The sequence below is a fragment of the Lissotriton helveticus genome, chromosome 4_1, assembly GCF_964261635.1.
Source record: "Lissotriton helveticus chromosome 4_1, aLisHel1.1, whole genome shotgun sequence".
Classification (NCBI taxonomy): domain Eukaryota; kingdom Metazoa; phylum Chordata; class Amphibia; order Caudata; family Salamandridae; genus Lissotriton; species Lissotriton helveticus.
Genome location: NC_136063.1, coordinates 1,268,667,563 through 1,268,739,651, shown reverse-complemented (window position 1 = coordinate 1,268,739,651; position 72,089 = coordinate 1,268,667,563).

The window sequence follows — 72,089 nt, the reverse complement described above, 5'->3', positions numbered from 1 at the left end:
TCTAATGCTCATCAGTCTAAATTGAAATTTTATAGGGAAGGGTCAGTTCTAGCTCTGCTCTACTTTGGAAGAAACCCAAATGTTATTACAAAAAACAACACAATTAAGTGAGAAGTAGGAAATCTGTGGGGGGACCTGCGGGGTGGTCTGGTTTATTGTGGAACAGAATGTAGGTATATGTAGCTGAATGGATATGAAGTTCAGCCTAATATATTAAAACCAGCTTATGTAGGAGATTCTTCCAACTTAGCTGGTTTAATTATTTGCACTCTGCACTTTATATTGTATAGTGTATACACTGTATGCACTTTCATTTGTACCTTCTTTACCTTATTTCCCTTTTTAGAGTCACTCAATAGAATTCCTTTGTGTTTTAATGGGAAAAGATGGCACTAATCTCTTTTTATGGCCATTCGGTAGTTTTTTTATCCGGTTGGTATTCCAGATTTTAAGAGGTTTTTGCAATAAGGTTTCTATAATAGCAAGTGGCACTTTTTTCCTTGGAGAGAGTTTTTGTATTACTCATTAGAGTGTTAAACTCAGCTTATAAACTAAGGTTTAGATGTTTGCTTGTCTTGGCCGATATAAGTACAAGAAGCACAAGCACTTTTTTCTATTTTATTTTTGTCAGCACTTTATGGAGAGGGGTTTTGTCTATGGTTGCTTAAGATGGAGGTTAAGTACCATGGAGAGGGAGGGTACAGAGATGTGTGATAAGTTGCCAGGTCAAGACACCCTTGATTGTTCAGAGGGCTGAGGAATGGAGTTAAAGCCCACTCCCTCCCTTGGAGTGGTTTGGGGAGGGAGGTTTTGGGGGGCTGTTGGGTTGTGGGGTAAAGCTGTTAAAAAAGGGCAGAATAACAGCAGGTCAGAACTGGGTAAGGTATAAGATTGGATTAAGCGTAAGGGTTGAAGAGTTTGTTGCATTAGATATGGTAGAAAAAGGTTATTTTGCCTCAGCCAATAGGGCAGTCTGAGGAGTGGGTATTTTATTTTCCTCCGCACTGGATTTGGAGGTGAGAAAAGTGATCCACGATGAGGAAGCAAGGTGGATTTATATTGAGGTTTTAGTCACTGGGATCTGTCTCAATTTTATAAACTATTATTGACCAATTTTTGATGATATAAAAGCCTTAAAACAGATAAATAATATGTTAATAAATGCTCATGGTCCTATAGTTGTGAGGGGGGATTTTAACATTATACAAGACTTAGGATTACATACCTCAAATAAGGCCAACCAGCAACTAAAATCAAAGACTGCAAAATTATTTAAAGTTATGAAAGAAGATTTTGCCTTAATTGATCCTTGGTGGGTAGATCATCCAGGGTCGATGCAGTTTACTTGTTACTCCGTTAGGATGTTTTTGCCAATTCATTTTCGGACCATTCAATAGTTTCTTTTGGTGATACGCTTATGCACCCCTCAAATAAGGAACATCAGGTGGCACTTCGATAAAGCACTGCTCTCAGATTCAGTATGAATCACAGAAATTCGGGAATTTATACAGCTTTTTTTAAAGAGAATATTAAGTCAGCCCCAGGTTTTATGGCATGGGAAGCGCTTAAGGCTTCTCTCTGGGGGATGGTGATTGTATATAAAGATAACTCATATAAGCAGAGGCAACAGAAGATAGAACTACTACAAAAAGATGCAGATCGGGCTAGGGCAGGTCTCAATTCTGTGTCCCTAAGTGACCTTGATGAGAAGATATTACAGCAGGAATTATCGATAGCAAAAGAGCAATATAATTGTTTTTTTTTACTTTAGAAGAAATTTCGGGGAGTAAGGCATTCCAGTAGAAAGTCTATGAAGAGAGCCAGCTTGTAGGTACATTTGTAGCTTAGTCCACTAGAACACAACAAAGCACGCAGCTGATCTCACAAATATGAGACCCTAGTATTACAAATCTGGTAGGGAATAAAGACAAGCTTGCCTAAATATTTATATCCTCTTTAAGGGAATTTATGCTGGGACACAGATAGTCGATCTATAGGATCTCGAGGACTACTTCCTCGATCTTCAGTTACCTAAAATCACAACGTCTGACAGCGCAGCCTTAAGCAAACCGATTGAACTTTTAGAATTAATTGGAACTATATAAGGGATGGCTAGCGCTAAGGCAAGTGGTAACAACGGCATTCTGGTGGAAGTTGATAAGATGTTTTTAGATGATCTCTCTCCATTCTTATTATCTTTGTATAATGAAATTTTGGAAGGGACTCCTATTTCTGATAGATTCAAAGAGTCAGTGGTGATTTCCGTCATGAAAGAAGATAAGGACCCGAACGACACAAGCTCCTATCACCCAATAAGTTTATTAAATGTTGATTATACGCTTTTTATGAAAAGCTGGGCAAATCTGATTGCGGGTTGTGCACAACAGGTGATCCATGCGGACCAAACAGGTTTTTTACCTGGTAGATCAATGGCAGCTAATACTTTTTTCTGCTACAGGCAATTGATTACTTTTCAGTTAACAAGGACAAAGTGGCTATTTTAATGAGGGATTCAGAAAAGATATTCGACCTTGTGGACAGGCAGGCCCTTTTTTTTATCCTAGTGAAATTTGGCTTTCCAGCCTGTTTGATAGAGATGTTAAGGGGAATCTATAATGTGGCGGTCACAAAGATAGTTATTAATGCGAAACAGGTAGGAGAGGTTGTGATTAAACGTGGCACTAGACAGGGTTGCCCCCTGACCCCCCTCTTATTTGCTCTTTTTATTAAGACACTGGCAGTAAAAATGTGTTCTAATGGTTCAATTGTGGCCCCTTTAATGGGGATGGCAAAAATCGAGCTGCCTGCCGACGATATGTTTCTATATTCGAAGGCAGATAAACTCTTAATCAATCAGGGGAGATGGAAGCTAAGATCCATTCGGCTTCCAAGCGCTAGTCAAGTTATGATAGGAGAATGGATCACTTGTCCTGTATTATTACCAGGGTTATTAGGCGTCTTAAAAAACCCTCATTCACAGTTGGTACCGTAGTGGTATATCTTGATTTTCGGCTTATTTACCTATGTGAAACGCATCATCATTGGGTCTTTCTGTATGCTTTCCTCCTCCTGGAGGGAGACCTACTGGTGTTAATAGTAGTGACCAGTGATAGTGAAGGTGTGATTAAAGTGAACTTAAAATTACCTCCATCTCTCAACAATGCGTTTTATTCTGTTGGAGATGGGGCAAGGATAAAAACTCGAGGCGGTGCGTGTCTAGAAAGGCTACTGTTATATAGCACCGACATTAAAAAGGTGACTGGTCGACATGTTTCAGCCCCATCGGTACCCGGGGCAGAACAGACGGAGCAAGCACAAGTCATGACCTCGACTCCTCGATTTATTGAGGAGGCCTCTGCGTGTCCCCCGAGGAAACACAAAAGCTGAACTTTAAGTTATAGGCACTATAGACCCATAACACCAGAGAAGAAGGGTAAGTGCAATAACTTACCTTCGCACACCATCAACTTGGTAGTGTGCACGACACCGGTCCTGAAGAAAGCCCCCGACCCGCTTGGGCACCGAAGGGGCTGAAACATGTCGACCACTCACCTTTTTAAAGGAGGTGCTATAGAACAGTATCCCTTCTAGACTCACCAGTATGTTGTAAATGACATTTGCCCCAACTATAACAACCTTTTAAACGTTCTTTTTTCAGTGAATTTTTAAGTTTTTTAATGTACATTAAGATATTGTTACAATCCCTAAGTATAACATAACTTTAAGCTTTTGTTTAGTGAATATACACCACACAAACATATATATATATATATATATATATATATATATATTACCTACTGGCGGTCGCCAGTAGGTATATATAGTTAGGATTTTTTCTCTATGGGATTTTTGAAAATTCTATGTCTAATAACTTTGGCGTTTGTGGACGGAATTGGCTGAAATTTTCAGGAAAATGGAACATTTTGTTTCTGAGCAGCCCCTGAAAATTTGGGGGGGTTCGTCAAGGGGGGGCCAAGATAAAAGGGGGGTCCCAAAACGTGTTTTTAACATTGAGTTTTCCATAGGGCGGTTGGCCTCACTTTTAGCCCGAACGGCTGAATGGATTTGCACAAAACTTGGCAAAATTGTAGGGACTGGTAGCCCGATGTGCCTTTGCTAGGTCTCAATATATGTGCTCCAGTGGATTTTGAGAAATTAACGTTAAAAAAAAGATATATATCTGTAACAGCGGACCGGGCAGCGCTCCAGTTCGCGTACTTTTCGCGTTACGGAGCTTTGTGAAGTGAAGCTGATTGGTTCTCCGGCGTCTGTAAACATTCCAAACAGTCCGTAGCGGCCGCCATCTTGTCTCTCGGTAGGATCGAGAGACAAGAGGAGGCCAAAGCGAAGGGGCAAATGACCATAAGGGGGCATAGTAGATCCTCCCTGACCCCCTAGGTTTGATGTGGAGGTTTTAAAAGGGCCCCTCGGGGCAAAAATAAATAAATAATAATAATCGAACGGCTGAATGGATTTGCACGAAACTTGGCAAAATTGTAGGGACTGGTAGCCCGATGTGCCTTTGCTAGGTCTCAATATATGTGCTCCAGTGGATTTTGAGAAATTAACGTTCAAAAAAAGATATATATCTGTAACAGCGCTCCGCTTACTTTTCGCGTTACGGAGCTTTGCGAAGCTGATTGGTTCTCCGGCGTCTGTAAACATTCCAAACAGTCCGTAGCGGCCGCCATCTTGTCTCTCGGTAGGATCGAGAGTCAAGAGGAGGCCAAAGCGAAGGGGCAAATGACCATAAGGGGGCATAGTAGATCCTCCTTGACCTCTTAGGTTTCACCTGCCCTGAGCAGTTCTTAGCCATGTTATCCAATGGGAGGTGGATAACATGGCTAAGAGCATTAGCTCGGTAATGCATGAATATCGCTGACTTTTCAGCGATATTAATGCATTGCGGTCGTTTTTCATCGCATTTGCGATAAACCTTGATAATAGCAAGGTTTATCTGCGATAATTTCTGACGATGCTTAGCGGTAAAAAATTCGTTGCTAAGCATCGTTAGGGATAAATATCGCTTAACTTTGGTAATATGCCCGAACGTCTGTTAACGTTCGATTCGAAGGAAATCAGGAAGTGTTGAAAAACATTGTCTGCGCCATCTTGCCTTTTTTCAAATGCCACACTTTCGTCGTGCACGGCAGCCATTTTAGATGCCTTGACCAGACCCACTCTCTGTACGCTGTCGATCCTTAGCATGGCTCCCCACCCTCGCAAGCATCTCCCCCAGGCACTGGTCACCCCCGCTCTCTGTCTTATGCATGGGTAATAAACCTCCCCCCATCTGCGCTGCTCTTCCCTGAGAATCACACCCTGTGCCCGCCCGACACCTCCCTTTCGCCCTATTCACTACCGCACCCTCTGACACTCCTTTTCCTCTGTGTCCAATTGTCCAGGCCGGTCCTAGGCTATCAGCTAGCCCTGCAGATGTAGTTTATGGCCCCAGCTGTAAAGAATCACCCCTCTTCAAAGGAGTTATAGTAGATCAAGGCCCACACCCGATGAGATCCGTCACAGCACACGCGTTCCTACTATCTGAAAACCATCCTGTATTGTGATTGGGGAGGGGACCGAGCCTGAAGCGGAAGATTCCAGGGATGACTCTTTGTACATCAAAGTTTTTACAATTATGTGTCACATTAAAAATATATAGCACTCCAACAAAGTAGTAAGATTATAAAACTTTAATAACTTATAAATATATACAACAAAACAAAAACAGTAAAAACATTTAAACATTTTTAGGGAAAATGAAGGAAGTAGCGGTCGGCTGTGCGAATAGTCCCAACGTAGCACAACGTCCAGATTTCTGGACGGCACCCAGGTGATGTTGCCTGGGTGCCGCACTGATTTCGGTATCCGGCGTGGGGCGTCGCGGGGGGTGGGTCATCAGTAGCGGTCTGTTGTGCGAATAGTTCCAAGGCAGCAGAACGATGGCACCAAGGTGATGTCCAGTAAGTTGCCGCCCTCCGAATAACGGCGTGGGGCGCCCCGGGGGGGGGGGGAGGGGGGAGGCGGCGTGAACGGGCCTCTCCAGGTGGAGTTTCGTCTGCTGTAGTGGGGCGCCCCTTTACCGTTTCAGTTGCCATTCCGTCCGCTTTTGGTCCACTGTGTCAAAAGCCGCAATTCAGCTGAGTTGCGCCCACTCTTGCGGTGCAGCGATAGGCGGCTGTCACAGGACTCTCAAAATGGCGGCAGGCTCTTTCCTTTTTGGGCCTGGTCCACTGAAATGGCCCTGGGACACCTTGGAAATCGCACGCTTGTCTGCTAGGTCTTGGACCCCATTCTCGAAAGCGTCCCCTCCGCCTTGAGGATTCAACAAAAGTTTTGGGGGCCCCCGACTCCTGCAGGCTTCCGATGGGGAGCGGCTGCCATGATTGCTCGCGGAATGACCACGACGGAGCCACGAGATGGTGGTGCTTTCATGTTGACGCCAGCTTCAGTCTGAAACATCCAGAAACAAGGTGGGGCTTTCATCGTTTGGGGAAAAAAAAAGTTTTCATCCAATGAAAAGTGTTGTTTTTAGGTCATATGATCAAGCCTTCCATCATTAGGAAACCAAAAGTAAAATGAACCAATGAAAAGTTTTATAAACAAGTCACATGACCTGTTATGCGGCATAGGGTATAAAATGCGGAGAAAATACGTTGGCACGTGAGGCGGCGTCAGTAGCGGAACGATGTGCGAATAGGCCGAAGGCAGCACAACGCGCCAAGATCCGGATGGCACCGAGGTGGTGTCTAGTAAGTTGCCGCACTGGTGTGGCCATCCTACAATGCTGAAAGTCGGCGTGGGGCGCCCCGTTGGCCTGTGAGATGGCGTCAGTAGCGGACCGATGTGCGAATGGGGCCAAAGCCAGCGCAACAATATTTTCTGAATAGAAGACACCACAAGGCGCTGAGATGCGAAGATCCGGATGGCACCGAGGTGGTGTCTAGTAAGTTGCCGCACTGGTGTGGCCATCCTACAATGGTAAAAGTCGGCGTGGGGCGCCCCGTTGGCCTGTGAGATGGCGTCAGTAGCGGACCGATGTGCGAATGGGGCCAAAGGCAGCGCAACAATATTTTCCGAATAGAAGACACCACTAGGCGCTGAGATGCCAAGATCCGGATGGCACCGAGTTAGTGTCTAGGTTGCCGCACTGGTGTGGCCATCCTACAATGCTGAAAGTCGGCGTGGGGCGCCCCGTTGGCCTGTGAGATGGTGTCAGTAGCGGACCGATGTGCGAATGGGGCCAAAGGCAGCGCAACAATATTTTCCGAATAGAAGACACCACTAGGCGCTGAGATGCCAAGATCCGGATGGCACCGAGGTGGTGTCTAGTAAGTTGCCGCACTGGTGTGGCCATCCTACAATGCTGAAAGTCGGCGTGGTGCGCCCCGTTGGCCTGTGAGATGGCGTCAGTAGCGGACCGATGTGCGAATGGGGCCAAAGGCAGCGCAACAATATTTTCTGAATAGAAGACACCACAAGGCGCTGAGATGCCAAGATCCGGATGGCACCGAGGTGGTGTCTAGCAAGTTGCCGCACTGGTGTGGCCATCCTACAATGCTGAAAGTCGGCGTGGGGCGCCCCGTTGGCCTGTGAGGTGGCGTCAGTAGCGGACCGATGTGCGAATGGGGCCAAAGGCAGCGCAACAATATTTTCTGAATAGAAGACACCACAAGGCGCTGAGATTCGGTTAGCACCGAGGTGGTGTCTAGCAAGCTATGCAGCTGAGTTGCGTGCGCACTTGCGGCGAATAGGTCGAAGGCAGCACAACAATGTTTTCTGAATAGGAGACACCACAAGGCGCTGAGATTCGGTTACCACCGAGGTGGTGTCTAGCAAGTTGCTGCACTGGTGTGGCCATCCTACAATACTGCTCCGAATAACGGCGTGGGGTGCCCGAAGGGGGGGGGAGGCGGCGTGAACGGGCCTTCCCAGGTGGAGGCTCGTCTGCTGTAGTGGGGCGCCCCTTTACCGTTTCAGTTGCCATTCAGCTGAGTTTCGGCCGCTCTTGATGCTACAGCGACAGGCGGCTGCAACAGGACTCTCAAAATGGCGGCCTGTTCTTTGGATTTGGGCCTGGTCCACTAAAATGGCCCTGGGACACCTTAGAACTCGGACGCTTGAATTTTTTTTCCTTTCCTCTACATGCAAAAAAAGGTAAATGCCCGGTACGTTACACGCTTCATCTGCCACGATGTACTCTCCAGAGGAACCGAAAAAAAATATAGTTATGGTAACTATACCATGCATCATCATATGGAGAGGTGGCACCGATTAATTATAGTGCTGCATAAAAGAGAGATTTGGAGAAGAACCCCCGACCTGCCAGTACATTCATCAAAGAAGTGGCACTGACAGCATCAGAGGCAAGGGAAACGGTCCCAAATATTTAGAAGAAGTTTGGAAAGATTAAAATGACATGTTTAGATTGTGGCAAATTAATTTCATGTGGACAGATGAGTGTTACTCTAATAAATACAGCATATGAACATCATCATAGTCGATGGTTGGTAGAGACATTTTGACTATATCCTGGACCTGCCCGTCCTCGCCCAAAATGGCGCCGGAATAAATGGGAGTCGTAACTCCTTGTTGTGTACTTGTTGTAAAACTTTGATATCACGAGATACGTATGCAGTTTTGAAGCACATGGCGGGCGGGAACGAGAATAGATTGAATATTTCGACATCTCTATTGATATTAAGTTGTGATGTGTTATTGATTACTGTACTATTGAAAGTTCGAATTAACGTCACCCATGGTACTTGCCCGCAAATGTATATCTAGATAATTTTATTGTAACTGGCCCTGTCGTATTTTAATTATAAAATGTACGTCCACCGATTCCGCAACTGTTAGACACCTTAGTTCTTGCAACCTAATGGCCCGCCCGTAACGTTTCTCTACAGTGTAAATGTCTCCTCATCATATACGATTACAGTTTGCTCCGTGGCCGGCGCACGTGGTTATAGGCCCGTATTTGTATACTGACATTTTCACAATAAAGGTTTTTAAAAGAAAACATGGTAGTAGTATTTACATTGGTAAAGTTTTTAATAATAGTCACTGTTTTAGAATCAGTAAAAGGCAAGTGAAATAAAGCAGACCAATTACATGAAGGGTAAAAGGTATAATACGCAGGAACGCAGTAAAGATAAATGGTCAAGGGCTGTTGTGTTTTCTACTCCTGCAACATAAAGTGATCGATAAGAATCTCATATTCAAGCGTATCGGCGACTAAGACAGCAGGTCGACCCTCTTTTGCTCAACGGATCCGTCATGGGACGAAGAAACGCCCTTTTTCTCGAAAAAAGAATATATTTTACTTGCAGGACAGTTGTAAATTTTCCGGGAAAGTACATTAGCCTGGAACATTATAACATATATGTTTAAGAAAAAATAATGTTCGGAAGTAATAAAAAGCGTAATTTTTAGGTCATATGACCAAGCCTTTCATCATTAGAATAAGAAAAGTAAAATGAACCAATGAAAAGTTTTATTAACAAGTCACATGACCTGTTATGCTTACGTTACGCGCTGCGCGTCGCGCCCCGGATCACTTCCGGATGCGCTAACGCGGCGCATCATATGACGCATTACGCGACAACGCAGGTCCAGAATATAGTCGAAATGTCTCCACCAACCAGCGGTCGGAACACAACCCTTTTCAGCAGGCTAAATAGTTCTGTTAAATGACAACAGAAGGGACAGGCAACAAGAACCATCAGTCAAAGAGGGGAGGGCTAGTTCTTCTCTACCGGGTTACGTTGGGGCGCTACCGGAACTGATCGAATTGGTAGTCTACAGTGTTTCTGGATGTTTCAGACTGAAGCTGGGGTTAGCATGAGAGCACCACCATTTCGTAGCTCCGTCGTGGCCATTCCGCGAGCAATCATGGCAGCCGCTCTTTATCGTTATTTTGGGCGGGGTGGGTGGCGGAGTCGAGCTGTATTGCAGCCATCATGGTGTGGAGTTTAGTTCATCTCACTAGTTTCGTATTTGTCATGAGGGGTTGTTCCTAATGTTTCTATTTTAGCGAGGTCAAAAAGAGATCCCATTAGTGGCCTACTGATTTTGCTCGATTCCTTATGTTTTTTTACACGATTTTTCGTTATCTGCAAAGACTAAACAGAGTATTGCGACTCTGTGTTTGTTTGTAAATAGAGAATGAACCAAAGAGAACCAATTCTAAAACAGTAAATGCTTGGATAACAATCAATCAAATGGAGAGAGAAGCAGGCACGACGTATTACAACGGGGGCAAAGGCCTGCGTTAACTACCTTTCACTATCTGCAAAGAGAGAGTACTCCTAATAGAAATGAGGGGGGGGGCAGCATTCAAAGCAGATCAGTGTGCATAAACACGAAAATGTTTTTACTTACCACGTATTTGACATTCGACAGCTTATGATATTTGCTATTAAAAAACCATTGAAATTCACTGAAAAAACCATAGGTTATAGACCATATATAGTTAGGAATTAGCATTTACAAAACCTTGAAAATTCACTGAAAAAAACCATAGGTTATAGACCATATATAGTTAGGAATTAGCATTTACAAAACCTTGAAAATTCACTGAAAAAACCATAGGTTATAGACCATATATAGTTAGGAATTAGCATTTAAAAAACCTTATTTTACTCACACAAAACCATTGAAATTCCATATATAGTTAGTTGCACTAACTATATATCGCGCACCCGCAATCCACTGCTGATGATGTCACATATTACATCATTCATGACATGGTCAGTGACAGCACTGATGACATCACTGATGACATCTCAAATGACATCACTGATGACATCTCACTTGACATCAATGATCACATCACTGATGATATCATTCATGTGATAATACAATGCATCTCCTCACACTCTAATATAACCTCCGTTACACCCAGTGTTAAATAGAGAGTATAATTTTTTAAACCATTGACACACCAATACTAGTTACTACATACGCACTCACTGATTCCTATGTCTACACACACATTCACTCATACAATCATTCATACATACAATCACTCATCTTTACAACACTATCATATGCACTCATACACCTATACAGACACTCACACTCTGCCACTCATCCATGGAGTTACTCACACACCTAGTCAGTCCTGAAAAGAATCAATCACACTTCCATTTTCTCATCTATACAGTTAAACACAGAACACCTTACATTTTTGAAACATATACTAACACATACTTACTCTCTTATAGAATCACTGATACAAGTACACATTGATCTGCACAGAGTCACACACCTCCCAGCCAGCCATACACACACTCAGTCTCCCATACAAATACTTGTGCAACCAATCAATAACCCATATAGCTACTTATATAGCTACTGATCAACACATGCAGCAGCTTGCACAACAACAGACATACTGATGCACACTTTCAGACAGTTTAGTCACTAACCCGTGCATTCAGTAAGACGCATTTAATCACTCACTCATACAGTCAATCACGCACCTACTAAAACCTTCATTCAGACACTTATACATCCACTCATTCTTCAATATGTAAAACATATTTAAACTTTACAGAAACACATAATCACTGGATGTTGTCATCAGTGATGTCATCAGTGATGTCACTGACCATGTCATGAATGATGTAATATGTGACATCATCAGCAGTGGATTGCGGGTGCGCGATATATAGTTAGTGCAACTAACTATATATGGAATTTCAATGGTTTTGTGTGAGTAAAATAAGTTTTTTTAAATGCTAATTCCTAACTATATATGGTCTATAACCTATGGTGTTTTCAGTGAATATATATATATATATATATATATATATATATATATATATATATATATATATATATATCGAAATAAAATCCTGTCACCTCAGTTTTCGATGCTGCGTTTTCCACAAGTACGGATCACTCAGACACAAATCGTTTGTGAATATAAAGTGGTTTATTCTCTCCTCTCCACCAGCATGACGCATTTCGGCTGTATTACAACAGCCTTGATCACATAGCATCAAATAACCAATGGGAGTGTTTAAATACTGTTCAAATTAGGATTGACAACAAGCACCTGGTTGAATGACATAGACAAAATACTACGAATACCCAAAAGATTACAAAAGGGAAAACGAGGAATAATACATTTACAAAAGACGCATAAAAACGTTATTGTTAATGGCCCAATAAACATTACTAAAATCACAGTATTGGGTTCCAACGATTATCACATGTATTCTAGATGATCAATTATAACAGTACTCAATATGATTAGTGCGCTCATATATAAAACCATAGTGGTAAAATCATTTTATCTATTTACAATGAACGCTGCTGAAAAACTGACGGTCATCTAACTTCGTATATCCACAATAGTAAACATTGACTCCTGTAAACATTGACTTTGTATTATGTCATTAAAAAAACAGAAACCTTGCTTGAATGTCAAAGTTAAGTGCAAGTGCAAAAAATTGTATTAAAGTGCATAGTGACTGCGCAATATCTACAAATTTACTCGAAGAGGTAAATATAAAACCATCACAAGTTGATACATAGAGGTAAAATATGCGCTAAAATGTCATATATATATACACAGATGTAAACACTGATAGACAGACGCTGATCATGAGAACCTTACTATAGCCAGAGTGACAATATTAACCCAAATGAATTTCTATTTAAAGAAAATCCATTGAGATATATATGTGTAACCGGCTTGTGAGAACCCACACCTACTATCTTGCAACCCGAATGCTCTCTCAACAATTCAGAAAAAGGGTTCAACATTCAAGATTGAAAAGGCAGGAAATGAAGGAAAATTAAAATAGAAATGAAACACTATAGACCTTAAAGAGATATAGATCCATCATTGACAAGTTCTAAGTGTAATAGGAGCTGATAGTATTAGCCTGGTCGAAGTTAATGATACATGTTTAATAATCGACCTAGGTCCTCAGCCTATTGGAACTGTAATGTTATGAGACCAAAGAGGCATATTTCAACAAGGAGGGATAGATAACGGGTCCTTAAAGGAAAACCTGAAGATCCTGCCCCCTGTTCAACCCATTGAGGAGCCTAGTATCTAGAAGCAGGATGTACTTGCTTTCTAATTGCCTCAAGTGTTTTTCCCGGTCCCCTCCCCGTATGTTCTTGGGCACAGCGTCAATGATGAAATATTTGAGTTGATTCAGGTCTTTGGCATGAACCAATTCAAAGTGGCGGGCAACTGGATATGTTGCATCTGAATTGACAATTGCTCTCAGATGTTGCAGAATGCGATTGAATGACTGCAATTTGGTGCTCTCCACGTATTTTAACCCGCAAGAACACTCTAATACATATACCACAAAATCTGTGCGGCATGTGTATAACTCCTTGATCTGAATGGGTGTAGGGCTGAAAGCTGAACAAAATTCCAAGGTATTTACCCCAAATTTGCACGCCCTACACGAGATACACTTGTGGAAGCCTTTTTTGTTAGAAAACCATTCCTTTCCACTAGTTACCTCAGGACTTGTTTTGACCAAAGAGTCCCTCATAGAGGTTCCCTCCTAAAGACAAGGGAAGGTTCTGCCGGTAACATGGGGCTAGGCTAATATCAGTTTTTAATAGGGCCCAATGTTTCTTTAAAGTTCCCCTAATTTTGCGTTCCACTGTGTTGAAAGTGGTAATCAAGCTGACTTTCATTTCCTCCTTGCCCCTGCTGTCAGTGCCCTCAGTGTCATTATCTCTAGCTCAATTTGCCAGGCAATCCTCCCTACTCCTGTTATTGGCTTTCACTTTGGCTACAGTAAGATCTTTAGCTGAATAGCCCCATTCCAAGAATCTCTTGAAAGCCTCGTTCTGGCACAATTCTAAGTCCTGTTGAGAACTGCAGATTCTACGCATCTGGGTAAACTCCCCATAAGGGATGCTTTTTATCAAGTGACCCGGATGGGCACTGGTACCGTGCAAAATCGAATTGCCCGCAGTGCTCTTCCTATGTAACCTAGTTTCAAGGGAATTCTCATGGACATAAACTTCCACATCAAGAAATTGAATAAATGTAGTACTTATTTGGGAGGTAAATTTGAGATTGAGGTCATTGATATTCAAGGCTTTCACAAAATTATTAGCTGAATTTTCTGACCCTTTCCACAACATGCAGATGTCATCAATGAACCTTCAATAGTGAATGATGTTATTGGCAAAGTTAAGAGTGTGCTTGAGGACATGCTCCTCCCACCACCCTACGTGTAAACACGCATAGGTTGGGGAAAAGCATGCCCCCATAGCCACTCCCCTTTGCTGCTGATACACTTCATTGTTGAATAAAAAATAATTATTCATCAAACATAACTGTGTCATTCTTATCAGCATGTCATTATGATTCTTAAAACTCACATTACGTTGGTTCAAGAAATGCCTAACTGCATTAAGCCCATCAGCGTGTTCTATACTGGTGTATAGGGTACTAATATCCAGGGCCATTAAGATATAATCAGGTTCCCACTTAACCTCCTTCAATTTCATTAGGAAATGTCCAGTGTCCTTGATATACGAAGGAAGTTCAACAACAAAGTTCTGGAGGAAATAGTCAACATATTTGGAAATGGCTTCCAAAAGGCTGCCCTGGGCTGAAATATTTGGTCGCCCAGGTACAGGAGATGTGAGTTTGTGAATTTTAGGAATGAGGTAAAAAGTCGGAATCAATGGAAAATCCTTCTTTAAAAATGCCAGTTCTTGTTTGGTTAATAGTCCTTCTCTTTTCCACTGATTTAGCTCCTTATGTACAGTTTCTTTCAGGTTACGGATTTCTTTGAAATTTCCCTTCCTGTAACATGATGTATCCGCCAGGTGCCGATGGCCTTCTTCCATGTATTGGGTCTTAGGCCAGATGACAATATTGCCTCCTTTGTCGGCTTTATTGATTATCAAATTAGAATTACTTCTCAATTTTTTCATTAAATTGAAATATTGCTTCTCCATGTATTTAGCTTTTTTGATTTTTCTGGAGACTTTGATCTGTAATCCCTTCAGATCCTCTGTAACCATATCATTGAATGTGTCAATTGCATCCTTAGGCATAAGGGGTATAAAAGTGGATGGTACCTTAAAATGTGTTTCACAAGATGCATTAATATTGATCCCCATTTTGTCACATCTGACTTGAGTTGAACTGGCACCCAGGTCTACGTCCAATGCCAATTCATGTGCAGTTTGTAAAGCTTTAATGTCAGAAACTTGAAACTTAGATGAGGGTTGGGACTCATTCGTGATGTTTTTAGCTCGGTCCTGTACATTGGCTAATTTGAAATGTTTCTTCAACTTTAATTTCCGAATAAATGTAAAAACATCAATCCGGGTCTGTACATAGTTATAAGAGTTTTTAGGGCAAAAGGAAAGACCAAGCGACAACAGCTGTGTTTCTGCTTTGGAGAGAACGACATCAGAGAGATTTACAACTGTGGTATCAATTTCTTCATCAGAGATAATGCTCATTTCAGATGTTTTGTCTCTATCTGATACTGTTCCATCAGTGATTACTTGCTTAATTTCTACCATTTCTTGCCTCTGCCTCTCTTTGCGAAGCCTCTCCCTCCGGTGTTTTCTCCTTTCATTACATTTGATGTTTTTGCATTTCCGGTTGTATTCCGCTGTTGCTGGGTTTTTGTTAGTAAGGTCTTGAATCTTTCCTCGATTAAAAAACCCAATTCCTCGGCTGGTGCAAAGTGAGTTGGAACTTGTACTCGCATAGATGCCCCAGCTTGCTCAACATCAGAACCTCCGCTGCTAATAGTTGAACTCAATTCAGCTTCCGAAAGACCCGCTTCTGATCCTTCACTCGGTACTTGCAAGGCAGCTTTGGGGATAAGTGCTTACATACATATATATATATATATATATATTCACTGAAAAAACCATAGGTTATAGACCATATATAGTTAGGAATTAGCATTTACAAAACCTTGAAAATTCACTGAAAAAACCATAGGTTATAGACCATATATAGTTAGGAATTAGCATTTAAAAAACCTTATTTTACTCACACAAAACCATTGAAATTCCATATATAGTTAGTTGCACTAACTATATATTGCGCACCCGCAATCCACTGCTGATGATGTCACATATTACATCATTCATGACATGGTCAGTGACATCACTGATGACATCACTGATGACATCTCAAATGACATCACTGATGACATCACTGATGACAACATCCAGTGACTATGTTTCTGTAAAGTTAAAATATGTCTTACATATTGAAGAATGAGTGGATGTATAAGTGTCTGGACGAAGGATTTAGTAGGTGCATGACTGAACGTATGAGTGAGTGATTAAATGTGTCTCACTGAGTGCATGGGTTAGTGACTAAACTGTCTTAATTTGTGCATCATTATGTCTGTTGTTCTGTAAACTGCTGCATGTGTTGATCAGTAGCTATATGAGTAACTATATGGGTTATTGATTGATTGCCCAAGTATTTGCATGGGAGACTGAGTGTGTGTGTGGCTGGCTGGGAGGTGTGTGACTCTGTACAGATCAATGTGTACTTGTATCAATGATTGTATAAGAGAGTAAGTATGTGTTAGTATATGGTTGAAAACGTAAGGTGCTCTATGTTTAACTGTATAGAGTAGAAAATGGAAGTGTGATTGATTCGTTACAGGACTGACTAGGTGTGTGAGTAACTCCATGGATGAGTGGCAGAGTGTGAGTGTCTGTATAGGTGTATGAGTGCATATGATAGTGTTCTAAACATGAGTGATTCTATGTATGAATGATTGTATGGGTGAATGAGTGAATGTGTGTGTAGACGTAGGAATCAGTGAGTACGTATGTAGTAACTAGTATTGGTGTGTCAATGGTTTCAAAAATTATACTCTGTTTTTAACACTGGGTGAAACAGAGGTTATATTAAAATGTGAGGAGATGCATTGTATTGTCACATGAATGATATCATCAGTGATGTGGTCATTGATGTCAAATGAGATGTCATCAGTGATGTCAAATGAGATGTCATCAGTGATGTCATCAGTGATGTCATTTGAGATGTCATCAGTGATGTCATCAGTGATGTCACTGACCATGTCATGAATGATGTAATATGTGACATCATCAGCAGTGGATTGCGGGTGCGCAATATATAGTTAGTGCAACTAACTATATATGGAATTTCAATGGTTTTGTGTGAGTAAAATAAGGTTTTTTAAATGCTAATTCCTAACTATATATGGTCTATAACCTATGGTTTTTTCAGTGAATTTTCAAGGTTTTGTAAATGCTAATTCCTAACTATATATGGTCTATAACCTATGGTTTTTTCAGTGAATTTCAATGGTTTTTTAATAGCAAATATCATAAGCTGTCGAATGTCAAGTACGTGGTAAGTGAAAACATTTTCGTGTTTATGCACACTGATCTGCTTTGAATGGTGCCCCCCCCCCTCATTTCTATTAGGAGTACTCTCTCTTTGCAGATAGTGAAAGGTAGTTAACGCAGGCCTTTGCCCCCGTTGTAATCCGTCGTGCCTGCTTCTCTCTCCATTTGATTGATTCTTATCCAAGTATTTACTGTTTTAGAATTAGTTCTCTTTGGTTCATTCTCTATTTACAAACAAACACAGAGTCGCAATACTCTGTTTAGTCTTTGCAGATAACGAAAAATCGTGTAAAAAAAAAGAAAAGGAATCGAGCAAAATCAGTAGGCCACTAATGGGATCTCTTTTTGACCTCGCTAAAATAGAAACATTAGGAACAACCCCTCATGACAAATACAAAACTAGTGAGATGAACTGAACTCCACACAATGATGGCTGCAAAACAGCTCGGCTCCGCCACCCACCCCGCCCAAAATAACGATAAAGAGCGGCTGCCATGATTGGTTGCGGAATGGCCACAACGGAGCTACGAAATGGTGCTGCTCTCATGCTAACCCCAGCTTCGGTCTGAAACATCCAGAAACACTGTAGACTACCAATTCGATCAGTTCCGGTAGCGCCCCAATGTAACCCGGTAGAGAAGAACTAGCCCTCCCCTCTTTGACTGATGGTTCTTGTTGCCTGTCCTTTCTGTTGTCATTTAACAGAACTATTTAGCCTGCTGAAAGGGGTTGTGTTTCGACCGCTGGTTGGTGAAGACATTTTGACTATATTCTGGACCTGCGTTGTCGCGTAATGCGTCATATGACGCGCCGCGTTAGCGCATCCGGAAGTCATCCGGGGCGCGCAGCGCGTAACGTAAGCATAACAAGTCATGTGACTTGTTAATAAAACTTTTCATTGGTTCATTTTACTTTTCTTATTCTAATGATGAAAGCCTTGGTCATATCACCTAAAAATTACGCTTTTAATTACTTCCGAACATTATTTTCTCTTAAATATATGTTATAATGTTCCAGGCTAATGTACTTTCCCGGAAATTTTACAACTGTCCTGCAAGTAAAATATATTCTTTTTTCGAGAAAAAGAGCGTTTCTTCGTCCCATGACGGAGCCGTTGAGCAAAAGAGGGTCGACCTGCTGTCTTAGTCGCCGATACGCCTGAATATGAGATTCTTATCGATCACTTTATGTTGCAGGAATAGAAAACACAACAGCCCTTGACCATTTATCTTTACTGCGTTCCTTCGTATTATACCTTTTACCCTTCATGTAATTGGTCTGCTTTATTTCACTTGCCTTTTAATGATTCTAAAACAGTGACTATTATTAAAAACTTTACCAATGTATACACTACTACCATGTTTTCTTTTAAAAACCTTTATTGTGAAAATTTCATTATACAAATACGAGCCTATAACCACGTGGGCCTGCCACGGAGCAAACTGTAGTCGTATATGATGAATAGACATTTACACTGTAGAGGAACGTAACGGGCGGGCCATTAGGTTGCAAAAACTAAGGTGTCTAACAGTTACGGAATCGGTGGACGTACATTTTATAATTAAAATACGACAGGGCCAGTTACAATAAAATTATCTAGATATACATTTGCGGGCAAGTACCATGGGTGACGTTAATTCGAATTTTCAACAGTACAGTAATCAATAACACATCAGAACTTAATATCAATAGGGATGTCGAAATATTCAATCAATTCTCGTCCCCGCCCGCCATGTGCTTCAAAACTGCATACGTATCTCGTGATTTCAAGGTTCTGCAACCAGTACACAACAAGGAGTTACGAGTCCCATTTATTCCGGCGCCATTTTGGGCGAGGACGGGCAGGTCCAGGATATAGTCAAAATGTCTCTACCAACCATCGACTATGATGATGTTCATATGCTGTATTTATTAGAGTAACACTCATCTGCCCACATGAAATTAATTTACCACAATCTAAACATGTCATTTTAATCTTTCCAAAGTTCTTCTAAATATTTGGGACCGTTTCCCTTGCCTCTGAAGCTCTCAGTGCCACTTCTTTGATGAATGTACTAGCAGGTCAGGGGTTCTCCTCCAAATCTCTCTTTTATGCAGCACTATAATTAATTGGTGCCACCTCTTCATATGACGATGCATGGTATAGTTACCACAACTATATATTTTTTCGGTTCCTCTGGAGAGTTCATCGTGGCAGATGAAGCGTGTAACATACCGGGCATTTACCTTTTTTTGCATGTACAGGAAAGGAAAAAAAAATCGAGCGTTCGAGTTCTTACGTGTCCCAGGGCCATTTTAGTGGACCAGGCCCAAATCTAAAGAACAGCCATCTCACAGGCTAATGGGGCGACCCACGCCGAGTTTCAGCATTGTAGGATGACCACACAAGTACAGCAACTTGCTAGACATCACCTCGGTGCCATCCGGATCTCGGCGCCCCACTGCAGATGAAGTGCCTCTCAACTATGAAACCACCACGGTGACATCCGGATCTTGGCGCGTTGTGCTGCCTTCGGCCTATTCGCACATCGGTCCGCTACTGACGCCATCTCACAGGCTAATGGGGTGACCCACGCCGAGTTTCAGCATTGTAGGATGACCACACCAACTTGCTAGACATCACCTCGGTGCCATCCGAATCTTGGCATCTCAACGCCTAGTGGTATCTTCCATACAGAAAATATTGTTACGCTGCCTTGGGCCCCATTCGCACATCAGTCCGCAACTTAGACATCACCTCGATGCCATCCGGATCTTGGCATCTCAGCGCCTTGTGGTGTCAGTCAGAAAATATTGTTGCGCTGCCTTTGGCCCCATTCGCACATCAGTCCGCTACTGACACCATCTCACAGGCCAATAGGGCGCCCCACGCCGACTTTTACCATTGTACGATGGCCACACCAGTGGCACAACTTGCTAGACATCACCTCGGTGCCATCCGAATCTTGGCATCTCAACGCCTAGTGGTATCTTCCATACAGAAAATCTTGTTACGCTACCTTTGGCCCCATTCGCACATCGGTCCGCAACTTAGACATCACCTCGGTGCCATCCGGATCTTGGCATCTCAGCGCCTTGTGGTGTATTCTCTTCAGAAAATATTGTTGAGCTGCCTTTGGCCCCATTCGCACATCCGTCCGCAACTTACACATCACCTCGGTGCCATCCGGATCTTGGCATCTCAGCGCCTTGTGGTGTCTTCTACTCCGAAAATATAGTAGAAAATATTGTTGCGCTGCCTTTGGCCCCATTCACACATCAGTCCGCTACTGACACCATCTCACAGGCCAACAGGGCGCCCCACGCCGACTTTTACCATTGTACGATGGCCACACCAGTGCCACAACTTGCTAGACACCACCTCGGTGCCATCCGGATCTTGGCATCTCAGCGCCTTGTGGTGTCTTCAAATCAGAAAATATTGTTGCGCTGCCTTTGGCCCCATTCGCACATCGGTCCGCTACTGACGCCATCTCACAGGCCAACGGGGCGCCCCACGCCGACTTTCAGCATTGTAGGATTGCCACACCAGTGCGGCAACTTACTAGACACCACCTCGGTGCCATCCGGATCTTGGCGCGTTGTGCTGCCTTCGACCTATTCGCACATCGGTCCGCTACTGACGCAAACTCACAGGCCAACGGGGCGCCACACGCCGACTTTCAGCATTGTAGGATGGCCACACCAGTGCGGCAACTTACTAGACACCACCTCGGTGCCATCCGGATCTTGGCGCGTTGTGCTGCCTTCGGCCTATTCGCACATCGGTCCGCTACTGACGCAAACTCACAGGCCAACGGGGCGCCCCACGCCGACTTTCAGCATTGTTGGATGGCCACACCAGTGCGGCAACTTACTAGACACCACCTCGGTGCCATCCGGATCTTGGCGCGTTGTGCTGCCTTCGGCCTATTCGCACATCGGTCCGCTACTGACGCAAACTCACAGGCCAACGGGGCGCCCCACGCCGACTTTCAGCATTGTTGGATAGCCACACCAGTGCGGCAACTTACTAGACACCACCTCGGTGCCATCCGGATCTTGGCGCGTTGTGCTGCCTTCGGCCTATTCGCACATCGGTCCGCTACTGACGCAAACTCACAGGCCAACGGGGCGCCCCACGCCGACTTTCAGCATTGTAGGATGGCCACACCAGTGCTGCAACTTGCTGGACACCACCTCGGTGCCATCCAGATCTTGGCGCGTTGTGTTGCCTTCGGCCTATTCGCACATCGGTCCGCTACTGACGCCGCCTCACGTGCCAACGTATTTTCTCCTAATTTTACACCCTATGCCGCATAACAGGTCATGTGACTTGTTTATAAAACTTTTCATTGGTTCATTTTACTTTTGGTTTCCTAATGATGGAAGGCTTGATCATGTGACCTAAAAACAACACTTTTCATAGGATGAAAACTTTTTTTTTTCCCCAAACGATGAAAGCCCCACCTTGTTTCTGGATGTTTCAGACTGAAGCTGGCGTCAGCATGAAAGCACCACCATCTCGTAGCTCAGTCGTGGTCATTCCACGAGCAATCATGGCAGCCGCTCCCCACCGGAAGCCTGCAGGAGTCGGAGCCCCCAAAACTTTTGATGAATTCTCAAGGCGGAGGGGACGCTTTCGAGAATGAGGTCCAAGACCTAGCAGACAAGCGTCCGATTTCCAAGGTGTCCCAGGGCCATTTCAGTGGACCAGGCCCAAAAAGGAAACAGCCTGCCGCCATTTTGAGAGTCCTGTGACAGCCGCCTATCGCTGCACCGCAAGAGTGGGCGCAACTCAGCTGAATTGCGGCTTTTGACACAGTGGACCAAAAACGGACGGAATGGCAACTGAAACGGTAAAGGGGCGCCCCACTACAACAGATGACACTCCACCTGGAGAGGCCCGTTCACGCCGCCTCCCCCGGGGCGCTCCACGCCGTTATTCGGAGCAGCATTGTAGGATACCAAAACCAGTGCGGCAACTTACTGGACATCACCTTGGTGCCACCGTTCTGCTGCCTTGGAACTATTCGCGCAACAGTTTGCTACTGATGACCCACCCCCCGCGACGCCCCATGCCGTTATTTGCTGGGTGGCAACTTACTAGACATCACTTTCGTGTCATCTAGATTTCAACGCGTTCTGCTGCCTTGGAACTATTCACACAACAGTTTGCTACTGATGACCCACCCCCCGTGACGCCCCACGCCGGAAATCTGGACGTTGTGCTGCGTTGGGACTATTCGCACAGCCGACCGCTACTTCGTTGTTTTTCCCTAAAAATGTTTATATGTTATTACTATTTTTGTTTTCTTGTATATATTTATAAATTATTAAAGTTTTATAATCTTACTACTTTGTCGGAGTGCTATATATTTTTAATGTGACACATAATTGTAAAAACTTTGATGTACAAACAGTCATCCCTGGAATCTTCCGCTTCAGGCTCGGTCCCCTCCCCAATCACAATACAGGATGGTTTTCAGATAATAGCAACGCTTCTGCTGTGACGGATCTCATCGAGTGTGGGCCTTGATCTACTATAACTCCTTTGAAGAGGGGTGATTCTTTACAGCTGTGGCCATAAACTACATCTGCAGGGCTAGCTGATACCCTAGGACCAGCCTGGACAATCGGACACAGAGGAAAAGGAGTGTCAGAGGGTGCGGTAGTGAATAGGGCGAAAGGGAGGTGTCGGGCGGGCACAGGGTGTGATTCTCAGGGAACAGCAGCGCAGATGGGGGAGGTTTATTACCCATGCATAAGACAGAGAGCGGGGGTGACCACTGCCTGGGGGAGATGTTTGCGAGGGTGGGGAGCCATGCTAAGGATCGACAGCGTGCACAGAGTGGGTCTGGTCAAGGCATCTAAAATGGCTGCCGTGCACGACAAAAGTGTGGCATTTGAAAAAAGACAAGATGGCGCAGACAATGTTTTTCAACACTTCCTGATTTCCTTCGAATCGAACGTTAACAGACGTTGGGGCATATTACCAAAGTTAAGCGATATTTATCCCTAACGATGCTTAGCAACGATTTTTTTACCGTCAGAAATTATCGCAGATAAACCTTGCTATTATCAAGGTTTATCGGAAATACGATAAAAAACGACCGCAATGCATTAATATCGCTGAAAACTCAGCGATATTCATGCATTACCGAGCTAATGCTCTTAGCCATGTTATCCACCTCCCATTGGATAACATGGCTAAGAACTGCTCAGGGCAGGTGGTAGCTTTTAGAGATATTCGCCCTTATCTCGAATATTTCCAAAAGTTGATAATAGGAGATAGCGATGTTAGCGACTGTTTCCAGTCGCTAACATCTTGGCATGCCCACTTTGCATGTCATTAGTGATAAATATCACTCACATGCAAAGTGGGGCCCAAGATGGTCGCTATCTTCTACTAGCCGTCGCTAACTGGTGTTAGCAACAGCTAGGTAATACACATATAATTTTATCTCCGCGAAGCGGAGCGCTGTTACAGATATATATCTTGTTTCTGAACGTTAATTTCTCAAAATGCACTGAAGCACATATATTGAGACCTAGCAAAGGCACATCGGGCTACCAGTCCCTACAATTTTGCCAAGTTTCGTGCAAATCCATTCAGCTGTTCGATCCTACCGAGAGACAAGATGGCGGCCGCTACGGACTGTTTGGAATGTTTACAGACACCGGAGAGCCAATCAGCTTCGCTTCGCAAAGCTCCGTAACGCGAAAAGTACGCGAAGCGGTGCGCTGTTACAGATATATACCTTTTTTTGAACGTTAATTTCTCAAAATCCACTGGAGCACATATATTGAGATCTAGCAAAGGCACATCGGGCTACCAGTCCCTACAATTTTGCCAAGTTTCGTGCAAATCCATTCAGCTGTTCGATTATTATTATTTTTATTTTTTTTTGCCCCGCGGGGCCCTTTTAAAACCTCCACATCAAACCTAGGGGGTGAGCGACAATGTACTATGCCCCCTTATGGTCATTTGCCCCTTCGCTTTGGCCTCCTCTTGTCTCTCGATCCTACCGAGAGACAAGATGGCGGCCGCTACGGACTGTTTGGAATGTTGACAGACGCCGGAGAACCAATCAGCTTCGCTTCACAAAGCTCCGTTGCGCGAAAAGTCCGCGAACCAGAGCGCTGCCCGGTCCGCTGTTACAGATATATATCTTTTTTTAAACGTTAATTTCTCAAAATCCACTGGAGCACATATATTGAGACCTACAAAAGGCACATCGGGCTACCAGTCCCTACAATTTTGCCAAGTTTCGTGCAAATCCATTCAGCCGTTCGGGCTAAAAGTGAGGCCAACCGCCCTATGGAAAACTCAATGTTAAAAACACGTTGTGGGACCCCCCTTTTTTCTCGGCCCCCACTGGACGAACCCCCCCCAAATTTTCAAGGGCTGCTCAGAAACAAAATGTGCCATTTTCCTGAAAATTTCAGCCAATTACGTCCACAAACGCCAAAGTTATTAGACATAGAATTTTCAAAAAACCCATAGAGAAAAAATCCTAACTATATATACCTACTGGCGACCGCCAGTAGGTAATATATATATATATATATATATATATATATTTTTTTTTTTTTTTTTTTCACAAACGCCCTAAAGCTTTCCAGGACACACTCGTGTTCGGCCTGCCATCCGGCTTCACAGGATTTACTCTCCGATGGCTCACAGGTATAGAGTGGTACTTGCCTGACGCGTTTCGGGGTCACTCGCCCCTTAATCATAGGCGGCTCAGGATGTGATGACAGAGGCTCACTTTTATTGGTTGTTAACATGCACGCTTATCATTGGTTGAAAGTTCGTTTAGTTTCTTATGTTGCATGCTGGAAGTTGTATTCTTTTTTCCACAGTCTCTGAAACACAGCCTCAATTTGAGCAATATTCATTCCTAAGTGGAAACCAGTGTTGCATGGAGAGTTTCGTTCAATCCGGCTTCCCACACTGCGTAGGACGGCAAAGTTCCGTTCCACAGTCCCTCCAGTCCATTCCCCGCTCCGCGGTGACTAGAGACGGTGCGTCCTGACGCGGCAAGGACTCCGCGCTGCATCAATTTTTCACAAACGCCCTAAAGCTTTCCAGGACACACTCGTGTTCGGCCTGCCATCCGGCTTCACAGGATTTACTCTCCGATGGCTCACAGGTATAGAGTGGTACTTGCCTGACGCGTTTCGGGGTCACTCGCCCCTTAATCATAGGCGGCTCAGGATGTGATGACAGAGGCTCACTTTTATTGGTTGTTAACATGCACGCTTATCATTGGTTGAAAGTTCGTTTAGTTTCTTATGTTGCATGCTGGAAGTTGTATTCTTTTTTCCACAGTCTCTGAAACACAGCCTCAATTTGAGCAATATTCATTCCTAAGTGGAAACCAGTGTTGCATGGAGAGTTTCGTTCAATCCGGCTTCCCACACTGCGTAGGACGGCAAAGTTCCGTTCCACAGTCCCTCCAGTCCATTCCCCGCTCCGCGGTGACTAGAGACGGTGCGTCCTGACGCGGCAAGGACTCCGCGCTGCATCAATTTTTCACAAACGCCCTAAAGCTTTCCAGGACACACTCGTGTTCGGCCTGCCATCCGGCTTCACAGGATTTACTCTCCGATGGCTCACAGGTATAGAGTGGTACTTGCCTGACGCGTTTCGGGGTCACTCGCCCCTTAATCATAGGCGGCTCAGGATGTGATGACAGAGGCTCACTTTTATTGGTTGTTAACATGCACGCTTATCATTGGTTGAAAGTTCGTTTAGTTTCTTATGTTGCATGCTGGAAGTTGTATTCTTTTTTCCACAGTCTCTGAAACACAGCCTCAATTTGAGCAATATTCATTCCTAAGTGGAAACCAGTGTTGCATGGAGAGTTTCGTTCAATCCGGCTTCCCACACTGCGTAGGACGGCAAAGTTCCGTTCCACAGTCCCTCCAGTCCATTCCCCGCTCCGCGGTGACTAGAGACGGTGCGTCCTGACGCGGCAAGGACTCCGCGCTGCATCAATTTTTCACAAACGCCCTAAAGCTTTCCAGGACACACTCGTGTTCGGCCTGCCATCCGGCTTCACAGGATTTACTCTCCGATGGCTCACAGGTATAGAGTGGTACTTGCCTGACGCGTTTCGGGGTCACTCGCCCCTTAATCATAGGCGGCTCAGGATGTGATGACAGAGGCTCACTTTTATTGGTTGTTAACATGCACGCTTATCATTGGTTGAAAGTTCGTTTAGTTTCTTATGTTGCATGCTGGAAGTTGTATTCTTTTTTCCACAGTCTCTGAAACACAGCCTCAATTTGAGCAATATTCATTCCTAAGTGGAAACCAGTGTTGCATGGAGAGTTTCGTTCAATCCGGCTTCCCACACTGCGTAGGACGGCAAAGTTCCGTTCCACAGTCCCTCCAGTCCATTCCCCGCTCCGCGGTGACTAGAGACGGTGCGTCCTGACGCGGCAAGGACTCCGCGCTGCATCAATTTTTCACAAACGCCCTAAAGCTTTCCAGGACACACTCGTGTTCGGCCTGCCATCCGGCTTCACAGGATTTACTCTCCGATGGCTCACAGGTATAGAGTGGTACTTGCCTGACGCGTTTCGGGGTCACTCGCCCCTTAATCATAGGCGGCTCAGGATGTGATGACAGAGGCTCACTTTTATTGGTTGTTAACATGCACGCTTATCATTGGTTGAAAGTTCGTTTAGTTTCTTATGTTGCATGCTGGAAGTTGTATTCTTTTTTCCACAGTCTCTGAAACACAGCCTCAATTTGAGCAATATTCATTCCTAAGTGGAAACCAGTGTTGCATGGAGAGTTTCGTTCAATCCGGCTTCCCACACTGCGTAGGACGGCAAAGTTCCGTTCCACAGTCCCTCCAGTCCATTCCCCGCTCCGCGGTGACTAGAGACGGTGCGTCCTGACGCGGCAAGGACTCCGCGCTGCATCAATTTTTCACAAACGCCCTAAAGCTTTCCAGGACACACTCGTGTTCGGCCTGCCATCCGGCTTCACAGGATTTACTCTCCGATGGCTCACAGGTATAGAGTGGTACTTGCCTGACGCGTTTCGGGGTCACTCGCCCCTTAATCATAGGCGGCTCAGGATGTGATGACAGAGGCTCACTTTTATTGGTTGTTAACATGCACGCTTATCATTGGTTGAAAGTTCGTTTAGTTTCTTATGTTGCATGCTGGAAGTTGTATTCTTTTTTCCACAGTCTCTGAAACACAGCCTCAATTTGAGCAATATTCATTCCTAAGTGGAAACCAGTGTTGCATGGAGAGTTTCGTTCAATCCGGCTTCCCACACTGCGTAGGACGGCAAAGTTCCGTTCCACAGTCCCTCCAGTCCATTCCCCGCTGCGCGGTGACTAGAGACGGTGCGTCCTGACGCGGCAAGGACTCCGCGCTGCATCAATTTTTCACAAACGCCCTAAAGCTTTCCAGGACACACTCGTGTTCGGCCTGCCATCCGGCTTCACAGGATTTACTCTCCGATGGCTCACAGGTATAGAGTGGTACTTGCCTGACGCGTTTCGGGGTCACTCGCCCCTTAATCATAGGCGGCTCAGGATGTGATGACAGAGGCTCACTTTTATTGGTTGTTAACATGCACGCTTATCATTGGTTGAAAGTTCGTTTAGTTTCTTATGTTGCATGCTGGAAGTTGTATTCTTTTTTCCACAGTCTCTGAAACACAGCCTCAATTTGAGCAATATTCATTCCTAAGTGGAAACCAGTGTTGCATGGAGAGTTTCGTTCAATCCGGCTTCCCACACTGCGTAGGACGGCAAAGTTCCGTTCCACAGTCCCTCCAGTCCATTCCCCGCTCCGCGGTGACTAGAGACGGTGCGTCCTGACGCGGCAAGGACTCCGCGCTGCATCAATTTTTCACAAACGCCCTAAAGCTTTCCAGGACACACTCGTGTTCGGCCTGCCATCCGGCTTCACAGGATTTACTCTCCGATGGCTCACAGGTATAGAGTGGTACTTGCCTGACGCGTTTCGGGGTCACTCGCCCCTTAATCATAGGCGGCTCAGGATGTGATGACAGAGGCTCACTTTTATTGGTTGTTAACATGCACGCTTATCATTGGTTGAAAGTTCGTTTAGTTTCTTATGTTGCATGCTGGAAGTTGTATTCTTTTTTCCACAGTCTCTGAAACACAGCCTCAATTTGAGCAATATTCATTCCTAAGTGGAAACCAGTGTTGCATGGAGAGTTTCGTTCAATCCGGCTTCCCACACTGCGTAGGACGGCAAAGTTCCGTTCCACAGTCCCTCCAGTCCATTCCCCGCTCCGCGGTGACTAGAAACGGTGCGTCCTGACGCGGCAAGGACTCCGCGCTGCATCAATTTTTCACAAACGCCCTAAAGCTTTCCAGGACACACTCGTGTTCGGCCTGCCATCCGGCTTCACAGGATTTACTCTCCGATGGCTCACAGGTATAGAGTGGTACTTGCCTGACGCGTTTCGAGGTCACTCGCCCCTTAATCATAGGCGGCTCAGGATGTGATGACAGAGGCTCACTTTTATTGGTTGTTAACATGCACGCTTATCATTGGTTGAAAGTTCGTTTAGTTTCTTATGTTGCATGCTGGAAGTTGTATTCTTTTTTCCACAGTCTCTGAAACACAGCCTCAATTTGAGCAATATTCATTCCTAAGTGGAAACCAGTGTTGCATGGAGAGTTTCGTTCAATCCGGCTTCCCACACTGCGTAGGACGGCAAAGTTCCGTTCCACAGTCCCTCCAGTCCATTCCCCGCTCCGCGGTGACTAGAGACGGTGCGTCCTGACGCGGCAAGGACTCCGCGCTGCATCAATTTTTCACAAACGCCCTAAAGCTTTCCAGGACACACTCGTGTTTGGCCTGCCATCCGGCTTCACAGGATTTACTCTCCGATGGCTCACAGGTATAGAGTGGTACTTGCCTGACGCGTTTCGGGGTCACTCGCCCCTTAATCATAGGCGGCTCAGGATGTGATGACAGAGGCTCACTTTTATTGGTTGTTAACATGCACGCTTATCATTGGTTGAAAGTTCGTTTAGTTTCTTATGTTGCATGCTGGAAGTTGTATTCTTTTTTGAATTAAGCAGAGTACTCTCACCCAGTCAAGAGATCAGGGCTAGATCCAACACCGTTTTTTAGCTCATTGCACCATCCCAGTTTCAGAACCTGGCTGTATGCAAATTAGTCTGTCCCTGGCACAGTGCATCATGGGAACAGGGCAGACCAGACTACAAAAGCCAATTCTTACACTGGGAAGGAAACAAGCTTCCGGGGACCGGTTTCTGCCATTTCAGGCGTCTTCGGCCCGGCTTGCTTGAATCCTGATGGTGCAATGAGCAAGGGACTCACATCTGAGTATACCCTTCCACGCTTAGGGTGGACAAAATTATTTACAACAAGGGGTGGTGATGGACAGAGTCTCTGAATTAAGCAGAGTACTCTCACCCAGTCAAGAGATCAGGGCTAGATCCAACACCGTTTTTTAGCTCATTGCACCATCCCAGTTTCAGAACCTGGCTGTATGCAAATTAGTCTGTCCCTGGCCCAGTGCATCATGGGAACAGGGCAGACCAGACTACAAAAGCCAATTCTTACACTGGGAAGGAAACAAGCTTCCGGGGACCGGTTTCTGCCATTTCAGGCGTCTTCGGCCCGGCTTGCTTGAATCCTGATGGTGCAATGAGCAAGGGACTCACATCTGAGTATACCCTTCCACGCTTAGGGTGGACAAAATTATTTACAACAAGGGGTGGTGATGGACAGAGTCTCTGAATTAAGCAGAGTACTCTCACCCAGTCAAGAGATCAGGGCTAGATCCAACACCGTTTTTTAGCTCATTGCACCATCCCAGTTTCAGAACCTGGCTGTATGCAAATTAGTCTGTCCCTGGCCCAGTGCATCATGGGAACAGGGCAGACCAGACTACAAAAGCCAATTCTTACACTGGGAAGGAAACAAGCTTCCGGGGACCGGTTTCTGCCATTTCAGGCGTCTTCGGCCCGGCTTGCTTGAATCCTGATGGTGCAATGAGCAAGGGACTCACATCTGAGTATACCCTTCCACGCTTAGGGTGGACAAAATTATTTACAACAAGGGGTGGTGATGGACAGAGTCTCTGAATTAAGCAGAGTACTCTCACCCAGTCAAGAGATCAGGGCTAGATCCAACACCGTTTTTTAGCTCATTGCACCATCCCAGTTTCAGAACCTGGCTGTATGCAAATTAGTCTGTCCCTGGCCCAGTGCATCATGGGAACAGGGCAGACCAGACTACAAAAGCCAATTCTTACACCGGGAATGAAACAAGCTTCCGGGGACCGGTTTCTGCCATTTCAGGCGTCTTCGGCCCGGCTTGCTTGAATCCTGATGGTGCAATGAGCAAGGGACTCACATCTGAGTATACCCTTCCACGCTTAGGGTGGACAAAATTATTTACAACAAGGGGTGGTGATGGACAGAGTCTCTGAATTAAGCAGAGTACTCTCACCCAGTCAAGAGATCAGGGCTAGATCCAACACCGTTTTTTAGCTCATTGCACCATCCCAGTTTCAGAACCTGGCTGTATGCAAATTAGTCTGTCCCTGGCCCAGTGCATCATGGGAACAGGGCAGACCAGACTACAAAAGCCAATTCTTACACTGGGAAGGAAACAAGCTTCCGGGGAACGGTTTCTGCCATTTCAGGCGTCTTCGGCCCGGCTTGCTTGAATCCTGATGGTGCAATGAGCAAGGGACTCACATCTGAGTATACCCTTCCACGCTTAGGGTGGACAAAATTATTTACAACAAGGGGTGGTGATGGACAGAGTCTCTGAATTAAGCAGAGTACTCTCACCCAGTCAAGAGATCAGGGCTAGATCCAACACCGTTTTTTAGCTCATTGCACCATCCCAGTTTCAGAACCTGGCTGTATGCAAATTAGTCTGTCCCTGGCCCAGTGCATCATGGGAACAGGGCAGACCAGACTACAAAAGCCAATTCTTACACTGGGAAGGAAACAAGCTTCCGGGGACCGGTTTCTGCCATTTCAGGCGTCTTCGGCCCGGCTTGCTTGAATCCTGATGGTGCAATGAGCAAGGGACTCACATCTGAGTATACCCTTCCACGCTTAGGGTGGACAAAATTATTTACAACAAGGGGTGGTGATGGACAGAGTCTCTGAATTAAGCAGAGTACTCTCACCCAGTCAAGAGATCAGGGCTAGATCCAACACCGTTTTTTAGCTCATTGCACCATCCCAGTTTCAGAACCTGGCTGTATGCAAATTAGTCTGTCCCTGGCCCAGTGCATCATGGGAACAGGGCAGACCAGACTACAAAAGCCAATTCTTACACTGGGAAGGAAACAAGCTTCCGGGGACCGGTTTCTGCCATTTCAGGCGTCTTCGGCCCGGCTTGCTTGAATCCTGATGGTGCAATGAGCAAGGGACTCACATCTGAGTATACCCTTCCACACTTAGGGTGGACAAAATTATTTACAACAAGGGGTGGTGATGGACAGAGTCTCTGAATTAAGCAGAGTACTCTCACCCAGTCAAGAGATCAGGGCTAGATCCAACACCGTTTTTTAGCTCATTGCACCATCCCAGTTTCAGAACCTGGCTGTATGCAAATTAGTCTGTCCCTGGCCCAGTGCATCATGGGAACAGGGCAGACCAGACTACAAAAGCCAATTCTTACACTGGGAAGGAAACAAGCTTCCGGGGACCGGTTTCTGCCATTTCAGGCGTCTTCGGCCCGGCTTGCTTGAATCCTGATGGTGCAATGAGCAAGGGACTCACATCTGAGTATACCCTTCCACGCTTAGGGTGGACAAAATTATTTACAACAAGGGGTGGTGATGGACAGAGTCTCTGAATTAAGCAGAGTACTCTCACCCAGTCAAGAGATCAGGGCTAGATCCAACACCGTTTTTTAGCTCATTGCACCATCCCAGTTTCAGAACCTGGCTGTATGCAAATTAGTCTGTCCCTGGCCCAGTGCATCATGGGAACAGGGCAGACCAGACTACAAAAGCCAATTCTTACACTGGGAAGGAAACAAGCTTCCGGGGACCGGTTTCTGCCATTTCAGGCGTCTTCGGCCCGGCTTGCTTGAATCCTGATGGTGCAATGAGCAAGGGACTCACATCTGAGTATACCCTTCCACGCTTAGGGTGGACAAAATTATTTACAACAAGGGGTGGTGATGGACAGAGTCTCTGAATTAAGCAGAGTACTCTCACCCAGTCAAGAGATCAGGGCTAGATCCAACACCGTTTTTTAGCTCATTGCACCATACCAGTTTCCGAACCTGGCTGTATGCAAATTAGTCTGTCCCTGGCCCAGTGCATCATGGGAACAGGGCAGACCAGACTACAAAAGCCAATTCTTACACTGGGAAGGAAACAAGCTTCCGGGGACCGGTTTCTGCCATTTCAGGCGTCTTCGGCCCGGCTTGCTTGAATCCTGATGGTGCAATGAGCAAGGGACTCACATCTGAGTATACCCTTCCACGCTTAGGGTGGACAAAATTATTTACAACAAGGGGTGGTGATGGACAGAGTCTCTGAATTAAGCAGAGTACTCTCACCCAGTCAAGAGATCAGGGCTAAATCCAACACCGTTTTTTAGCTCATTGCACCATCCCAGTTTCAGAACCTGGCTGTATGCAAATTAGTCTGTCCCTGGCCCAGTGCATCATGGGAACAGGGCAGACCAGACTACAAAAGCCAATTCTTACACTGGGAAGGAAACAAGCTTCCGGGGACCGGTTTCTGCCATTTCAGGCGTCTTCGGCCCGGCTTGCTTGAATCCTGATGGTGCAATGAGCAAGGGACTCACATCTGAGTATACCCTTCCACGCTTAGGGTGGACAAAATTATTTACAACAAGGGGTGGTGATGGACAGAGTCTCTGAATTAAGCAGAGTACTCTCACCCAGTCAAGAGATCAGGGCTAGATCCAACACCGTTTTTTAGCTCATTGCACCATACCAGTTTCAGAACCTGGCTGTATGCAAATTAGTCTGTCCCTGGCCCAGTGCATCATGGGAACAGGGCAGACCAGACTACAAAAGCCAATTCTTACACTGGGAAGGAAACAAGCTTCCGGGGACCGGTTTCTGCCATTTCAGGCGTCTTCGGCCCGGCTTGCTTGAATCCTGATGGTGCAATGAGCAAGGGACTCACATCTGAGTATACCCTTTCACTGCTCCATCGGGATTCAAGCAAGCCGGGCCGAAGAGGCTGAAGTGCCAGAAACCGGTCCCCGGTAGCTTGTCTCCTTTCTGGTGAAGAATTGGCTTGGTAGTTTGGTCTGCCCTGTTCCCATGATGCACTGGGCCAGGGACAGACTAATTTGCATATAGCCAGGTTCTGAGCTGGGATGGGGCAGTGAGATAAATAACGGTGATGGATCAAGCCCTGATCTTTGGACTGGGTAAGAGTGGTCTGCTTAATTCAGACACTCTGATCATCACCACCCCCTTTTCTGTATCGTTTTTGGCCACTATAGGTGTGGCAGGGTATACTCAGACATGAGTCCCTTTCTCACTGCTCCATCAGGATTCAAGCAAGCCGGGCCGAAGAGGCTGAAATGCCAGAAACCGGTCCCCGGTAGCTTGTCTCCTTTCTGGTGAAGAATTGGCTTGGTAGTTTGGTCTGCCCTGTTCCCATGATGCACTGGGCCAGGGACAGACTAATTTGCATATAGCCAGGTTCTGAGCTGGGATGGGGCAGTGAGATAAATAACGGTGATGGATCAAGCCCTGATCTTTGGACTGGGTAAGAGTGGTCTGCTTAATTCAGACACTCTGTTCATCACCACCCCCTTTTCTGTATCGTTTTTGGCCACTATAGGTGTGGCAGGGTATACTCAGACATGAGTCCCTTTCTCACTGCTCCATCAGGATTCAAGCAAGCCGGGCCGAAGAGGCTGAAATGCCAGAAACCGGTCCCCGGTAGCTTGTCTCCTTTCTGGTGAAGAATTGGCTTGGTAGTTTGGTCTGCCCTGTTCCCATGATGCACTGGGCCAGGGACAGACTAATTTGCATATAGCCAGGTTCTGAGCTGGGATGGGGCAGTGAGATAAATAACGGTGATGGATCAAGCCCTGATCTTTGGACTGGGTAAGAGTGGTCTGCTTAATTCAGACACTCTGTTCATCACCACCCCCTTTTCTGTATCGTTTTTGGCCACTATAGGTGTGGCAGGGTATACTCAGACATGAGTCCCTTTCTCACTGCTCCATCAGGATTCAAGCAAGCCGGGCCGAAGAGGCTGAAATGCCAGAAACCGGTCCCCGGTAGCTTGTCTCCTTTCTGGTGAAGAATTGGCTTGGTAGTTTGGTCTGCCCTGTTCCCATGATGCACTGGGCCAGGGACAGACTAATTTGCATATAGCCAGGTTCTGAGCTGGGATGGGGCAGTGAGATAAATAACGGTGATGGATCAAGCCCTGATCTTTGGACTGGGTAAGAGTGGTCTGCTTAATTCAGACACTCTGTTCATCACCACCCCCTTTTCTGTATCGTTTTTGGCCACTATAGGTGTGGCAGGGTATACTCAGACATGAGTCCCTTTCTCACTGCTCCATCAGGATTCAAGCAAGCCGGGCCGAAGAGGCTGAAATGCCAGAAACCGGTCCACGGTAGCTTGTCTCCTTTCTGGTGAAGAATTGGCTTGGTAGTTTGGTCTGCCCTGTTCCCATGATGCACTGGGCCAGGGACAGACTAATTTGCATATAGCCAGGTTCTGAGCTGGGATGGGGCAGTGAGATAAATAACGGTGATGGATCAAGCCCTGATCTTTGGACTGGGTAAGAGTGGTCTGCTTAATTCAGACACTCTGTTCATCACCACCCCCTTTTCTGTATCGTTTTTGGCCACTATAGGTGTGGCAGGGTATACTCAGACATGAGTCCCTTTCTCACTGCTGCATCAGGATTCAAGCAAGCCGGGCCGAAGAGGCTGAAATGCCAGAAACCGGTCCCCGGTAGCTTGTCTCCTTTCTGGTGAAGAATTGGCTTGGTAGTTTGGTCTGCCCTGTTCCCATGATGCACTGTGCCAGTGACAGACTAATTTGCATATAGCCAGGTTCTGAGCTGGGATGGGGCAGTGAGATAAATAACGGTGATGGATCAAGCCCTGATCTTTGGACTGGGTAAGAGTGGTCTGCTTAATTCAGACACTCTGTTCATCACCACCCCCTTTTCTGTATCGTTTTTGGCCACTATAGGTGTGGCAGGGTATACTCAGACATGAGTCCCTTTCTCACTGCTCCATCAGGATTCAAGCAAGCCGGGCCGAAGAGGCTGAAATGCCAGAAACCGGTCCCCGGTAGCTTGTCTCCTTTCTGGTGAAGAATTGGCTTGGTAGTTTGGTCTGCCCTGTTCCCATGATGCACTGGGCCAGGGACAGACTAATTTGCATATAGCCAGGTTCTGAGCTGGGATGGGGCAGTGAGATAAATAACGGTGATGGATCAAGCCCTGATCTTTGGACTGGGTAAGAGTGGTCTGCTTAATTCAGACACTCTGTTCATCACCACCCCCTTTTCTGTATCGTTTTTGGCCACTATAGGTGTGGCAGGGTATACTCAGACATGAGTCCCTTTCTCACTGCTCCATCAGGATTCAAGCAAGCCGGGCCGAAGAGGCTGAAATGCCAGAAACCGGTCCCCGGTAGCTTGTCTCCTTTCTGGTGAAGAATTGGCTTGGTAGTTTGGTCTGCCCTGTTCCCATGATGCACTGGGCCAGGGACAGACTAATTTGCATATAGCCAGGTTCTGAGCTGGGATGGGGCAGTGAGATAAATAACGGTGATGGATCAAGCCCTGATCTTTGGACTGGGTAAGAGTGGTCTGCTTAATTCAGACACTCTGTTCATCACCACCCCCTTTTCTGTATCGTTTTTGGCCACTATAGGTGTGGCAGGGTATACTCAGACATGAGTCCCTTTCTCACTGCTCCATCAGGATTCAAGCAAGCCGGGCCGAAGAGGCTGAAATGCCAGAAACCGGTCCCCGGTAGCTTGTCTCCTTTCTGGTGAAGAATTGGCTTGGTAGTTTGGTCTGCCCTGTTCCCATGATGCACTGGGCCAGGGACAGACTAATTTGCATATAGCCAGGTTCTGAGCTGGGATGGGGCAGTGAGATAAATAACGGTGATGGATCAAGCCCTGATCTTTGGACTGGGTAAGAGTGGTCTGCTTAATTCAGACACTCTGTTCATCACCACCCCCTTTTCTGTATCGTTTTTGGCCACTATAGGTGTGGCAGGGTATACTCAGACATGAGTCCCTTTCTCACTGCTCCATCAGGATTCAAGCAAGCCGGGCCGAAGAGGCTGAAATGCCAGAAACCGGTCCCCGGTAGCTTGTCTCCTTTCTGGTGAAGAATTGGCTTGGTAGTTTGGTCTTCCCTGTTCCCATGATGCACTGGGCCAGGGATAGACTAATTTGCATATAGCCAGGTTCTGAGCTGGGATGGGGCAGTGAGATAAATAACGGTGATGGATCAAGCCCTGATCTTTGGACTGGGTAAGAGTGGTCTGCTTAATTCAGACACTCTGTTCATCACCACCCCCTTTTCTGTATCGTTTTTGGCCACTATAGGTGTGGCAGGGTATACTCAGACATGAGTCCCTTTCTCACTGCTCCATCAGGATTCAAGCAAGCCGGGCCGAAGAGGCTGAAATGCCAGAAACCGGTCCCCGGTAGCTTGTCTCCTTTCTGGTGAAGAATTGGCTTGGTAGTTTGGTCTGCCCTGTTCCCATGATGCACTGGGCCAGGGACAGACTAATTTGCATATAGCCAGGTTCTGAGCTGGGATGGGGCAGTGAGATAAATAACGGTGATGGATCAAGCCCTGATCTTTGGACTGGGTAAGAGTGGTCTGCTTAATTCAGACACTCTGTTCATCACCACCCCCTTTTCTGTATCGTTTTTGGCCACTATAGGTGTGGCAGGGTATACTCAGACATGAGTCCCTTTCTCACTGCTCCATCAGGATTCAAGCAAGCCGGGCCGAAGAGGCTGAAATGCCAGAAACCGGTCCCCGGTAGCCTGTCTCCTTTCTGGTGAAGAATTGGCTTGGTAGTTTGGTCTGCCCTGTTCCCATGATGCACTGGGCCAGGGACAGACTAATTTGCATATAGCCAGGTTCTGAGCTGGGATGGGGCAGTGAGATAAATAACGGTGATGGATCAAGCCCTGATCTTTGGACTGGGTAAGAGTGGTCTGCTTAATTCAGGCACTCTGTTCATCACCACCCCCTTTTCTGTATCGTTTTTGGCCACTATAGGTGTGGCAGGGTATACTCAGACATGAGTCCCTTTCTCACTGCTCCATCAGGATTCAAGCAAGCCGGGCCGAAGAGGCTGAAATGCCAGAAACCGGTCCCCGGTAGCTTGTCTCCTTTCTGGTGAAGAATTAGCTTGGTAGTTTGGTCTGCCCTGTTCCCATGATGCACTGGGCCAGGGACAGACTAATTTGCATATAGTCAGGTTCTGAGCTGGGATGGGGCAGTGAGATAAATAACGGTGATGGATCAAGCCCTGATCTTTGGACTGGGTAAGAGTGGTCTGCTTAATTCAGACACTCTGTTCATCACCACCCCCTTTTCTGTATCGGGGTTCTACTGTGGTGATACTTTTATTTATTTATTTAGGTTGCCACCGTGTGCCACCCACTAGGACTCCTTCTGGCTCAAACAAATATGCCCCATACCTAGAGTCCGGTAGGTGGGGTTCGATCCTGCTTCACCCATTATGTCCTTTGGGATTATTAACAATTTGTCTTTGCATATCACACATTTCCCAGTCGCCAATCAGGATTGAGCTTGCTCCCTTTTGCACAGGTTAAATAATTTGTTAGTGTGATGAATACATACAATATTTATTGTCATCTTTTGTTGACAGAGCTATTTATTTGAATCACTTTTTAGCACCATATGTAACTCCATTGTGTTCACATTGCCAAGACAGTGCTGATTTTTTCCGTAGAATTCATGACATCACCTGAGAGCCATTATACACCATGATAACTCTTAATGTTTGCTCCCTATATACCAGTATACACCAGCAAGAGTAGAAAGGGGCGCGTGTGACACATTGCCTTGTTCCATTGTGGTTGTCATGCTTCTATGCACTTAGTGGATTAGAGCCCAATCCATGTTATTGCATTCTCAAGATCAAACAGTAATAGGGCCTCCTTTGGGGAGCAGAGATAAGTAGCAGAGAGTTTCAGCACTCATTAACTTGGACCTCTGCAGGCTGCCTTCTCTTACACCAATACTCACCTATGCCACTGTCATATCACTATGGTGTATTCCCAAGGGCAAATTCCTATGTGCAGGCCACTGCTTAGGGGCTAGATGTGTAAAAATGTACGCTTTAGGGAGGGTAAAGCACACATGTCAGACCTAGGTTTATCATGCACTATACTGCTAGGCCCCTTGCTTACACCTATCTTCTCTCGTCATTAATATCAGGCTCAACGCCAGATCATTCTAATTTGGTAGACCTGAATTGTGACGAAGGTTATGGCTTTTGTGTCTTTTATCAGAGATACTTCCCCTGTTGGTAAATAAAAAGGCAATTGACCTAAAAGTGTTTTGACACTTCGCAAGTGTCAGATTTCTTCACAAAACACCTTTTGTGAACGAAAATTGATTGTCAACCCCACCTCAGCCAGGACAGGCCAGTCCAACAACGTCTTCTCCCTACTCCCTCTGACAGATTAACAATTCCTCAGACAGATCTCCCTGGCAACTACCCAGGCCTGCTCCCTCAAGTGGATATCAGTTGCCACTCCCTGCAATCCCCGGTAAATTGTGGTTTCAGACCTCTGTGTAGCTTACCTGCTACCATAGTTACATGGAAAAACACAACACTTTACTCCACCTGTGACACTCGCAATCTTTGGAGTTCAACCAAGATGGTAACCCTAGAAGTCAGACCCTGCTTTCCATCACCTGACACTCCAAGCTCCTTTAGCCTAATTGGTACCCTAAAGGGCTGAAAGCTCACCTCTAGTAGATGCTCTTATCATATACATAGCTCTGCAGAGAAAGCAAACTTCCAGACAGTTTACTGTTCCCACCTTCTCCTCATTTCATTCTGTGAGCTGGATAGTCTTAAACACTGGTCTGGAGGGTTCCGGTTTTTTGTGATTGAGGCACCATTTCCTCACAGGATACCCGTGTCTCTGAACAAGGGGGAAAGGGTGCGTAGAACCCAGACAGTATTAAGGGAGGACCAAGGAAAGCAGAGAAGGGGGCATTAGTCAAAAGATCCTTGGCAGGTACTACAATGCAAGCAAAAAGATGTTTTCCATGGAAGAAAACACAGAATCAAGAATGTAGAGAAAGAAATTCAAACTGCTCAAAGTCCAGCTGAGTGGGTGAGGTAGAGATCTATCTCCTCAATGAGGGGAGTGAGTAAGATACAAAAAAGAAGCGGCTACTAACCTCATGATACTTTATTCTTTGCTTCCCCCTTGGCAGCAAGGTGGAAGATGCTGAAGACTAACTCTTTAAGAAACCCTTGTCTCCAAACCCCCGCGCTCACTATAAGAACTGTATCTACCTACCCTCCAGTGACAGGAAGTAGAGCTCCATTAAGGAGTGTACTGTGCCTTCCTGCCTTTCTGGTGGCTGAAAATGGAGTCCCATTTAGGAGGGATTGAGAAAATCTTACATGAATAAATGAAAACGACTACTAAATCCTCTGCCGTAGTCGGCTCATTTTGCCGCCCATCCTCAGGTACTTATGCTTTAATAACAGCCTCTGGAATGTAAAAGATTCCCTAGCCACAGGCTCTATTTTGCCTTCTCAAATGTCTATTGATATATCCAATTTAAGAAGAAGTAGGATGTAATTTACTAATCTAAATACTGGAAAGCTTTTCCTGGAATGGTATATGCGTATGTCAGTTTCAATGTTAATGGTATTTCACTAGCTCTATGACTAAAGGCTTTACCTAATTTTAGACATTTGTAAGACCAAAAGAGTGTTTCACTGGTGCAACACGTTCTATATAATTTACTAAGAGTTTCTTTTTCTACTCTGAAAGCATAATTTATGTATCACTCTATGCTTCTGAGCAGTTTACTTTTACTTATAATGCAAGTGTTGCTTTTTGTTTGGTTAGGCATAACCTTGAATTGAGATTTTAGAGAGCGACCTATGTATCGGGCTTGGATGAGCTTGAGTTTTGGTTTACTGAAATTGATCTGTAATATTTTGCCTCAAATAGTAAACACAATGTCATTTTTGCCCTTCCAACTGGTAACATTTTACCATCCAATGTTTAAATACTATTCCAACATAGATATCTGAGCTGGCATAGCAGAGTTGCTTGTGGATTGTTATGTTTTACTGCTATCCAGTAATATAGAAGCTATACACATCCCAATTTCTAATTTGCATATTGAATGCATTACTCTTAGCCTTCAAGCAGTTTACTCTTTATCCTTGTAATTGTGATCACTGCTTGGCTATGATTATGGAAAGTGGTCATGTTTATTCTGAACTCCTTTAATTCTCAGCTGTTACTGCACAGGGATATCTGGGCCAAATGTATCATCCTATTTTGCATTTGAAAATGGTGTGAATCGCAAAATTCGGCTGTTTGCGAATGCAAAATAGCCTTTCAAAATGTATGAAAGGCTTTAACAGGGCATTTTAGGTAATGGCAATTTTTTGCGATTAGCTAAAATTGCTACTGCAAATGTGGAATCGCAATTTGCGATTCTCTAAGCACATGTACCAAGCATTTTCTAAATGAAAATGCACAAAAAATGCATTTTTCAAAGTGCCATGTAGCACAAGTGTCTGCTTTGCATGTGAACATTTTTTTAGGTGCCTAAGGGGGCCTTAAATCCCCCTTCATTTTGCATTTCATAATGTACGATTACCAATTAGGTAATCACAAATTAGCTAATGCAAAACCGTTCACACCTGTGGAGTGACATAACCTAATAGCTATTACATATTAACTGAATTGCTAATTGGTAATTTTAAGAAATCGCAAAATCTTTAATGATTCCTTACCTACATCACATTTTGCGACTAGCTAATAGCGATTCAGCAAAAATTGCTATTTGTTAATCAAAAAATGCTATTTTGATATTACACATGGCCCTCTGTCCCTATCAATTCAGCTGTCCCTATTTCCAGCTTCTTCGCATTTGCCCCTTTAACCGCCAGATTACCAATGCCTCTCTTTTGCTCTGGCTTGCAACTTGCCAGTTGACAATCGTTTTAGGGTGCTGATACTAATAACAATATCCTGAGAGTGTCACAGCCAAATCCGGGTTGACAACAACATTGAGCAGAGGACATGGAAGTCCTAACCCACCCACCTGCATCACACTTCCTCCTACAAGCTTAACCCAATGCTGACTTGGATGTAGGAGAGAATGCTTCAGTGCAGTGTTAGAGCCACTGCATATGTCTGCCTTCCTATGTCTCTGAAGCATAGTTCCATAGTTGTATTGCTCAATATTGTACGCTGTAACACTACACGTGCTAATAGTGCAGTAAAATGGTGTGTAAACATACACCTGTCTTCTGGACTATGCTATTTTTGCTTCTTGTGGCTAGACGTTTTAGCTTGTCCTCATAAGAGCACTAGGCCACCACTCCCACACTCTCCTTTTAATTTCAACAATACACTCTTGTAAAGATATAGTCATTTTTCTTGTCACATATTTAAAAGCCATAAAATATTTTTTTATATTTCATAATGTGGTAAACTTGACCCTCATTTAATGTCACTGACTCCACTAAACAAGTTACAAATTACTGCGTTTTGATCAATGATCTTAATTCTTGCTGGTGGTTGCAAATGGTGAGGCTGACATTTTTGACAGGCCAACACAGCAAGGCTGCTGGAAAGCGACATCGTAGATCCGACAGTGGAAACGCAATCCATAGGGGGTTATGGTGCGGTTCTGACCAACAGGAATATTCTGTGAGTCCTCAAAATCGAGTCGGAATGACCGGCTGGTTTACATTCCGACCACAAACATCGTAATCGGCTTTCCGCACGACATGGTAATGAGTCCCAAAGTGAGTATAGTGAGTGCTAAAATAAGATCCAATCTCTGCCACAGTTTGGAGCATGCAGTGCTAATTTACCCGTTAGACAGGGGTAAATGGGAGCTTGTCGCAGGAACTTTCAAGCCAGGCAGTGGTTATGGCTCAAAATATAGCTGCATATGTTGACATAGAAGCAAAATAACCACACAACAAAACATACCAATGGCATATCACAACAAAACATTACGCAACAGAGCATTGCAGTACAACACAACAAAATCACATTGCAAAAATGCAGCACAAAAACAACAGAACACATCACCACCACAGCAACATGTATTCAAAATAACAAAAACGCACAAAAGGTTCTTGTCACTTACGAGCACCTCCAAATGAATAGGTGACGTTCCAACGCATGCCATTACATCGCATACCGTTGCAACGCAAACTTTTACTCCAACTTGCTGTCGGGGGCACTGGAAGTTGGAATAGATTCATTTTCAATTCCAACGCCAGTGTGTGCAACAGTAGGGAAGGTGTTGGAGTTAAATCCAACACCTTCTATCCACTTCTACACACCTTTTGCGTTGCAACGACATGCGATTTAATGGCATGCGTTGTAATAGTTTTGTTGTAAAGGCTGTCTCCCCCTCCAGAATCCTGTTTTCATAATATGGTGGTTAACTGTGTTTGGACCAAGCACTGCCTTAATTTACCATCAAGGATATGAAATAAAGCCAGCCAAAAAATATTTGGTGATCTAGTTCAGGACGTCTCAGGTGGTGGAAGAATGAGGCATGAGGTGGAACCAATATTAGTCCGCCTTCGAATTAGGTAGCCCTGGCTTTCGGTGGCGTGCTCCTAAGTAACACTTTGGGCATCTCCACTTTTTTTTTGTTTTAATCACTGATGCTGATTTGATTCGACTCTGATAGCCTGACTTGAAGCTTGAATCTACTTCCATCTCATCTTAATGAGAATACCCCCACACCCAATGCCACATAAAGCTTTAGCGATTATGTTGATGATGTATCCTGTCACCTTACAAGAGCACACGACAACAACAAAAGAGGCAGACAGTGAGGAAAACAAACACATTGAGTAGTTCACAAAATGAGAGCGCTGTGATTCACTGACAGATGCTTGTAGGTTTAATCGAAGTGTCAAATCCCATCTACGCGTTTTGATGAATCAGGATGCGGTACATGTTATAAGAGGAAGTATCAATTATTTGGAGAGAAAAAAACACTACGTGAACAGCCCATTGTTAATGCCAGTGGTAAAATAGCTACTTGGATATGTCTTCAGACTTGCCAAAGGGGAAACACTCGTCTAACAACAAAACCCTGCTGTTCGCAGGATGGACACAAATTCGAGCTGTGGGAGGCTGACACATATCAAGTACCATGAAAGGAGAAAAAAAGTGCACACTGCGGATATCTGTTCGAAGCCGAGGAAAAGGAACAGAAAGACAGCTGCATAGACACCGCTATCAATCTGCTTGTCTGTTTGACGTAACACATGCCTGTCAATCTACGCGGAAATATCTAAATACCGTTTCATTATTTGCAAACATGACTGCATTCATTACAGGATAGCGCGGAGTGGAGAACAGTTCGAGCTTGGGGTTTTTTGCTGCGTGTTTGTGGGATGTTTAAGACGCTTCCAAAAGCACGCAGAGGGCTCCTGAGCAGATGCGGCTCAGCGGGCTAGGAACGCTGACCTTCCACGTCAAACGTCTGCTGTGCTGGTGGAGGTGGGAAGTCTCTCGGTTTGACGGGTCGGTCAGATGCGCGGAGCTTACAGGTCTCGTTCATTGGCAGACATATTTGTCTGCCTCCAGCAGCTAAACTCTCAGCCAAGTGGTTGGCAGGCGCAATCATCACTGTTGATCGACTCGGGCTGAGACACAACGGGGAGCCGGAGGTCTGGGGCATGTCTTGTTCTTCGCCTGCCTCATAATTGCCCACTTTGAATCAAAAGTAACGAAAATAAAACATTTACAATCAAATAAGAACATTTCAGAAGAACGCTGGGCAATGTATCAGACTTATTTACAAGCCCCTTGCGCCACTCGTACGTCACTTTTCCCATGTTAAAAATGACGCAAAAGTGGCGCAAGAGGCTGGTAAATAAGCCCCCAGATCTTTTTGTTGTTAGCATGCGCTACTAGAGTTTTTACATTTGAAGGCTCATTTTTCATAGTTATTTCACATGAACCAGCGGACAGTTCTTAAAAACATCAGCAGCTATGGTTCTTAGTTCATGCAAATCAGCAACAGAAAAAAAAGACGCAACATCAGAGTTTGTGTAAATTGTTGCATAGTGTAGTGACTGTGGGGCTTATTTACAAGCCCCTTGCGCCCAGGGCCGGACTGGCTACCGGGCAGTTTGGAATGCTGCCGAGCTGCTGCCTGATTTTACTGCAGTGGGGGCTGATTTCGTCCATGGAGACTGTTATAAATCAACACAAGATATTAGTTGGGTTCCTGCAAGTAGTTTTATTGGATGGTAGAACAGCTTTACATCCACAGGAAGAGGCACGTCTTCCTCCAACAGCCGCCCAGAACTAAAGCCCCAGAACACTCTACTGACATCATAAGTTCTACATGACATGTCATGGTTCTACATGACATGTCATGGAATACCACACACCTCCCCCCCTTCAAAAAAAACAAAACGAAAGCAAAAAAAAAATTTTTTTTAACAAAAAAAACACAGCAAAAAAAAAAATCAAAACCGAACAAAATCCTTAAATTTCATAGGAAAACATTTGACACGTGAACTACGACGTGAATCAGTTGACTTTTGGTCACAGGTAGGAAGAACACAATCAGAAAGGTCCGTATTAACCAAGTTATCTGCAACAATATCCTGATCAACATTCACAGGAATAACATTCTTGGTCACATCTTTACAAGAAGCAGAACCATTGAGAAAATCATCATTGGTGAAATTGTTAACATTTACATTTTTATTTGAAGACAAATGATCAAAGGCTTCGTGAGTACCACAAAGCTCAGAACTGTCGTTCACTACAGGTGAGTTATTTGAAGGAGAAACGCTAGAAAGTGGAGGGGAAGAATTAGAATGAGCGGACCTATGTTCAGAGAAGTTTCTTAGGTCATCAGATCTACACACAGATATGCGTCTCAAATTCCAAATTTTCCCATCTTCCACCCTAACAGCTTTGCTAAAAAGTTCGATGATTCGAAGAGGACCAGACCATCTAGGGGAGCCTTTACGGATTTGTCCACCAAATTTCACTCTCACGAAGTCACCAACACTTAATTTGGGTAGTCCCAAATTACGTGCTGGAACACTAGACACCTTAGCTTGGTATTTATTGACTCTCTCTCTGACAGTCTTCAAGTCTAATTCTAGATAGTCACCTTTTTCAGTACGCAACCACCAAGGCATAAGCTTCGAACCAGGTTTTCTACAGCGCAACATCTCAAAAGGTGACAATCCAGTTACAGTATTGGGGGAAAAACAATACGTCAATAAAGTAGCTTGGAGAGCTTTCCTCCACTTCAAACCACTACGCAAAGCCAACTGACAAGATTCTTTAATTACTCTATTAAAGCGTTCCACTTGTCCGTTGGCTTGAGGAAAATAATTGGAAACTCTTTTTTGTTTGATGCCACAACTGGAGAGAAATGACGAAAAATTTTCGCTAACAAATTGTGGACCATTATCGGTGACAAGTTCTTCAGGCAGACCTTCTCTGGAAAAGACTTCATTAAGGAAGTCAATAATAACATCAGAACTTACTTTCTCCACAATTTTCAACTCCGGCCATTTGGAAAAATAATCAACCAGAACGATGGCAAACATCTCTTTGCCTGATTGATAACTAAAAGGGCCAATGATGTCTACACCGAGTTTGCGCCACGGACCTTGAGCAAACTCGACAGGAGTAGGATTCACAATAATAGGTTTCACGGATTTGTCACTCAAGGAACAAGGAGAACAATTTCTTACCCATTTATCAATCATGTTGTCCATACTAGGCCACCAGTAAAATTCTCTGATCCTTCTCTTAGTGGAAGACATCCCTAAATGACCTTCATGAGCCAGATCACAAATCATATCTCGTATGCCTAAGGGGGGAATGATTTTGTCATCCCTAAAAATCATAGCACCATCATCCATCAATTCATCTTTCACCTTAAAGAAAGAAGCTAGTTCACCACTAAGTTTTCTCTCTTCAGGCCAACCTTTGTTTAAAAACATCCTTACATCCTTGAGAACATCATCCTGATTCCAAGCTTTAGTCCAAGCAGCTTGAGAAATCAGTTTGGACTGATTGTCATTGACAATGATGTTAATATCACCCATGGTAAAAGCCACATCACACTCTTCAGAATGATCCACTGTTGGACTATCCTTAACGGGAAAACGAGACATGCAATCTGCATGGACATTTTGACGGCCTGGAACATAGGTGACAACACAACGATATTCCTGCAACTTTGCAGCAAGCCTCGCCAGACGAGCAGTAAGAGTTCTACCTCCTCCAGCTGATAACATAGTGACCAGAGGCTTGTGGTCAGTCCTTAGTGAAAATCTGGTACCCCAAATAAACTGACGGAAATGTTGTGTGGCCCAGGTACATGCAAGTAACTCCCTCTCTATCGTGGAATAATTGACTTCAGAACCACGAAGAGATCTTGAAGCATAGGAGACAACATATTCTCCTGACTTATCTTTTTGCATTAAAACTGCGCCTAGGCCTACATTACTAGCATCCACACAAAGTATACATTCCTTGTTAACTGAATAAGGTTTGAGAAAAGGAGCACAAACTATTTTCTTTTTAAGAGTATCAAAAGACTCTTGCTGGTCTTTTCCCCACTCAAACTTTGCTTGTTTCTTGAGTAAGGAGCGTAGAGGGTGTACTAACATGGAGTAATTTTGAACAAATTTCCCATAAAATTCCGTAAGACCTAAAAAGGATAGTAACTGTTCCTTGGAGGTAGGGATAGGAGCAGATAGAATACTTTTGACATGGCTGAGTTTGGGCTTAATACCACTCTCTGAAATCTCATGGCCTAAGTATTCGACTTTGGACTGTCTAAATTTACATTTGGAAAACTTTAAAGTTAAACCTTTCTGTTGAATACAATTTAGAACAGAATACAAGTTCAAATCATGCTCTTCACAATCTTTCCCAAAAATCAAAATATCATCTTGGAAGGCCACTGCACCATTGCAGTCCTTTAGTACATCTCGCATGAGTCTTTGAAATACGGAAGCAGCACTGGCAAGTCCAAAGGGCATCCTTAAGTATTGAAACATGCCCTCTGGAGTCACAAATGCCGTCAATTTCTTGGAATCTTCATGGAGTTCTACTTGGTGATATGCACTCGCCAAGTCTATCGTAGAGAACACAGTGGCACCAGATAAAGATGAAATCAATTCATGAATATTTGGTAAGGGATGTTTATCAACCCAAATTTCCTGGTTTAGGCTACGAAGGTCCACACAGAGACGGAGATCCCCAGAACTTTTGAGGGATAGAACAACGGGGGAAACCCAAGGAGAGGACTCAATAGGTTCGATGATATGTTTTAAAACAAGATCATCCAAAATACTTTTGAGCTTGTCTCTGTAAGCTAACGGGACATTCCTTACTCTGTGTCTAACTGGCACAGCATTCTCATTGAGAATTATTCTATGTTTGAAGTTTGTGTACTTACCAAGGGTATCTCTAAAAACATTTGGAAACTTATTTTTTATATTACCAATGAAACCAGAATCATTCATGTCAGAAAGTAAATTCACATCAGGTTCAATAAAACACACAGGAGGATTCGCGTTAGGATCTAGTTTGATGCCTAATTCACGTTGGTGTGGCCATCCTAAAATTGCTACGCCTTTAGTGGCTACATACACTTTCCCATTGGTGACACGATTTTTAACTTGAAGTTTGGCCCAGAAGTACCCTTCTAGTTCTATTTTCTTGCCTGAGTAACCACCAGGATGAATGTCCGGAAAACAGAGTTCCCTATTGTCCCAGAAGTTTTTAAACAAATCTAACCCAATGATGGAGTAACGTGAACAAGAATCCATCATTAGCTCAATGGATTTGCCATCAACAAAAATGGGACAAGAGGGAAATTCATCCAGTTCAACCTCATCTACCGAAAGGATGCAATTGAAACTATTGAGAACTTCTTCTTCTTCTTGTGAAATATAATTTACTCTTTGTATAGATCGACAAACATTTCCAAAATGACCTTTACGTTTACATTTCACACAAACTCTATCCCATGCAGGACAACCTTTATAATTGCCAACATGGTTGGGACTACCACAACGGTAGCATGAAATGTTTTTTCTTTGGCCAAATCTGTTATCTGGATAGGTTTTGACTTCACTGGATTTTTTTTCACTATCTTTCCTCAATACGTTTTTGGAAGAAAAATTGGGGTTAGATTGATTTTTGATTAAGGCTACTTCAGGCTCGGGAACTGAGGATTTGACATTTGCACCTCTAATTTCTGATACAAACAACTCTGACTGTTCTATACCTTTGGCTATGTTAATAACAGCGTTAAGCGTAGTTTCTGTTCCAAGCCAAAGTCTCTCCTGTATTTTCTTGCTCTTCGTTCGCATCATTATCTGGTCTCTAAGAACTTGTTCGTAAGAAATTGTTTCGAATGAACAATAACAGGCTAATGAGCGTAGTGCCGAAACATAGTCTTCTATGGACTCATCTTGCTTTTGAGTGCGAGAATAAAACTTAAACCTCTCCATTACTGTGTTTATTTTTCTGCCAAAACGGACTTTCATTTGTCTTGTAGCTTTTTCAAAAACGTCAATATCACCAGCATCTTCAATTGGAGGAAGATTGTCAAATTCTTTAATTCCTGCCCCTCCCAAACAATGTCGCAAAAGAGCTAGTTTTCGTTTGGCAGAACACCCCTCTTTTTCCAAGACATCTACATAAGCTATGAACATGGGAAACCATAAATCCCATTCGATGTTTGGATCTCCTGCTGTTTGTAAAAAATGAGTGGGAGCAGCAATATTCGACATTTTTTTTTTCAAAAATAAAGTTTATGATATTTTTTCCATGAATATGTAATTTTATAGATATGTTTTCAATACCTTCAATTTGTTGTAGGATGACTGTCTACTCGAACTGTGAGTAACGCGCAAATAGTTAATTTTCCGGAGTATTTCCTTGCTCTCCGATGAATTTCGAGGAAATTAAAGATGGCGGCACGCTTGTGACGTCAGCGCGTCATCAGGGTCGAAGGTTATGGCCCACAATGCTTTGCGTCTTGCTTAGCGTCGGGAAAGAGAGGCGCGCGTCAAATAATGACGGGCTGGGAGTCTTCACGAGTCGCACTGGAACGCTCAGCCGTTTTGAATGGTTAAACGGCTAACAGGTGAGCGGTTGACTAGTACGAGGGAAACTCCGCTAAGTAGGCCAAGTAAAAGGGAAAAAAAACAGTTGAGTAGCAGTACTTTACCAAAATCGGCGAAAAGCCGTCAAATTTCTTTTGAAGGTGGCAGTTCTTTTGAAGTTGGCAGCTTCACGTGAACGCTGTTCCGCCGTGATTTTTCATCCAAATACATCCAAATTGGTTGATCCCGATCGTCGCCAGTATTTGTGTTATAAATCAACACAAGATATTAGTTGGGTTCCTGCAAGTAGTTTTATTGGATGGTAGAACAGCTTTACATCCACAGGAAGAGGCACGTCTTCCTCCAACAGCCGCCCAGAACTAAAGCCCCAGAACACTCTACTGACATCATAAGTTCTACATGACATGTCATGGTTCTACATGACATGTCATGGAATACCACAGAGACCTGTGTGTGCTTCGAAATACTGAAAGCAAAACAAATTTCGTTTAGCTCACGCAGGTCCCCATTAACGAAATCAGCCTCCAGCTCAGCAGCATTCCTTTTTTTTTTATTTCAAAATATTTTATTGGAGTAAATTTGACATATACAGATACAAGGAAAGCATTTGTCACAATTCCTGGCTGTTCCAACAAGTATACTGTATGGCTTGTGGTGGAGCACGAGAGAGAAGAAGAACGAGAAAGAAAGAGAGAGAAAAAGGGGGGGGGGTTTATTGCCCCAAGTGGGCGTCCAGGGCCGCCCACATGTCACCTCTGGCCTTGTGGTTTGCCGCTCTGTGATTGGCAGTAATGTTGTCTGCCCCTCATAGGAATGTTATCCAGTTGAACCAACGTTTGAACGTTGCTTTGCTCGTGTTTTTCCAGTTCCCTAGAATTGTTTTGGCGGCTGCCGTTAGCAGGACGTCAACTAGTTTGCGGTTCTCTTTGGAGTCGAGCTCCGTATCCAGAAAGGCCATGGTTATGCCTGCTAGGCCTCGTTGTATGTGGCAACCTGTGATCGTGTCTATGAGGTCGTATACCTTGTGCCAGAAAGACTTGACCTTGGGGCAATCGTATAGGACGAGGGCCAGGTCACCCCTGGCTTTGTGACAGTTCCAGCAGTTGTCGCTATCCCTAGCTCCTACTGTTTCTAGTTTGGACGGGGTCCAGTGTAGTCTGTGTCGTAGCCAGTATTTAGTTTGTGCCAGTTGTGGGGTTACCTTGTTTTTGGATGCTGAGGTCCAAAACCTTGCCCTATCGTCTTCGTTTAGTGGTTTCTGTAACTCCCCTTCCCAGAATGTTAGTGTTTTGTTGTTTAGTGTTGTGGTGCGTGGAGTAATGAGTTTGTAAATGTGGGCGGTTTGGTGGCCTATTTTGTTTAGGTTTTGTGAGAACTCTATGATGGTTGGTTTGTGCTTCAAGAGGTTAGCTTTTGTGAGGGCTGCCTTGATTTTGAGAAAGACGTAGAACTCCTTGTTTGGTAGTTTGTGTGTGCGTTGCAGTGCCTCAAAGGTGAGTGGATTGTTGCCCAGCTCTAGTTGAATCAGTGTCGTGATGCCGCTGCTATACCACTCTTTGTTTCCCAGGGTCTTCCCTTTGTATGTTACCTTGGAGTTGTACCATATTGATTCCCATTTGGAGCCTTTTATGCTGGCTCCAGGTACCTTGTCTACCCTTAGTAGCGCCATCTTTGTGTTCCTGATGACTGTATTTTTTGCCTCAGGGTGTTTGTTGGCCGTTAGCGCCATGATTGGATCTGCCCCCCCCAGGATGCCTCTTTCAAAGTCGAGCCAGACCAGCACGTACTCTGGTGTCGGGGAGATCCAGTGTATGCCTTGTTTTGCTATGCAGGCCGTCTCGAAGGCCTTGTAGTTCGTAAGGTTTAGCCCCCCTTGGTCTTTCTTAAGGCTAAGGCTAAGCTTTGATAGTCTGATTCTGGCCCTTTTGCCCCCCCAGAGGAATGAATTGATTGCTTTATCTATATTTTTGTGAAAATCTGAAGTCAGGGTTAATGGCAGCATGCTCAGCAGATAGTTTAGCATTGGTGTGATCATCATCTTGATCGTCTCTACTCGTCCCCACCAGCTGATGAATTTGGGACTCCAAGCTTCTAGCTTGCTTTTGATCTTCCTCAGCATCGCCTCCTCATTGTGCTCTAGGGTCGTCCTAAGGTCTCTTCCGAAGAGGAGGCCCAGGTACTTCAGGGGTTTTGTTTGCCACGCAAGTCCGGACGTGCCTAGGACCGTCCTTGTTGTGTGGCAGTTCATCGGTTTACACTCTGATTTATCGCGGTTTAGTTTATATCCGGAGACCTGCGCGTACTCCTCAATAGTGTGCATCAGGGCCTCTATTGATGTCTCTGGGTCGCATGTGGTGATCAGGATATCATCGGCATAGGCAGCCAGTTTGAAGGCTTGTCCTCCTACTTGTACACCTGTTATTTGCAGTTTGTTCCTGATCATGTAGAGGAGTGGTTCTAGCGCAAGTAGGAATAGTCCTGGTGATAGGGGGCATCCCTGCCTCGTCCCCCTTTCCAGGGAGAAAGCCTCCGACGTGGCCGTATTGACCACCACTCGTGCACGGGGATTTTTGGTCGAGGAAAGGCCACGAAACTCTATCGAAAGCCTTTTCTGCGTCAAGCGCGATCATGACTGCCCTCTCCATGCTGTTTGCTGTGCGGTTTATGAGGTGGCAGAGTAGTCTGGTGTTGTCCTGCGAGAGTCTGTTGTTTAAGTAGCCTACTTGCGACTTGTGTATGAGCTGAGGTAGGTATGTGTTTAACCTTGCGGCCATTACTTTTGCGTAGATTTTGCAATCAACGTTAATTAGCGATATTGGGCGATAGTTTTGCGGGAACTGTGGGTCCTTCCCTTCTTTGGGGATGACGACGATGTTTGCTTCCGCCATTGAGTTGGACATGCTGCCCCTGTCTGCGCACGTCCGGAAGACTCTGACCAGCGTCCCTTTTAGCAGGGGTTGGAATTGTTTATAGAAAGCCGCCGTGAGCCCGTCCGGTCCTGGTGCTTTATTTTGTTTTAGCGAGTCTATGGCCATCCCCACTTCGGCTCCCGTTATGTCCTGTTCTAGTGAGTCTCTTTGTTCATTGCTCAGCTTGGGTAGGTCAAGTTTGTCTAGTAAGTTTGCGCCCCCATCTGCCCCTAGTGTTTTGTCTGCTGTGTACAGTTCCTTATAGAAACCCCTGAAGGTTTCCAGGATTAGCTTGTTAGCGGTGTGGGTGTGGTTGTTCTTATCTGTGATCGCTGCAACTGAGTGTTGCCTTTGTTTGGCTTTCAGGTACCCTGCTAGGGCCCTGCCCGCTTTGTTCGCTGAGCACAGGTTGATGGATTTATATTTGTTAATCCAAGTGTTAGCCCTTTCACTTAATATCCTGTTTAACTCGTACTTCTTCTTTGTGAGTGTAGTGAGGGTATTCCTGTCCACCAGGTTCGCGATGTGGTTCTTTTCTAGTTCTTTTATCTGGTCTTCCAGTTCTGTGATTTTTTGTTTCTGCTCCTGTTCATCCTGGCTTTGATGCTCAGGAGCTTACCCCGTATGGTGGCTTTAAAAGCTTCCCATAGGGTCATGGTGTCGGTGTCCGTGGTGTCGTTGAACCTTAGATATTCCTTAATCGCCTCTTCTACCTCAGTTATGTTAGTTGGGATGTTTAGTATATCGCTGTTGAGGCGCCAGGTGCGGTGTGGCTTCTCATTGTGTTTCCCGCTGATGGAGAGTGAGATGTGTGCGTGGTCTGAGATTGATATGGGACCTATTTCCGTCGCTTCAGTCAGGTGTGTGTGGGTGGCGGACATGAGTATGTAGTCAATTCTGCTGTATGAGTTGTGTGGGTGCGAGTAGAATGTGTATTCTCTGTCACTAGGGTGTTGTAATCTCCATGGGTCTGACAGCGCCAGTTTGGCGCACAGGTTTTTGAGTGTTGTCTGCTCTTGCGTTGTGTGACTGGTCCTGTGCGGGTGTCTGTCAGTGGCGTTGTCCACCACTTGGTTCATGTCCCCTGCTGTGATTAGTAGTTCCCCTGGTGGGATGTCGCTAGGTTCTCTTCCTACCTCATCCCAGAATTTTTTGTCTGTTGAGTTCGGGCCATACATGTTGGCTATGTGTATGGTCTCTTCTCCTCTTTTGATACAAGTGAGTAACCTTCTGCCTTCTGTGTCTGCCTGGTGGTCGTGTACCTTGAACTTTGCTCTCTTGCTTATGATGGTGATTACTCCTCCCTTCTTGTTTACTGCTGGAGAGCATACTACCTCGCGAATCCAGCTTGCCTTGAGTCGATTTGCGTCCTCTGCCGACACTCTGGTTTCTTGGAGGACATATATGTCTGCCTTGAGCTTATGTAGGTGCTCTAGTGTCTTCCTGCGTTTAACGGGGTGGTTGAGGCCCTTGACATTTAGGGATACAATCTTGATGTCTGCCGCTATTTGTGCTAGGGACTGTGTGGTGGGTGTAGTCATGGTGGTTTGTATGTTTTGCTTGGGCTTGCACCTGTGCTAGAGTTGGTCCCTGGTGGCAGATTTGGGTCTGCGGAGATCATCTCCCACCTCTCATGTGCGCCCCCCCGGGGTGTGCTTGGGGACTGTAGTATGTAAGAGGACAGAAAGAAGAAAAAAGAGAATAGGTGACTCCACCAGGTTGTGATTGTCTGTACCGCCTGGCTCCCCACCCGGCCCTGGCCCACCCGCACCCCCCCACCCCCTCCCCCTGTCAACGTACTGTAAACGTGCGACAGCAACGATCCTCTGCCCCCGCCCCCCCGGGATCGAAACAAACCCCCCCCGCTGTGCTGTGCTTCTCAGGTAAGGATATTCTTTTCCGACTGCTTGCATCTGCACGTGGTGCGTGCGTCCTGAGCATTGCAGAATACTGTGGGCGAAAAGTACAGAAGTTCTGAGTTCAAGCTCAAGGGTGTGATCAAATATCAAAAGTCTGTTGAGGTGGATGTGGCAAAAGTACAAAAGATTCTGAGTTCAGGCTCAAGGGTCAGTAGTCTGTTGAGGTAACTGTGTTGTATTGAGTGGTCTGAGTAAACTAAACTCCTGCGGCTCATTCTCTTCGCTGTAGTGAGTAGACTTCTTGACTTAAGGGTGCATTGTACTTAGTCTGAGGTAGACATTGTTGGATTTGTAGACGCTGCTCTGGTGCCAGAGTTGTTTCCTCGCGTCTTTAGTGGCCGCCTGCCTCGCCTGTGTCCGAGCCATCTGATGATGCCCTCCTTTTCCCTGTCGCTGGGCCAGGTTCTTCCATTCGCTCTGTTTCCGGACCTTGGAGGTATTTGCGTAGGACGGCAGGGTCTTCAAAGGTGCGCGTGCCTCTCTTGTCTGTTATCCTCATTTTTGCGGGCCCTGCAAAGCTGCACGTGATGTTAGCTACCTTTAGCCTCCCCCTGAGCGCTAGGAAGCCTTTCCTGGTTTCCACCGTTTCTTTCGAGAAGTCCTGGGTGATTATTATCTTTTGGCCCTTCCACTTCACTGTTTGGCTTTTTCTCGCAAAAGCAAAAATTTCTTCAGTGTGGTTTGCACGCAGGGGCTTGCAAATGATTGTTCTCGGACCCTTCGCCTGCTGCAGCTTCATTGCCGGAACTCTGTATGCCTTGTCTATCACGAAATTCCTTTCGAAGTTGAGGCCCGTCAGTTTGGGGATTAGGGTTTCTAGCATTGCTGCACACGACCCTGCATCATCCTCCTCACCTTCTGGCACTCCCAGGATCCTGATGTTCCCTTTCCTGTTCCTGTCCTCCTGCTCCGCAAACATTCTCTGTAGGTCGCTAAATATCTTGGAGACATAGCGTATATCTCTATCTGTGCTGGCTGTTCTGTCCTCTATTTCGCTAATTCTCCTCTCCGCTTCTCCTACTCTGCTGGCGATTCTGTTCTGGTCCGCTCGTATGGCAGTGAGTTCTAGCTGAACATTGTCCATGGAGTTCTTAGTAGCCTTGGCTAGGTCGTTGGCTTCCGTTATCTTTTTGAGGAGTGTGTCCATCGCTGCATCAATGCTGTGGTTGTTTTTGCTTTTGATAGGCAATTCAGCCAGGTCCTTCCTTAGCTTTTTGTTGTCGTTGACTGATTTGTCGTCTCTGTTGACCATCCTATCAAAGCCTTTTCTCTCCATATGTGAGGACAGGCTTCCCTTCTTCCGATGCTCCGTCCGCTCTGTCTCTTGATGTGGGCTACTGTATGGTGTTGTAGTGTCCCTGTCTTTTGTGTCCACACCAAAATTGAATCTACTGGGCCACCTTACTGTCCTGGTTCTTGTTTTGCCGGGCGCCAGGACTCCTCCGAGTACCGCTGCTATGCTTGCACCAGCGTGACTGCTGCTGCTGCGCTGCGCTGTTGGCTGTGCGAGGTAAGTCTTCTCGCTGTGACGGTGTAGAGGAGAGGGCTTGCTCCTTACTGCTGTCTGCCCTGCGGCATTCGGGGGACCTCACTCGTTACTTGTTGTTAGGCTGCACTCGTCCTTTTTGGCCTCAGGCACTTAGGGATCTGCTCCGTGATGTTGTCTGGCTGTCTCGCCCGATAACGATGAAGATATGTTCAGTCTTAGCGTGGCTTCGCTGTGACACCCACGCCTCCGACCAAGATGCCTGCCGTGTCTGTCTGATCACCTAGCCCCACCTTTCCCTTCGTCGCTTCGCTCTTTTCGGAGGATCCGGGCTGCCCGGGCGATGCCACACCTGCTCCGCAGTGGCGCTTCTTCTTGGCGCCTTCGGTGTCTGCCTTGCCTGTTATGCTTTTATGTCGCCCCTCCCCCTCTCAAGATGGCCGCCGCGCTGATCCTCCGTTTCCTCCCCTTCTGGCTCGGTCTCTGCGCAGTTCCGTCTACGCCTTGCCTTTCGAGGGGATCCGGGCGATGCTGTACCCGCCTCGTGTTCGTCTTCCCTTCTCGCGGTTGGCTTGCTTGGCCTTCTTCGTCGCTTCCTGCCAAACTCAAGATGGCCGCCGTGTTACCTCTTAGTGGCGGCGTCAGCGCTTACTCTTCGCTTCCCCTCCACTGTTCTTCTTGTGGGTTCTGGGGTTCATGGGGTTCTCCCCCCCCTGCGTGCTCACCTTGTGTTTTTCGCTGCACTTCCTGCGTTACCACCAGCCGCCCCTCTCAAAATGGCCACCTTGTTTCCTCTCCTTCCCGCGTTGGCCCCGGTGTGCGGTTCAGTTACGTGTGAGGTCTCAATCGCAGGGAATCCTTATGGCTGGGGTGGTGTCTCACCTTGGGCAGTTTACCTCCGGTGTGCTCGCCTCCGTTTCCCATGCATGAGATGGCCGCCCTGTGCCGTAGAGTTTCAGTTTCGGTTCTGGTTCTGGGCTAGTCTCGGTGCCACTTGCCTACGGCGGCTATGCGGTGGCTTGTCCTCCTATAAGCGGCCTCGAGGCTGTTGATTGCACCGCTATCCGCTTCTTACTTCCGCTCGTTGTTACACGGCAGGAGGGGGTTGACGGCGCAGTGTTTTGTGGTCCCTGCAGCTTTCCCCAATTTCAACGGGCCGCCATCTTGGGACCTCCTCTTCATTCAGGCTGGCTCGAGCTATTTTGGCTTGCTGTTGCTCCTTCTCGTTGTTACGTTGGGGGTGGTAGCATCACCTTCTGCCCCCCGTGCTCCCACACTGTCCGATCCTTCCCTTGTGGGGGTTGGGGCTCTTTTCGCTGTTTGGCTCGCTGTTTTGTTCCCGGGGTTGCGGAGCTCCTGGATTTAGGCGACTGCCTGCGTTGCCATCCAAGCCACGCCCCCCAGCTCAGCAGCATTCCTAACTGCCCGATAGCCAGTCCAGCCCTGCTTGCGCCGCCCGTACGTCACTTTTTTTAATGACGCAAAAGTGGCGGAGGGGCTTGTAAATAAGTTGCGCTCTAAATCACGGAGGAGCTGACACGATTTTGCAAAACAAATGCAGGACCATTTGTGAGCTGGATTTTGCATAATGGGACTAGTTTGTTAGCCTGTAAGTCCACTATGCTGGAGACTTAACTTATTGTAACGTTTGTCCTGTAATTTATAACAGAAAGGAGAAAATAGATATTTTTACTTCTATCACTTGTTTTATTGTCAGGTTTCAGAGTTTCACATGCCAAGTTACTCTAAGTTACTCGTTCAGAAAGCGATCCAAGTTGAATTATCAAATGCAAAGACACACTCGTACAAATTATTTACAAGTCCTCACGCAACCCATACGTCACTTTTCCCATGTTAAAAATGATGCAAAATTGGTGCAAGAGGTTTGTAAATAAGCCCCTTAGAATTTGTACAAGTGTGTCTTTGCACTATCAGTGATTTGGACAAAGAGGGCACAAAGAGCTGAAATGGGATCATACATTCACAACTGTTACTCACAGGGTCCCCCAAAAGATGCTTGGCCCAGGGCCCCCAAAACCCTTAAGATGTCCCTGGTGGTAACAGAAGGAGAGCCTTGTTCCACTACCCTCGCCGCCACTGAAAGAAATAATGGCAATAATGGCTTGGTAACTAGGTCTTTACCTCTTTACGACCGCTCAGCCCTCCACAGGGCTTGGTCACCCCACTCACTGCTGCCGCTCCTGCCTGCCTTTGCCGCCTCCTGCCTGCAGATTCCTTCGCTCGCTGCCCGCTGCTCCTGGGAATTTCCAGCTGCTCCTGGGAATTTCCCGCTGCTCCTGGGAATTTCCCGCTGCCCGCTGCTTCTTGGAATTTCCCGCCGCTGCCTCCCTGCGGCCCCGCCCCCCTGTGATTCCATTCGCCGCCCCGCTCCCGCCACCCAGCTGCTCCTCCCTCCTGGCTCCTTACTTATGACGCCCCCTGAGCGACCGCGCAGCGGACGCGTGCAGCGGGAGCACCGATTGAGCGCCGAAGGTGCGCCAAAGGTAAGCCCGTCTACGCCCGTCCGTGCCTGGCCCGCGCCCAGCGCCAGGACCCCTGGCCCTCCCCGCCGAGGCAAGACGACCCGACTGACCTACGACGCCGCCACTCTCAACGCACTCAATGCCGGCCGGACCCACGCCTGCTGCCGAGCCACCCCGAGACGCACCTACGGACCCTTCACCTGCTGCACCTGCAAGTTCACCTGCCTCCGAACCTGCCCCGCACCCGCCAAGACAAACACCAGCAGCAACCACCTCAAGTGCATCCTGATCAACACCCGCTCCGTCCACAGACACGCCGTGGAACTCTGGAACCTCCTCGACGCTACATCACCGGACGTCGCCTTCCTCACGGAAACCTGGATGAACGCCTCCTCTGCACCCGACATCGCCATCGCCATCCCGGACGGGTACAAGATCATCAGGAGGGACCGCATCAACCACACCGGAGGTGGCATCGCCATCGTCCACAGGAACACCATCCGCATCACGACCGACGCCAACGACTCCTTTGCCGCAGCCGAACATCTCCACTTCCAGATTCACACCGACCCTAAGACGACCCTCAGAGGCACCCTCGTCTACAGACCCCCGGGACCACGCACACAATTCAGCGAAGACATCACAGACTTCTTCAGCCCGCACGCCCTCCCCTCCACCGACTACATCCTCCTCGGGGACCTCAACTTCCACCTGGAGAACAACAAGGAACGCAACACCACTGCCCTGCTGGAAAACCTCGCCAACCTCGGACTCAAGCAACTGGTCAACACCCCCACCCACTACGCCGGCCACACGCTTGATCCCGTCTTCTCTTCCAGCAAGTACATCACCTTCAGCCACGCCACCGGACTCCACTGGACCGACCACAGCTGCGTCCACTTCAGCTTCAAAAGATCCACGACCCACCACCACCCGCAACAGGTACCTCACAGGCATTGGAGCAAGATCACCGCAGACCAGCTCACCACCTCCCTCAGCCAGAGCCCACCCGCCAACACAACGGACCCCAACGAAGCAGCCCGCAACTTCACACAGTGGCTGACGGCCTGCGCCGACGACCTCGTGCCACTAAAGAACCCTCCCAGCAGACCCAGAAGCAAGAAGGCATCCTGGTTCACCGACGACCTCAAGGACTCCAAGAAGACCTGCCGCACCCTCGAGAAAGCCTGGCTCCTCGACCGGACCACCGACAACATGACTGCCCTCAAACACGCTACCCGCAAGCACCACCAGCTCATCCGCACCACCAAGAAGAAATCCCTGAAGGAACGACTGGACAACAACGCCCACGACAGCAAAGAGCTCTTCACTATCGTCAAGGAGTTCTCCAACCCCAGCACCGGCACCAACGACATCACTCCGTCACAAGACCTCTGCGACTCCCTCGCCTCGTTCTTCCACCGCAAGATCACCGACATCCACAACAGCTTCAGCGCCCCACCCACGCACCCAACCGTCGAACCAACGCCCCCCACCGCCACCCTTCGCACCTGGACCACGGTGACCACCTAAGACACAGCCCGCACGATGAATACCATCCATTCCGGATCACGACCGACCCCTGCCCACACCACGTCTTCAACAAGGCCGACTCCACCATCGCACCCCAACTCCGGAACATCATCAACGCCTCCTTCAACACCGCCACCTTCCCGGAGAGCTGGAAGCACGCCGAGATCAGCGCCCTCCTGAAGAAACCTACAGCGGACCCCACCGATCTCAAAAACGTCCGCCCCATCTCGCTCCTCCCTTTTCCTGCTAAAGTCATCGAGAAGATCGTCAACAGACAGCTGAACGCCTTCCTCGAGACGAACGGATCCCTCGACCACTCGCAGTCCGGCTTCAGAGCCAACCACAGCACCGAGACCGCCCTCATCGCAGCCACTGACGACATCCGGACCCTGCTCGACAAGGGGGAAACAGTGGCCCTCATCCTCCTGGACCTCTCCGCTACGTTCGACACGGTCTGCCACCGCACCCTAGTCCAGCACCTCAGCAACATCGGTATCCAAGAGAAGGCACTGGAGTGGATCATCTCGTTCCTCGCCGGAAGAACACAAAGAGTCCGCCTCCCCCCGTTTCGCTCCGAGGCCACCGAAGTCATCTGCGGCGTCCCGCAAGGATCTTCACTCAGCCCCACCATCTTCAACATCTACATGAAACCTCTCGCAGCCATCGCACGCCAGCACAACCTCAACATCATCTCTTACGCCGACGACACCCAGCTGACCCTCTCCCTCACCAGAGACCCCGACACCGCCAGAACCTGCCTACACGAAGGGATGAAAGACGTCGTCGAGTGGATGAAGGACAGCCGCCTGAAGCTGAACTCGGACAAGACGGAAGTCCTCATCCTGGGATCTTCGCCCTCCGCCTGGGACGACTCCTGGTGGCCCCCAGCCCTGGGCACCGCACCCAAGCCAACCGACCACGCACGCAACCTGGGCTTCATCCTGGACCCCTCCCTCTCGATGACCAGACAAGTCAACGCCGTCTCCTCATCGTGCTTCAACACCCTGCGTATGCTTCGCAAGATCTTCCGCTGGATCCCAACCGAGACCAGGAAGACTGTCACCCAGGCACTCGTCACCAGCCGACTGGACTACGGAAACGCCCTCTACGCCGGAACCACAGCCAAGCTACAGAAAAGACTCCAGCGCATCCAGAACGCCTCCGCCCGACTCATCCTGGATGTCCCCCGACGCAGCCACATCTCCAGCCACCTGAGGAACCTGCACTGGCTCCCCGTCGACAAGAGGATCACGTTCCGGCTCCTCACCCACGCACACAAGTCTCTCCACGACCTGGGCCCCAAGTACCTCAACGACCGCCTGACCTTCTACACGCCCACCCGCCAGCTACGGTCCACCAGCCTCGCCCTCGCAGCTGTACCACGCATCTGAAGAGCCACCGCCGGAGGAAGATCCTTCTCTTACCTGGCTGCCAAGACTTGGAACTCCCTCCCCATCCAGCTTCGGCTGACCCAGGACCATCTCGCCTTCAGGAAACAACTCAAGACCTGGCTGTTCGAGCAGTAGCATACCCCTCCCCCCAAGCGCCTTGAGACCCTCCCGGGTGAGTAGTGCGCTATACAAATGGCATGATTGATTGATTGATTGATTTACTTGAACACCCTCGCCATGCTGAGCCTTGGTTTTTTATGTTTGGGACAGTTTGACCATAGGCCTTCATAACTATTTTATATAAAAAGTATCCAGTCCAAATGTACATCAATCTCCCAGGTTGGGGATTCTAAAGGTATCAGGTATCTAGGGTTTGAGGATTCTTTAGCAGGAAATTGAGGAAATAACCATAAGGAAGCAACATTTTCTTTGTTCAAAAATGGGAAAAAATGCTGTGCAAGGAAGTATATGTGTTTTTTCTAAGGAAGGCATTAACTCATGATTTGCTGTACTCATACCATCCTCTTCCCGGCTTTTTGCGAATTTGCTTAACTGAGTTGTAGTGAATGATTCCTATCTTTGTGATTTCTGCCTACATTTAGTTTGTGGTGGAAACAGATGTGAATCGATGGATAGACCTGAAAAGCAACACATTTTTTGACAAGTAGAAAACCTTTGAAATTCAGCAAGGGGTCATTTGTGTAGATCACTCATGGATTTCCCAAAGAAACTAATAATTGAAATAAAATATAATGAATTTAAGAAGGAAAAAAATAGAAATTGGTGACACTGTTTTCATCTGAAGATGCCATACCGTTATTGCCAACAGACTCTTCCAGTCATAGGGATGTATTGTGTCTGTGTTTGTCCAAAAGAACGCAATACCTAAAAACATTAACCGAGCAGAAGCTTATAATTATTTTGAAATGTGTACCCACCATACATCAATTTATAGTAAAAAATCTAATGAATGAAAATTGGGAACAAGGAGAGCGGTTGGCCTAACGGCTAAGGCGCTCGACCTCGGACCTGGGGATCTGGGTTCGAGTCTCGGTAACGACGCCAAAAACCCCCTGTGATTCTGGGCAAATCACTTAATCTCCCCGTGCCTAAAAAATGAAAGTGTGTCCTCATGTAACGTAACTGGTGCTATGTAAAGCACTCTGATAACTGATTCGGTTCGGTTCTAGTTCGCGCTATATAAAACTCCGAAAAAAAAAACAAAAAAAAAGCTATGCTTTTTTTTAAATGTGCCCAAGATTCTGAGTTTTGGAGCAGAGAATATTTCTACAATTCTGACTTTGAGGTTACCCATAAAAAACCGTGATGAAGAAGGCGATTTGCAAAATGTGCTTTTTCTTCAACACTGACTTACATATGTAAGCCAAAAAACGATTGCCATTTCATAGATAATGACACATGTTCTACTATTCAGTGTTCCCACTCTACTCTGAATTGAAAGGTACCCTATTTATTTGGGTGAGCTACTCAAACAGGAAAGGCACTCAAGTGCAATGTGGAGATATCAACATTTTTACTCCGGATTTAAGTCGTTCTGGCCATGTGACTAACTGTGGTATTTGAACCTTATGTCATTCAGGAGATTGTATGATGTTACTTAGCATGCATTTACATAGCATGCTTTTACTTCGCGGTTTTTACTTCGCAAAAGCATTTACTTTGCATTTTTTTAGTACGCATGTCATTACTTCGCAAAATTAGTAATAACATTAGAATTTGCTTTTCTTAGCGGTACCTTACTTCACATGTTTTTACTACGCGTACAAAGTGTTTTTATTTTACTTATTTTTTATTTGTAACCTAACCACTGGGACGGGATGCCAGGGAAATTGGGGATTTGGGTGGGTAATTAATTTAAAAAGTATCGGTTAACTACAGCACTACCCTAAAACCCTTTACAAACTACCCCCTACACTACACATACACTACAACACTACCCTAAACCCTAAAACACTACCCCTACACTACACATACACTACAACACTACCCTTAACCCTAAAACACTACCCTACACTACAAATACACTACAACACTACCCTATAACACTACCCCCTACACTACACACACACTACAACACTACCCTAAACCCCCTACACTACACATACACTACTACACTACCCTAAACCCTAAAACACTACCCTACACTACTCATACACTACAACACTACCCTAAACCCTATAACACTACCCCCTACACTACACAACACTACCCTAAACCCTATAACACTACCCCCTACAAAATATTGGTTAACTACAGAACTACCCTAAAACCCTTTATAAACTACCCCTACCCCAAAACACTACCCTACACTACACGTACACTACAACACTACCCTAAACCCTAATACACTATACCTACACTACACACACACAACACTACCCTAAACCCTCAAACACTGCCCCCTACACTACACATACACTACAACACTACACTAAACCCTAAAACACTACCCTACACTACACGTACACTACAACACTACCCTAAACCCTAAACACTACCCCCTACACTACAAATACACTACTACACTACCCTAAACCCTAAAACACTACCCTACACTACACATACACTACAACACTACCCTAAACCCCAAAACACTTCCCCCTACACTACACATACACTACAACTCTACCCTAAACCCTAACACACTACCCCCTACACTACACATATACTACAACACTGCACTAAATCCCAAAACACTACCCTACACTACACGTACACTACAACACTACCCTAAACCCTAATACATTACCCCCTACACTACACATACACTACAACACTACCCTAAACCCTAAAACACTACCCCCTACACTACACATACACTACAACACAACCCCCTACACTACACATACACTACAACACTATCCTAAACCCTAAAACACTACCCTACACTACACATACACTACAACACTACCCTAAACCCTTAAACACTACACCCTACACTACACATACACTACAACACTACTCTAACTACACTGCCCCACTTACCTCTCTCTCCTCGTGGTCCCTCTCTTCACCTTCAACCATAAATAAGTTTACATCTTTAACATTAATTTTAAAAAACGAAAAACGAGGTAAAATTTCGCGTAGTAAACAACATTGCGAAGTAAAGGCATGCTAATTAAAAGCATGCGAAGTAAAAGACAATGCGTACTAATAAATGCTAAGTAAAACACCTGCGAAGTAAAAGATGCGTAGTAAAGGTTGCTTCCCTATCGGGAAATCTGCCAACCCAAAACATTAAAAAAAGTGAGACACATGGGGAGTCCGGGGTCATCTGTCTTATACAGATTCCGCTGTTTTTTCTTGCTCAGAATGCCCTGCAATGATCAAACTTTCCTAAAATTACAGATCATTTGATAATTTCTGACAGGGAAAGTTTCACATTCTGGGGGAATCCACAAAAGTTCAACTCACAGCATTCCTACACTTCTCCTGATAAAAATGTCACCCTATTTGTGTGGCTGGAACAGTTACCTGTGACAGGAATGGATGAAGACTGTGACCATATGAGTCAGTGCACTGTTAATGTAAATTGTGAATGTTCATTTGATTTGTCCATTTTTGTTTCAGGCTATAGGTCCGCCCACACCATGTAGAGTACATTTTTCATAAGGTGAAGTGGGAAAATGCAGATTGGTATGACCTTTGTAATTCGCGGTATGTGCCAGAATGTTTGTCACATAAACATTTGAATTTTTTCACCCATACTTTGGAATTTACAGTACAATTTAGATAAGAATATGTTCATTGGTCTATGAAGGCCACACCATCCTGGACTCCTCAGTGACTACTTTTCAGAAATGTAAGCTATTAGTAGGTTTCCCTGGGTGCTGGCTGACCCGGGGCCCATGTACTCCAGTCAATCCTATGTGAAATCACCAAAGACTGCATGCGATTGCAGTGTCAACCCGTTATTCTGCCATAGAGAAATCATATGCATACAAGCCAGGTATAATTTTAGTCAGTAGACGTATGAGAAGGAGGAATGGTGTATTGTTCCTCATTGGTAAGCAACATGAAACCTACATCACAGATACCGAAATTCCACTGGTATATTCATGAAATTTCCACACTTCCTTGTTCGCTGTTTTATTCTCTTGACTATGTGATAGAAATTGTGAAGGAAGGTAAACTCTCACCCACCCATTGTGGCTTGCTACTTCATCAGATCCTCCCATCTAGGGCTAGAGAAGTTAATGTTGTCTTATCTGGTATATGTATTGCAAATAAGTGCCACAAGCAGGGGGGGATTTACAGGCAGAACTGCATGCTTGTTTGTAGTATCAACTATGTGAGTAGTGGTGGATGTTGCTCCTTCTTTGACCATCTGTCTTCTACCTGCATGAGATCTCTATGAAAACAAGTCTAGGCTAAACTGTGGCAGACAACGTACTCTGTTCAAAACGTGTCAGAAGTCCCATCCAGCGTTATGAGCAGAGCAATTGACTATAATGCACTTATAGCACAGTCAATGGTACATCCACCACATGTTGATGGAGGATCAAGGTAGCAAGCAGGCCAGAAGTATGACCAATGTACACAGTAGCTCAAATCTAATTTAGGAAGAAAAACAGATATGGACTATAGTAATTATTTGGGTGAGGACTGTTAGAAAGATCAATCAACTTAGACGGAACAATATGAAAGACTGCATTAGCAAGTCAAATAATAGGACAATGGGAGGTGTGTATCCATGCACTCCCATTTAAAGTCACATACTATTAAATCTGACAGTACCACTTAGGTCAGTTTCCTAGAACTTAATTTGTGTGTGGTATAAAGTGAAGCAAATTTGAATGAACAGACCTGGCTCTGCGATTGTGATATGGTTTACTCTTCTCTTTTGCAGGAATCAGTTTCCAAAGTTCGATCCTGCAGCCTTGCAACATCCTCAGAATAAGTAGAGACTACTGTTTCTAGGGCAGTGTGACTAACAATAACAACCAACTCAAAGCCGTCTTATGGTAGTCCGAGGATAGACAACATCGAATGCATTATGAACTGTCAAGTAGATCAGGTGGATAGTCATGTACGAGCTTTTGGAGTCTCATCATTTGGATGAAGTAGCTAGTCAGTTTTGTGAACTCCACCAGTGCACATATTATAATTAGGCTTCAGCATAAAATTCCGCTCTGGTCATGGAATTTGCGGATTTTGCGAACTCGGTGTTCTGCAGAGCTCCCGATAAATTCCCCTTTCCGCCTCCTAGCGGAATTTGTTTTCAGTTGGAGCACTTGAGCAGGGTTTTTGTGAGCTCTAGCGAATGGCAACGAGTTTTGCCGAGCACTTGGTGGCTGCTAGCGCAGCTTTCACCCACACCTGCAACAACCTGCGCCTTTTTTCTAAAGACAGGTAGTGTGAGAAAGCGCCAGTGACCGTAGCTGCAAATCTTCTCCTTGAGAAGCCGCTAGATCTACTAGAAAATACATTTTTGAGTTTATATTCTTCTCCAACGGACAGTTCAAGTTATTTCTAGTGCGAGGAACCTTTTTTTAATTTTACTTTTTTTTCCAACAATGTGCAAGTGCCCCATAGATTCCAACTTTGTGTTCCTGACCAGCAGGCTCCTCCCAGTGCATTGTCCATCTCCTGGTCACTTTTTCCTTGGATATGGAGCTGGAAGGATAACTCTCTTTATCTGCTGCATTTATACCATTAGATTTAAAGAATTTGGTTTTGTGAATCAAAGGTAAGTTTAAACTCTGTTGTCTAAGGGTGTTGTTTGTTTGATAGAGGGCATGTACCAGCCGTGGCCCTCGCAGGTAAGAGTGGTGGGCGGTGGGGCCTGGTGGGGGGGAGTTCGACGGAGGATGACCAGGGAAATTAAATAAATAATTATTTTTCCCTTTTTGTCTGTCTAAATCCCCCCCTACCCAGCCCCACCGCCCCCACTGCTCTTACCTGCACAGGCACCGGCGGGCATGCACCAGGATTTATTTGTACTTTAATCACATTTATAAAAATGTCTTGTGGTGGTTTTTTATGCATTTAATTTGTCTTCTTTTGCAAAGGAAACATGTTGCACAGTTATGTAAATGTTCTCAATTTTTTAAAATAAATTTGCAATATTCATTTAACTCACTATGTGGCCTAGTCTGCTACTGGGCCTTCCAGTCAGTAGTCCCAGTGCAAAACAACTGTTTCTGTGGTGCTTGGTGAATTGAAAAATCATTTAGGCCATTGATGGCATAGTATTAAATTAGAAAATGCGTTTTGGGGGGGTATTTCATGTTTTTGTGTGCAAACAATGTATAGGTGGGGTAATATATATTTGATGCCTTTGGACGATGTGTGCTTGTGTACAATTTTATAGCCCAGTTAATTTTCCTTTTTGACATTGCTGAATCACTGCTGTTTTCTCCGGTGTTACCATGCCTACTTTGTCTAGCCAGTGTGTGAGGGTGTTTGTCACAGGCCAACATTTGTCTTTGCTCCCCATGCCATGTGACCAGGGGCCATTTTGCACAGGCAGTGTTCAAAGGCCTGCATGTGTTCTTTGTTTTTTCATTCCTCCTTGCGTGTTGTTTGATCATGTTACTGGCTGCCAAGTTGTGTAGCTAGCCAGTGTGCTTCTGCCCTAGGCCTGCATGTGGTTCTTTGTTGTGGCCATGCCTCCTTGCTGGTTGTTGTTTGACCATGTGGCTGGGCACCATTTTGTGTGGCCAGCCAGTGTGCTTTTGCCACAGGCCTGCATCTGTTCTTTGTTGCAGCCATGCCTCCTTGCTGGTTGTTGCTGTTTGACGATGTGGTCAGCGGCCATTTTGTGCAGCCGTCCTTTTTTCCAGTTTTCAAAGAGAGATTGATAAAATAAGGCTATGCCTTTTTGTATTTGTTCATTCTTTAACTTTTCCCTGATATCAGTTGATTATTTTGCCTAAGGGTCATTGTGTAATATTATATATTTGTATATTTATTAACAGATATATATTACATGCTTTTTGTACTTTTCATCTGGACCCCCTTGCCTCCCAATGGGTTTTGCATAGTCCCCTAGTACACCAGCAATTAATTGTTGTCCAATCTTTTTATTAATATATTTTTATTTCTTTATTTTGTTTACTTTTTATTCACATTAAAAAATATATATATATATATATTGTGTTTAGGTTTTTTCACCATCCAACCACCACCTACCCGCCATAGGCGCACAACCGCACAACAGTATTAATTTTTTAAGGAATATTCAATTTTTCCCTGCACACCATGCTTGCCATAGATGGACAACACACTCTGGCATAAATTTTTTAAGGGTTATTCAAGTTTCCCCTGGACACCCTGCCTGATATAGGTGCACCACACACACACAAGCATTCATTTTTTAAGGATTATTAAATTTTCCTCAGGACACACGGAGTGCCACAGGTTTCTCATTTAGATACATGCATTGCACACAAAGAAAACAGTTACATTGTTATCCTTATTGAAAATTAAATATTAGATTCTGGTGGTGTGGTTTGACTTTCAAATGCACTGTCGTTGTTAATTATTTAGGATAATAATGAACTACACTAAATTATATTCTCTGTACTAATTCAAACTGCAACAATGCCACATTTTACTAAACGTTTTTCTTGCTTGTTGGCTTTTAGGTGCACAAGAGACATCACCCACGGTACTGTGAGACAGTCACATAAGTCTTTCAGTCTCTTCTGCTAGTGCAGCTAAGTGCCACTGCGAACTGACAGATTCAGGAGGGCCCCAAAGAAAGGTGCTGCCAAGAAAGCTGCCAATCGGGAGGAGAAGAAGCAGCTTCCCACCACTGGCGTGCCAACCACAACCTTTTCGGGAGACATGTGTTTGCCATACCAGCCTATGGGGAGAAGCCTGGGAGCAGCACTCACACATCATCCACATTATCCCATCCTAGGCCTGTAACTCTCAGTGAGGCAGCTACTGAAATCATATTTACGCCGATGAGCAGTGGCAATGAATTGGATTTGTCTCTTTCCCAAAGTAGTAGCCAATTGTTTCCGGAAAGTGGCCAACAGCCGCAGTCGCAGTCAGCAATGGATCTTACTGAAGTAACCTTTTCTTTTGTGGAAGGAGTGGGTTTTTTAGAGTTTGTATCGGCCATCTACCTGAAATTTAAGGTTCCCAGCAGGACCTACTTTGCCAGAGTGACTGTTCCAGCTCTCCATCACGATGTGCTGGAATTTGTTGGAAAAGCTTTGCAGCAGAGTGTTATTCATACTTTTCTCCTGATGACAAACATATGGACCCGTTGTCAAGCCACTGATTACATGTGTGTCACTGCACTCTGGATCTCTTTTGAGGGGGGTAGGCAATAGCTAACTACAGGTTTCAGTGATGAAGAAGCTTTTAAGGGCATTTGGCGGCATGCAACAGTAGCCATGTTTGCCATGGAGAAATCCCATACAGCTGCAAACACCTTGGAAGACTTTAATAGCAAGGTGTTTGAATGGCTGCGACCCAGAGATCACAAACTGGATTTATTGCCATGGATAATAGCAGTAATACATTTCTGCTTCACTTGAGACGCTGTATACGCGTTGAGGAATTTTGAAAACTGAGAGCTTTTTCGCCTCTAGATACTGGGACGGATATAATAATGTCACTTTCTGCCCGGCAAAAACATCACAAGAAAGCCTTTTAGCTTCTTGATTTTTCTTTGGCACCTCAAAGGCTATTGATTATACTTATATTGGAGGGTGATTATGGAAACCTAATATTGTGGTCTCTTACGAGGATGGTTGATAATATATAGCGCTTTTAGCACTATTTGATATACTCAAACATTTAGATCTGAATTGGAACAGCCACTTAACATAAAAAAGACGTTTTCGCTTCCACCTGCCACAGTTGGTAAATATCCAAGTGAAGCGATTCTCTGTATCCTATTGTTTGACACCGGTTATTTTATATAACAATATCATTAGAAGAGGAAAATTTTGGCTGTCCTGAAGAATGTTGTTTTATTCTACACAATCCTCCTAAACGCGTCTACGCTTAGAGTTTGTCAAATTTGTGGGAGAAATTAGCTTCTGCAATGTGTTGTTCTCATGACTTCCTACAAATCAACTTGATTTTATGGCAAATGTGAATGTCTTATGTGTTATCTCTCCTTTTTCTTTTATATTCATATGGTTCTCATGTACCTGTTTTTATATTGCTATTTCTGCTACATTTTAATAGACACATTGAAAAAGGATATTTTTTATAAATTACATTTGAAGATATAAACACTTCAATATTCTGTGGAGTTCTCAGCTCTTTAAAGACTGGTTGAATGTATGTGAGGTGATTTGATGTTTGTAGGCTGAGCTGAATGATAAGTGACCTCCAAGGGAACTATTTTTGATTGTTAAGTAATATAGTTAAGGCCATGGCAGATAGTCACTATTTTCCGGGTCCTGTGCTTGGCGCATTGCTTCAACATCATTGTGCAGGACATTCATCAACTCACTGACCATCGGCAGAACAATCTACACTCATTCCAGCCATTATTTTAAAGCCAAGAAGCAGTTGAGGATTGTTCAGTATACCAATAGAGTACCAGTTAAAGCTCTCATACAAGAGGGTCAAAACATTGGAACTCAAACTATTACATGTTACAACGTCTATTTGAGCAGTACAGACTGATCAATAAGTATGTCATGCAAAGAGGAGGGGATGTAACTGAAAGCATGACCATTGGGACGGACAAATGGAAACTAGTCAAATGCCTGACAGATGCTACTTCAATTTTGAGATGTTCCCATGGGAAGTCAGCAAGGAGGACAGAACAATGGGCCAAGCTATCCCGTTGTTATATCGTCTAAAGGAGCAGTTAAAAAATGTGTCTGACAGTTTCACAGCTGTGCACTATGAATAAGAAGATGCATATACCGTGATTCAGAGCTTAATCCTATGCTTGACTTCGAAAACACGGCTGTAAAGAGACATCATGTCATCCAAAGAGTACATTTGTGCCACAATACTGGATGCATGTTGCAAATAAATACTGGTCACTTTCATTCCTTTTTCAGAATACAAGGAGTGGATTGTTGAGTGAGCCAGAGTCCTGGAAGAAGAATGGCTGGAACATAGATTCCCACTCATGGATAGATGTTCTGGGGTGCCACTTTCAACTTCCAGACAGGGCAATCCTGTTGTCTCATAGCAGCCAACACCAGCAACATCAACATTGGTGGCAACAAAAACAACAGGAACACAAGAATCATTCACAACCTCTGCAATGGCCTGGTTTCAAATGTCAGGGCTTAAGTACAAAGGTGAAGGTAAAACTGGTTAAGCAAGTGGCAGCCCCAATGCCCATTGAGAGGATGTTCAATGAGTATCTGGATGAGCCAAGAGAGGTCTATGTGGATCAAAACCTCTTGCTGTATCGGTATGCGAAGATGAGCCAATGGTCACAGCTCATCAGGCTGGCAATAAAGTATCTGGCCTGTCCGGTAGTCAATGTGTCTGCTGAGTGTGTATTCAGTCCAGCTGGTGCAGTCATCATAGTAAAAAGAACCAGTCTCTTGCCTCAAAACATGGAGAGATTGACAATAACTAAAATGAGCCAACATTTTATATCACTGAATTACACCATTCCTAATTGGTCAGACTCAGATAAGAGTGTGTTCACTGACCAACTTCTGGGTGA